The following is a 72,089-nucleotide window of genomic DNA, read 5'->3' on the forward strand; positions in this document are numbered from 1 at the left end:
GCTATCTGATCCTAATCTGACATTTATAGCCAGAAAGCTGTCGAAGAGCAGGTTTAACCTTTCTACTGTTAGAAAGCCAGATCAACTAAGAATACCTAAGAGTGAATTAAACTATTTTGAAAAGGCAATTAAGGGAATTAACTGGAATGATCTCTTGTCCTATACAGATGTGGAAGCTGATAGTCAGGTTTTTCTATCGACAATCCAGACTACAATGAATGGTTTCCTAAAGAAAATCAAATCCAAACCTGGCCAAAAGAGCACTCTTCCTTGGCTAAATGGAGAAATCTGGAAATTGGTGAAAGAATGAGATTATGCTCTAAAGATAGCCATAATATCCAAATTAGAGCATGACAGACGTAGTTTTACCATGTAGACATATAAGGTGATGAAAGAAATCAGACAGGCTAAGGCAAACTTTTTTTATTAACATAATAAATAAAATGATCTGGGAGAATCTAAAATAGTTAACAGGGAAAGACCATAGTAACACTGCAAAAAGATTAGAAATCATGTTGAATAACAATCTAACACAGGATGCAGTCGAAATAGCAATATCCTTCAATTCCTACTTTATTGACTCTGTCAGAGTACTGACACAGAACCCCTCCACTGGTTTCTTGGGCTCAATGCTAGAGAATTATGCTCAACCGGTCTTCATCATAAGGGGGGTTTCTGAGTCAAAGGTGAGCAAGGTGATTAGCTCACTAAAGAACTCTAAAGCCAAAGATGTGTTTGGGCTGGACTCTACCTTACTTAAAAACTACAGAGTCACTCGCTCCAGGCGACCAGTTTTGATAGCCTTTAGCCGCACCCTCATACTACTCCTTCTCTGTTCCGCAGGTGATGTGGAGGTAAACCCAGGCCCTGCATGTCCCCAGGCACCCTCATTTGTTGACTTCTGTGATCGAAAAAGCCTTGGTTTCATGCATGTCAACATCAGAAGCCTCCTCCCTAAGTGTGTTTTACTCACTGCTTTAGCACACTCTGCTAACCCTGATGTCCTTGCCGTGTCTGAATCCTGGCTCAGGAAGGGCACCAAAAATTCAGAGATTCCCATACCCAACTATAACATCTTCCGTCAAGATAGAACTGCCAAAGGGGGAGGAGTTAGCCTGCAAAGTAATGTCATACTTTCCAGGTCCATACCCAAACAGTTCGAACTACTAATTTTGAAAATTACTCTCTCCAGAAATAAGTCTCTCACTGTTGCCGCCTGCTACCGACCCCCCTCAGCTCCCAGCTGTGCCCTGGACACCATTTGTGAATTGATCGCCCCCCCCATCTAGCTTCAGAGTTTGTTCTGTTAGGTGACCTAAACTGGGATATGCTTAACACCCCAGCAGTCCTACAATCTAAGCTAGATGCCCTCAATCTCACACAAATCATCAAGGAACCCACCAGGTACAACCCTAACTCTGTAAGCAAGGGCACCCTCATAGACGTCATCCTGACCAATTGGCCCTCCAAATACACCTCCGCTGTCTTCAACCAGGATCTCAGCGATCACTGCCTCATTGCCTGTATCCGCTACGGAGCCGCAGTCAAACGACCACCCCTCATCACTGTCAAACGCTCCCTAAAACACTTCTGTGAGCAGGCCTTTCTAATCGACCTGGCCCGGGTATCCTGGAAGGACATTGAACTCATCCCGTCAGTTGAGGATGCCTGGTCATTCTTTAAAAGTAACTTCCTCACCATTTTAGATAAGCATGCTCCGTTCAAAAAATGCAGAACTAAGAACAGATACAGCCCTTGGTTCACTCCAGACCTGACTGCCCTCGACCAGCACAAAAACATCCTGTGGCGGACTGCAATAGCATCGAATAGTCCCCGCGATATGCAACTGTTCAGGGAAATCAGGAACCAATACACACAGTCAGTCAGGAAAGCCAAGGCCAGCTTCTTCAGGCAGAAGTTTGCATCCTGTCACTCCAACTCTAAAAAGTTCTGGGACACTGTGAAGTCCATGGAGAACAAGAGCACCTCCTCCCAGCTAAATCATTGATTATCGAAAACTTCAACAAGCGTTTCTCAACGGCTGGCCTTGCCTTCCACCTGGCTATTCCAACCTCGGCCAACAGCTCTGCCCCCCACGCAGCTCCTCGCCCAAGCCTCTCCAGGTTCTCCTTTACCCAAATCCAGATAGCAGATGTTCTGAAAGAGCTGCAAAACCTGGACCCGTATAAATCAGCTGGGCTTAACAATCTGGACCCTCTATTTCTGAAACTATCCGCCGCCATTGTCGCAACCCCTATTACCAGCCTATTCAACCTCTCTTTCATATCGTCTGAGATCCACAAGGATTGGAAAGCTGCCGCAGTCATCCCCCTCTTCAAAGGGGGAGACACCCTGGACCCAAACTGTTACAGAACTATATCCATCCTGCCCTGCCTATCTAAGGTCTTCGAAAGCCAAGTAAACAAACAGGTCACTGACCATCTCGAATCCCACCGTACCTTCTCCGCTGTGCAATCTGCTTTCCGAGCCGGTCACGGGTGCACCTCAGCCACACACAAGGTACTAAACGATATCATAACCGGCATCGATAAAAGACAGTACTGTCCAGCCGTCTTCATCGACCTTGCCAAGGCTTTCGACTCTCAATCACCATATTCTTATCGGTAGCCTCGGTTTTTCGGATGACTACCTTGCCTGGTTCACCAATTACTTAGCAGACAGTGTGTCAAATCGGAGGGCATGCTGTCTGGTCCTCTGGCAGTCTCTATGGGGGTGCCACAGGGTTCAATTCTCGGGCCGACTCTTTTCTCTGTATATATCAATGATGTTGCTCTTGCTGCGGGTGATTCCCTGATCCATCTCTACGCAGACGACACCATTCTATATACTTTCGGCCCGTCATTGGACACTGTGCTATCTAACCTCCAAACGAGCTTCAATGCCATACAACACTCCTTCCGTGGCTCTTAAACGCTAGTAAAACCAAATGCATGCTTTTCAACCGATCGCTGCCTGCACCCGCATGCCCGACTGGCATCACCACCCTGGATGGTTCCGACCTTGAATACGTGGACATCTATAAGTACCTAGGTGTCTGGCTAGACTGAAAACTCTCATTGCAGACTCATATCAAACATCTCCAATCGAAAATCAAATCAAGAGTCGGCTTTCTATTCCGCAACAAAGCCTCCTTCACTCACGCCGCCAAGCTTACCCTAGTAAAACTGACTATCCTACCGATCCTCGACTTCGGCGATGTCATCTACAAAATTGCTTCCAACACTCTACTCAGCAAACTGGATGCAGTTTATCACAGTGCCATCCGTTTTGTCACTAAAGCACCTTATACCACCCACCACTGCGACTTGTATGCTCTAGTCGGCTGGCCCTCGCTACATATTCGTCGCCAGACCCACTGGCTCCAGGTCATCTACAAGTCCATGCTAGGTAAAGCTCCGCCTTATCTCAGTTCACTGGTCACGATGGCAACACCCACCGTAGTACGCGATCCAGCAGGTGTATCTCACTGATCATCCCTAAAGCCAACACCTCATTTGGCCGCCTTTCGTTCCAGTTCTCTGCTGCCTGTGACTGGAACGACTTGCAAAAATCACTGAAGTTGGAGACTTTTCTCTCCCTCACCAACTTCAAACATCAGCTATCTGAGCAGCTAACTGATCGCTGCAGCTGTACATAGTCTATTGGTAAATAGCCACCCATTTTCACCTACCTCATTAACACACTGTTTTTATTTATTTACTTTTATGCTCTTTTGCACACCAATATCTCTACCTGTACATGCCCATCTGATCATTTATCACTCCAGTGTTAATCTGCAAAATTGTAATTATTCGCCTACCTCCTCATGCCTTTTGCACACATTGTATATAGACTCCCCTTTTTTCTACTGTGTTATTGACTTGTTAATTGTTTACTCCATGTGTAAATCTGTGTTGTCTGTTCATACTGCTATGCTTTATCTTGGCCAGGTCGCAGTTGCAAATGAGAACTTGTTCTCAACTAGCCTACCTGGTTAAATAAAGGTGAAATAAAAAATAAAAAGAAATGGCCCCATTACTAAGGTTACTAACACATCTATTGGTTTGGGGGTGTTTCCAAGGTTAAGGAAGTTGGCCATAATAACGGCCATTTTTAAATCAGGCGACCCTGCTGACGTGATTAACTACAGGCCCACTTGTGGTGTCAAAGGTTGTTGAAAAGTGTGTAGCAGAACAACTGATTGCCCACCTCAACAACAGCTCCTTCACATTACACTCCATGCAGTTTGGCTTCAGAGCAAAACACTCCACAGAAACTGCTTTCTTCTGGAAAATGTGAAGTCCAAGATGGAAAAAGGGGGCGTTGTTGGGGCTGTGTTTCTGGATCTAAGGAAGGCTTTTGATACTGTTAACTATGAGATTCTCATCACAAAATGGTCCAAGTTCAACTTTTCCCCCGAGGCCTTGAGATGGATGAAATCATACCTTGAAGGCAGAATTCAGAGTGAGCAATGAGCTGTCGCCCACTCTTAACTATGATGTGGGCGTGCCCCAAGGGTCAATACTGGGGCCCCTCCTGTTCAGCCTGTACATTAATGATCTGCCTTCTGTCTGTACTGGGTCTGAAGTTCAAATGTATGCAGATGATACAATGATATATGTGCATGCAAAGAGCAAACCACAAGCTGCACCAGAACTCACTACTGTAATGGTCCAGGTTACAAAGTGTCTCAGTGACTCGTGTTTGCATCTCAATGTGAAAAAAACTGTGCATGTTTTTCACAAATAGGGCAACATATGCTACTGAGCCAGATATCTATGTGTAAGGGAAGAAGCTCCAGGTGGTATCTAATTTTAAGTACCTTGGCATCATACTTGATTCCAACCTCTCTTTTCTAGCGGAACACCTCGCCAACAGCCAATGAAATTTGCAGGGCGCCAAATACAAAATCAACAGAAATCTCATAAATCAAGTATTTGGCACCATTTTAAAGATAAAATTCTCGTTAATCCAGCCACCGTCTGATTTAATAAATGCTTTACAGTGAAGGCTCCACAAACTATTATGTTAGGTCACCACCAACTCACAAAAAACCCCAGCCCTTTTTCCAGTCAAAGAGAGGAGTCACAAAAAAAGCACAAATAGAGATAAAATTAATCACCAACCTTTTCATGATCTTCATCAGATGACACTCATAGGACGTCATGTTACACAATACATGTATGTTTTGTTCGGGAAAGTTCGTATTTATATCCCAAAATCTTATTTTACATTGGCGTGTTACGTTAACTGTTTGGGGTTATTCTGGGTACACAGAGAGCACACAGCAGAGTTAATTGAAGAGATCACACAGCACAGTTAAAAAGCGAGAGCACATAGGATAGTTAAATGGAGAGAGAGAGCACACTGTGCAATTTAACAAAGAGTGCACTGCACAGTTAAACGGAGAGAGTGCACAGCACACAGGACAGTTAAAGGACAGGGAGGGAGAGTGAGAGAAGCAGGGGAGGAAGAAGGGAGAGAACGATAAAGAAAGGATCTGTCGGGCGTCAGCCGTGTGAGTCTGTACTGTTCTGCTCTGCTCTAAACTCCATGTCAAATGTGTTGGAGCTGCTCCCCCCACTCTCTCTCTGTCTCTGTCACTCTTTCTCGCTCTCTCTTACACACACACTCTCTCGCTCTCCCTTCCTCTCTCTCTCTCTCTCTCTGGGTCGATTTAGTTTGCCTTGCCTCCAGTTGCAGCCGAGTGAGAGAGTGAGTGCCTTTTTCTACAGCATGGTGTTAGAGGATGATTCAGTGTGTTCTGCTCTGCTGTTGGTGAGTTTACCCTGGGCAGGATTAGTGAAGGGAGCCAGCAGGCTTCTTAATAACTTGTGCTGCAGTTTGAAACCCTCTTATGGGAGACAGAGTACTGAGGCTTAAGACAAATTACCCCTGACGACTCTGGATAACACTGGGACGTGTGTGTGTGTGCGTGTGCTAGAGGCGGTGGCAGCAGTGATGGAGGGGTAAGAAGGAGCAGGGAAACTACAGTAAACGGCATTCGGAAGATGCTTGAGACAGAGGTTTAATGCAGTGATTTATGCTTTATATGCTCTTGATAATGGATTTATTGCAAGAATGATTAATGAGGTTAATCATAACACATCATTATAATTTAAGTCATATAGAAAAGAGAGGATTAAGGGGCAATTTGAAGTTAACTTATAGAGTAGTAATACCTGCATGTTTTTTTTAATCAGTCATAACCACTTCTCGTTTTAAAATGGTTGACAATTTGCTTAATGCTTACATTACCTGATGAATTATTTAGACGGGTTGGTTGTTTAGCAACACAACCAATGCGTGCACAACTATGGGGTAAAATAGACAGGGTTGGCTTAGAATGTTGACAACATGTAAACTATGTTTCTTTAATGTTTGTCTCTCAAACACATCGTTCAATTTGATGCAGCTAGCGAATTTGAACCATATATGCATTGGCATGGAATCAGTCAACACACCTCAGAACAAGTCACTGTATCACGAACAAGATGAAACTAGCTGAAACAAGTCACTTACAATTCCCCAGATGTAGGTTCTTGTCATTGTTGGTAGCTATCTGGCCATCCAGAATCACAACAACTCACGGACTTCTGCCCCATTGAAGAATGCACATCTTTTTTTGTGACATCAACTTACCCATCAATAGGGTGCACTGTATGTTACTCGTTGCTTCAAACTTCTTATCTTCCATGATCCATGAAACTTCCATGTTTTCCTCTCCCTCTCTTGTTAACATGTATCAGACGCTGAAAAAGATACATAGCAAATTCTCTGGTGTTATATCAAATCATATGATTGTGCGTTTTGCGTCATGTGATGATTTTTGTATTTTGAAAGTTACATATCTTGAAAACCTGATTGCTGACAGTCCCAAAATGTTTTGCTAATGTCAACAATGGACTAATGAAACAAATACCAAAAGGGAAACTTCACCCAGAAACGATATTTAAGGTACCACACTTTCAGTGGTAATATGGATGCTTATAATGCATGAATGTATGCACCTGTTATCATAAAATGGAGCTGAAAGTACAGACAAAACAAAACCATTGGTGTGTAATTGGAGTTTTCCACTGACATATATAGTATGTAGGGTACAGTATAGGTAGTGGCTTAAGTTTTAGGAATATTTGGACCATTGTCTGTGTAATTTCACTCTTGAATGCCACCCAGTAGGTGAGCAAAAGCCACAGGTTCATTTGTTAATTGCAGTTATTTCTTTTATTTTTCGCACTTAATTTTGCTTCTCAATTGCTATGAATAACAAGGAGTAGAAAATGTTGGGAATAATTTTGGGATTACAAGCTCCTCTCCTTTCCTTTGACAAGGATATCATAAATGCATTGAGATAATTTCAAGCGGGAGGAGCGTCACAGTACATAGTAGTGTATCATTGTCTGCCGGTGTCAGGGATTTCCTCCTCTTCTTCCGAAGAGGAGAGGCGAAAAGGATCAGCGGACCAATATGCGGCGTGGTAAGTGTCCATGGTTCTTTTAATACGTAAATGTACACATGAACACTACAAAACAATAAACATGGAAACCTAAACAGTCCTATCTGGTGCAAACACAGAGACAGGAACAATCACCCACAAACACACAGTGACACCCAGGCGACCTAAGTATGATTCTCAATCAGAGACAACTAATGACACCTGCCTCTGATTGAGAACCATACTAGGCCGAAACATAGAAATACCCCAAAACATAGAAAAACAAACAGACTGCCCACCCAACTCACACCCTGACCATACTAAATAATGACAAAACAAAGGAAATAAAGGTCAGAACGTGACAGCCGGAAGGCTGTCTGTTTGTTGCAGGTGTGACTGGTGGGCAGATACTGTGTACCAGAGGAGAGGTTCATTGTAATAGATGGAACAGATTACCTGAAATGGTATCACACATTAAAACCACCAGCCTCCTCTGGTCTGTTGAACCGTTAGACAGACACCATATGTCAACGGTTATTTTTTAACTATATTTTACTTCTAACAAGGGACATTAATTAGAATATATAATTAAAATGAACTCTTTGTTTCATATTTACACATTTATGGTTGAAATGGATTTTCAGAGTAAGAGTTTTACCTGGGAAGATTGTCTGTATAGGTGTTGTGAAAATATTGGAATGCTTGCCTTCCTCAGTGGTCTCTTAAGCTTTAGGCACAGGTATTTGTTTGCCTCCAAACAAAATAAGTCAAGCAAATTAAGTTCTTTAAGAGGGAACTGTAATGAAAATGAAGTAATCTGCAATAACACTTTGGAGAACAATTTAGCATATGATTGCACATTTAAATAGCTGCTTTATCTTTTGAAAGGCTTACACTTCTGTCATGCTTCAGGGAAATGCCTAATGTTCCTTACAAGGGGAGAGAAGTCATTTATTATTCAAAAGTATGCTCCCTCTCCCAATCTAGAAAAATACATTTTCTGGAGTAAATGTGTTGTGTGCTTGCTAGTGTTTATGGTTGTGACATGTATTAGTAATGGTAGTTAATTAGGGTTTTCATAGGCTATAGGTTAGTAATAGTGACCTATTTTGGGGTGGTTTCTCGGTGGAGAGTTATTATAGTGAATTATGGTTGGCTAGTATAGTAGGCTAGAGTGAGTACTATAGCATCATAAGCCATAGAATGTGTTTTTTCAAGTTTTAGTTTGAACAGGTAAAAGTATTGTGGCAGTGATTTTAGTTTAGAATGTTAAAGCCTGCATCCGCCATTGAAATGCATGTGAAGAACAAATGGTAGTCGATGAAGTATAAATTGTATCAACAGAGCTTTTTGCTACCATCTAAGTAGAGTCAGCCTGCACATGTCAACGTTGAGTTGGTTGTTGTAGCTGAAATGGATCAAGAGGAGTGGCTAACCCACATTTTGCCTTTGAAGTAAAATTTATAAAAAGTACACATTGTTGATACTCTCTTTTGACAAACAACCTATTCCAGACCAGTCTACACAGTAGTAAAAATGTAATAGTGTTTCTATCTGTAAGGGGTGCATAACTGGTGGCAGGGAAGTCAGACGCAGGAGAGCAGAACTAGGTAATAGCCGGAGCAGTTTAATTGCAAAATCAACGGCATAAAGAATAACAAAACTTGGGTACAAAACCCGTCACGCACCAGTCAACATGTGCACAAGCACTTACAGCAAACAATTCCACACAAAGACATGGGGGGAACAGAGGGTTAAATACACAACAATTAATGAGGGAAATGAAAAACAGGTGTGTAGGAAAACAAGACAAAACAAATGGAGAATGAAAAGTGGATCGACGATGGCTAGAAGACCGGTGACTCCGACCGAAAAAGGAGAGGAACCGACTTGGTTGGAAGTCGTGACACTATCTTAAATGGTGGAAGACTAGTAGTGACCAGAATTTTTCTATTGACATTAAAATGCATTGGGTTTGACACAAAAGTGGTTGTAGTTTGAAAAGTATCAAACTTTTTTTTATCAACCTGAAGTCAGTCAGCCTGCATGTTTTAAAGTTATTTTGATGTTGGTTGCATTTACAGTTTGGCTCTACAGGGGGCAGCAGAAGGAGACTAATAAGTATGTTGGACATCTAAAGTTGTTCTTGCTTGCAGCAAGCTCCCCCAATTAATGCCAAAATACCTAAAAGGCATAAAAGTAACGAAAAAACTTTATTTAGCACTCAAAACCCGGGAATCAATCAAGTACACAGTGCTTAACATTTAAAGGGTAATTTTCACTTCAGCCAGCATCGGCAGTGTTTACCATGAATACACAATCTCTGCGAATGTCGACCACAGAAGGTTTTATTTTTGTATTTTATTACCAAGTATACAAAACACATTTACATTCAAATACCACATACTGTAGCATAACTGACACCACACATATTTCAAGTAGATTCCACCCAATCAGAAATGATCAAAAAATAATTTCACTCGTTTTTTTTCTTTTTGGCGTTCTGAAGTATTTTTTAAAACTTCTTCTTTACATTTGGCACATAAAGAAGCAGATTATCAAAGTTATCAAAGTCCACTGGTCGGAATGTGAGGGTTGAGATTAAGCCACAAAATGTGGAGGAGTAGACAATTTGGTTTCTCCAAAAGGACAGATGAACCATCAACTCTGTTGTTTTGGTCTCAGACCCCTTCCCCCCCATTTCCACTGCTGTTCATGGCTGATACCCTGATGAAATGGTTATTTCATAAATCTCCTGTTTGTGTTCATCCAGGTATGTTTGTGATGTTGACTGAGAAGTTGATGGTAACTTAGCATCATCAAATCAGTTACTGTAATGTCCCCCAGTCCTGCTGTGGTATCATGGACAGTATATCTCAAAACAAGAGCTTAAGATTGTTCCTGCATCACAAATGGAACCCGATTTCCTATATAGTGGGCCTCCCGTGTGGTGCAGCGGTCTAGAGGCGTCACTACAGGCCCGGGTTCAATCCCGGGCTGTATCACAACCGTTCGTGATCAGGAGTCCCATAGGGCGGCACACAATTGGCCTAGTGTCATCCAGGTTAGGGGAGGGTTTGGCAAGGGCCGTCATTGTAAATGAGAATTTGTTCTTAACTGACTTGCCTAGTTAAATATGAGAAATAGTGCACCATTTTTGACCAGGGCCCATGTAGGAAATATCATACCATTTGGGACACACAGAATATCCCGGTGAATGCATGATCATGCTTCATGCTCCTAACCAGCAGCAAAACAACAAAGTGTTCATACTAACAAAATATGGATTGACACATTAAACAAATTAACTTTAAATCCAAACAGGATTACTGAGTTTACATCTCCCTTACTCTGTCTGAAACAAGACACAGAAACACACACAACAGAAATGCAATTAGACGCCATTGAAATATTTATGTTACGCTCGAACAAATTTGAACATATTTTATGCCGATCTCACAACCTTGAGATAACATCTAACACAAGTCCAGTGTTTGTTTGGATCCTAAAAAATAAGTTATACTAAATATAAGGACAGCATATTAAAATAATTAATTAGTAAGATACGGTCACATAATGGAGCTACTGGGAATAAATAGCAGTTCTCAAATCAAAATGGCTGCAACAATAACAAAAAACTTTTCATCAAATCATTTACCTTAAAAAAAATAGTCACATAGTGGCTTAGAATTTTTTTAAACTAAAGCTTGACCAAAAGAAGAGAAAAAAAAACGTTTATTTTTTATTTTTAAAATCGGCAAAACAAACTGCCAAAATAAGTCAGCGTTTCAGAGTTTGTTTGTCTCCTCATACATGTAGTATCGGCAGGTAATGTATTCTGAGTTTCACATTTGCCCTTCGCTCCCCTATCTTGTGTTCTTCTGAGGGGAATCGAACCCTTTGAACCAAAGAGCTGCTGGCGCCTGTGGCTAGGGCCTGGGTTGGCCACAGGAGTTAACTAACGTGTGCTTTGAAGCCCTTTGCTTTGAGGGTCTCGTTGTGCTAGCTGTCTGTCAGTCAGTCAGTCCAGGCTCCTCTAAAGACTCTTCATGTGGATGGGGAGGGATTGTGATGGTAGCTAGGAAGCTACACGGCTCAAACTGTGGAGAACAGGCGATGCTTAGCTGTGCATTCGCAAGTGCTACAGTTATATGACGAGCACACCTTTCAAACTCTCTTTCTCTCTCTCTAGTCCTGTGTCTATCTCTCTGTTTCAGCCTCTGTGTTTGTCACTGTTTCAGTCATTGTCTCTCTATGACTCTGTTTCCACTCTTTCTCTAAGGTGTGTGTATGTAGGGGGGAGTCTCTCGTTCCATCCTCCCCTCTACCACATGGGAGGGTTGTTCGTCTCTAGAACCCCATACATCTCTGCCAGTTTCTTAAATCTGGGCCCCCAGTCATTGAGATAGTCATACTCATGATCAGTATTGGAGCACCCAGACTGCAGCGAGCTCAGGGACTCGGCCACCGATCCCTCCCCCTCGTAGGCGTACGTCTGCAGGGAGTCGTAAGGCGGGGCGCAGGGGTTCAGATCCGTCTCCAGGAGCTTGGCTAGCACATACCCCTGGACGTTGCTGTCTCCACCACCACAACCCGGCCCACCTACTGATGCTAAGGGAACGTAACGCGACAGGCTCTCAATCTCAGGCAGCATGTCCTGACGTTGCTTCCCCACTAGGTGGGCCTCGCGTGGGTTCCACATGGCAGCGATGTCGAAGGCCTCGGTGTCCTCTTCTCCGCCCCCCTCGTCATCGTAGCGGACAATGTTCTCGTGGACATTGTCTTCCTCATCGTGCAGGTAGGGCTTCTTATGGTGGCTCTGGAGGGACAACATGAGCAGGACCATCACTAGAGGAGAGAAAAGAGACATGGTCAATTACAACAGACACCGAAACTATGGGAGATTATTAATGGTTGCTTTAGTGAATTGGTTAACCGGACTAAGACTTTCAAAGGAGAAGCATAGATACGGTAAAAGAGAGTTTGTCTAGATTGGAATCTGATGTTCTGTATATAAATACAATAGGAATATACAGTAGCTTATGAAGTAAGTATAAAGCAGATCAACAGTGTAGAAAATCATTCCATAGAAGAAGAACAAGAACCAGATCATGACTTACCGAGCAGGACAAAGATACATGCCAGTATGGCGATGAGCGCCCCTATGCTCAGACTAGCCGGGAGGTGGTAGGCCTCAGCATTACAGGACATAACGTTGCCCTCCACATCGCAGCTACACACACGGATGGTCAGGGTGCTGGTGCTGGTCTGGACTGGCTGCTCTCCATCTGAGATGAAGATAGGAAGGTAGTAGACTGACTGATCCTGCTGAGACCAGCCCCCGCGACGCGTCAGGATCCATGCTGTGTTGTCTAAATCAGGGACAGGGAGAGAGAGAAGCCTGGTTTGATACAGTATATCATATGATACATTATTATTAATATCCAGGTGTTGTCTGCAAAGGACAGAGAAAGTGGGCCTGGTTAAGTGTCTTATAGGGTGCCTTCAAAAATTATTCATACCCCTTGACTTTTTCCACATTTTGCTGTGTTACAATCTGAATTCAAAATGCATTAAATATATGTTTTTTTCTCACTCATCTACACACAATACAACATAATGACGAAGTGAAAACATGTTTTAAAAAAATGTTGCAAATTTATTGAAATAGAGAACTCTCATTGAAATATGTAAATACTTTTTAGAAGCAACTTTGACAGTGATTACAGCTGTGAGTCTTTCTGGGTAAGTCTCTAAGAGTTTTCTACACCTGGTTTGTGCAATATTTGCCCATTTATTATTTTCAAAATTCTTCAAACTCTGTCAAATGTGTTGTTAATCATTGCCAGACAATCAGTTTCAGGTTTTACCATAGGTTTTCAAGTAGATTTAAGTCAAAACTATAACTCGGTCACTCAGGAACATTCACTGTCTTCTTGGTAAAGCAACTCCAGTGTAGATTTGGCCTTTTGTTTTAGGTTATTGTTCTGCTGAAAGGTGAATTCATCTCTAAGTGTCTGGTGGAAATCAGACTGAACCAGGTTTTCCTCTAGGATTCTGCCTGTGCTTAGCTCCATTCCGTACATTTTTTTTATCCTGAAAAATCTCCAGTCCTTAAAGATTACAAGCATGCCCATAACTTGATGCAGCCACCGCTGTGCTTGAAAATATGGAGAGTGGTATTCAATAATGGGTTGTATTGGATTTTCCCCAAAATAACTTTCTATTCAGGACACAAAGTGAATTGCTTTGGCAATTTTTTTGCAGCATTATTTTAGTGCCTTGTTGCAAACAGGATGCATGTTTTGGAATGATTTTATTCTGTGCAGGCTTCCTCCTTTTCACTCAGTCAATTAGGCGAGTGTTGTGGAGTAACTAAAATGTTGTTGAGCTATCCTCAGTTGGTTTCTCCTATCACAGCCGTTAAACTCTAGCTGTTTTAATTGGCCTAATGGTGAAATCCCTGAGCGGTTTTCTTCCTCTCCGGCAACTGAGATAGGAAGAAAGTATATCTTTGTAGTGACTGAGTGTATTGATACACCATCAAAGTGTATTTAATAACTTCACCATGCTCAAAAGGATATTCAATGTTAAAATGTTTTTTTTTTTTATCCATATGTGCCCTACTTTGCGAGGCATTGGAAAACCTCCCGTGGTCTTTGTGGTTGAATCTGTGTTTGAAAATCACTGCTCGACTGGGGGACAATAGAGATAATTGTATGTGTTGGATTCAGAGAGAAGATAGTCATTCAGAAAAAATCTGTTAAACACTATCAAATTTTATTTTTCACATGTGCCGAATACAAAATGTGTAGACCTTACAGTGAAATGCCTACCTTCAAACCCTTAACCAACAATGCAGTTTTCAGAAAAATAAATGTTAATTAAGGCTAGGCATCCCACTAGCGGGACAACTTCCGATGAAACTGGAGGGCAAGCAATTCAAATAAATAATCATAAAAAATTATGGATATTAAACATTTAGGTACATACAAGTGGCTTAAATCTGTGTCCATGTGGTAAAACTCATATTTCTTACTCAATTTGGAAGAAACAAGCCTGAAACCTTGATCAAAGACTACTGACACGCAGTTAGGAATTGCATGGGAATTGCATACTGGAAGATAGGTGACAATTTTCCCCTATATGTTCCATTGGAAGGACATGGGCTCTCAACAACAAAAAATCTGGTTGGTTTTTCTCCTACCATATCTATTGTGTTATAGTCTCCTACATTATTTTAACATTTCTACAAACTTCAGAGTGTTTTTCTTTCCAAAGGTGCCAATTATGCATATCCTGGATTCAGGGCCTGAGCAACAGCCAGTATACTTTGGGCACATCAGTCAGGTGGAAATTGAGAAAAGTAGACCCTAGCCTGAAGATTTATTTAGTGAAAATAGATAAATAAAACATATGAATTAAAAGTAACAAATAATTAAAGAGCAGCAGTAAAATAACAATAGCGAGGCTATATACAGGGGGCACCGATACAGAGTCAATGTGTGGGGGGCACCGGTTCGTCGAGGTAACTAAGGTAATATGCACATGTAGGTAGAGTTAAAGTGACTATGCATAGATACTAAACAGAGGTTAGCAGCATCTTAAAAGGGGAGAGGACAATGCAAATAGTATGGGTAGAAATTTGATTAACTGTTCAGAAGTCTTATGGCTTGGGGGTAGAAGCTGTTGAGAAGCCTTTTGGGACCTAGACTTGGCAATCCGGTACCGCTTGCCGTGTGGAAGCAGAGAGAATAGTCTGACTATGGTGGCTGGAGTCTTTGGCCATTTTTAGGGCTTCCTCTGACACAGCCTGGTATATAGGTCCTGAATGGAAGGAAGCTTGGCCCCAGTAATGTACTGGGCCGTACGCACTATCCTCTGTAGTGCCTTGCGGTCGTGGGCCGAGCAGTTGCTATACCTTTACTGCACACAGAGTGAGTCCATGCAACTTTTTGTGTGACTTGTTAAGCATATTTTAGGCTTGCAATAACAAAGAGGTTGAATAATTATTAAGACATTTCAGCTTTTCATTTTTTATTCATTTGAAATAAACCAAAACATGAATGCAGTTATGTGGTATTGTGTGTAGGCCTGTGGCAAAGATCTCAGTTTAATCAATTTTAAATACAACAAAATGTGGGAAAAGTCAAGAGCTGTGAATAGGCACTGCAGAACAGGGGTTCTCAAACCAGGGATCCCTTTTGTCAAAGCATATTCATCAGGGAACCCCTTATAACTTGAGTGAGATAAACATAGCATACACAGAGTTTTACTATGTTTTTGCAGTGCAAGTCTCGGGCCCTGGAAAGGAACATTTTAAAGGCCAACGTCTTGGCATCGGAGAGAACATTTTGAGGTTTTGAAGCAAATTTCCTGGAAGTCTACACATTGTGTCATGAGGCAGAGAGAAAAATCTGTTTAAAGCTATAGTCCTTAATTGAAACAATAACAAAGTATATATACAGTACCAGTCAAAAGTTTGGACACACCTACTCATTTCAGGGTTTTTCTTTATTTTTACTATTTTCTATATTGTAGAATAATAGTGAAGATATCAAAACTATGAAAAAGCACACATCGAATCATGTAGTAAATAAAAAAGTTGAGTTTGAGATTCTTCAAAGTTGCATTGATGACAGCTTTGCACACTCGTGGCATTCTCTCAACCAGCTTCATGAGGTAGTTACCTGGAATGCATTTAAATTAATAGATGTGGCTTTTTAAAAGTTAATTTGTGGAATTTCTTTACTTCTTAATGCATTTGTGCCAATCAGTTGTTGTGACAAGATAGGGGTGGTGTACAGACGATAGCCCTATTTGGTAAAAGACCAACTCCATATTATGGCAAGAACAGCTCAAATAAGGCTGGAGAAATGACAGTCCATCATTACTTTAAGACATGAAAGCCAGTCAATCTGGAAAATGTCAAGAACTTTGAAAGTTTCTTCAAGTGCAGTCACAAAAACCATCAAGCGCTATGATGAAACTGGCTCTCATGAGGACCGCCACAGGAAATGAAGACTCATTAAGAGTTAACTGCATCTCATATTGCTGCCCAAATAAATGCTGTCACAAGGAACAGACACATTCTCCAATCTCCGCATTTGTGGTTCCACCGTGAAGCATGGAGGAGGTGGTGTAATGGTGCTTTGCTCTTGACACGGTCTGTGATTTATTTATAATTCAAGGCATGCTTGACCAGCATGGCTACGACAGCATTTTGCAGTGATACCCCATCCCATCTAGTTTGAGCCATCCCACCTCCAGGCTGTGTAAGGGTTATTTGACCAAGAAGGAGAGTGATGGAATGCTGCATGAGATGACCTGGCCTCCACAATCCCCTGACCTCAACCGAATTGAGATGGTTTGAGATGAGTTGGACCCCAGAGTGATGGAAAAACAGCCGACAAGTGATCAGCATATGTGGGAACTCCTTCAAGACTGTTGGGAAAGCATTCCAGGTGAAGCTGGTTGAGAGAATGCCAAGAGTGTGCAAAGCTGTCATCAAGGCAAATGGTGGGTATTTCGAAGAATCCAAAATATATATATAATATATTTTGATATGTTTAACACTTTTTGGTTACTACATAATTCCACATGTTATTTCATGGTTTTGATGTCTACACTAGTATTCTGCAAAGTATAAAATAGTAAAATAATAAATAAATATCCTTGAATGAGTAGGTGTGTCCAAACTTTTGACTGGTACTGTATATGTTTTTTATCTGGTCTGCAGATCCCACTTTGAGAACCCCCTGTTATATAAAGCAGAGAGATCTGCCACACATACAACAAGGTAGCTGTAATTATAGCCGCAAATGACTGAGTTAGACAAATATTGCTGAATTGGCTTAGCAGTTGACGACAAATAATACCCACAAAAAAAGTGATACATTGTGCAAAAATCCGTGTCCAGGAAGTCATGTGGGTTTACTGCTGTATAAATAAATAAAATATGTACCTTGGTTGTCTCTAAGGGTGAAGTTGGGGTTATTAGCTGCCTCTAAGGCCAGGCTGTAGTAGAAGTGATGACCTCCCAGAGGATCATCTGCGTCTACTGCCGTCACTGTCTGAATCAGCTGAGGTCACCGGACAATAAGACAACAGCCAGGGGAGGGGCGAGAGAGGCAGTCAGATCAGTAACCCTGAGACAGGATGTGAGTAAAACTGACATAGCACAGAAATTCAAATTATGCATGTATTAGTTAATATTTATGCTTATGCACATTTTGCTGCAGTATGTCATCATTTTGAGTAATTCTTCATATATTACAGGTCTGCAAATAATGGTTACTGGTCTGCCTCTGTCCAGGTTCTACCTGTATATTTACGTGTGTGTGTGTGTGTGTGCGTATGCATGTATGAAAGTGTGTGTGTGCCTCTGTACCTGTCCGGCATTGGCACTCTCACAGACAAAGGCTTCAAAGTACTGTGTCAGCAACGGAGGGTTATCATTCACGTCCAGAATCTTCACGGCGACAGACACACTCCCGATCATCCTGGGGTTATCTGGAATATAACATGCACACACAATACTGTATAAGACAAGCATGCACTCACACTCGCACGCATGCACACACAAAATTTACTGTATAAGACCCACTGCGTTTTTTGCTCAAATACTTCCTGTAAGTTGAACTCAGTCAAGGAAGAGTCATTATTACTTAAAATGTGTATGTGGTTCTGACTCAAAACTAAATGACAAGTCACATCAACTAAAAGATTTAAAGTTAAGATGACAAAAAATATATATTTCCCCAGCATGTGCTGGCTTTTTGGAATTGTTTTTAAGTAACTGTACACAGATATATTAAGTGCAACAGGGATTCATTACTCACTCCCCCCTGAATCAGTGTTAATTTCATCAACAAAAAATAGTGACTCAAATATTTGTCAAACACCTGTTTTCAGTGGCAATTGATGAGCCTATAACTGACTAAATTGACCCAGAAAAAATAAATAAACAAAAATACATAATTTCAGTTGACTAAAATGAGATCAGATGAAATTATCTCTGTGACTGAAAATGGACTACTCAAGTGGACTGGACAACCGTTTCAGAGATTGAGAGGTTTTCAGTGATAAGCACAATTAATATTAGCAAGTTCTGTTCAGCAGTGGGAAGGAAGCGCCACACCCAGTACACACAGCCTAGATCAGCTGGTGAGCTGCTAGGGAGCGATGAGTGTGGGCAGAAAGGTGACTCTCTTGCTTCCCCGTAGCTAACCAATCACCACCAGCATTTTAGTTAGCTACCCCTTGGCTGGTTGAGAAACACAAGCTGCTTTACGAAATTAAAAGCAACAGCAGCATTGAGTTTAATAGTAAAAAACAGTCTAGCTTTGTTTCTCTCCCTTCAGTATAGAAAAGTTGCCTGAATTTGTAGTCTCGCTCAACCTTGCCACTTTCCCCACTGCATTTCATAGCCAGGTTCTGGAGCCAATTTAGCCAAGCCTACATATTTTTCTCAGCGAAAACGTCTTGATTGTTTCCCTTACCGTTCTAAAGATATGACCCATAATGCTGGTGCTACGTTTTTTTCTTCTTTCTATCATGTGTTGGCGGGAAAAATTTACATTCATTAAGCATATCACCAACTGTTCTAAAACTAGGCTACTTGTGGACCGGACCATAACTCATTTGGTTAGGTTAAATAAAAAAAGAACCTTGTTCAATCATGTTCTCATTCGCTGGCTATAGCTAACAACCTGGGATGTGTTCAGCAAGAGACATAGTTTTGGAACGTGTTCAGCAGGACACAATGCCTTGGAACATTCAGATAGAAATATGTGGAACAAACGTCTCTCTGACATGTTGAGTAAGGAATAACGTTGGATCTAGTCGTGGAATTTCTATCTGCAATGTGACTCGACTACATCACTGGGCAAAAAAGTCTTCAGCTCCCGTTCAGTCATCATCCCCCGTTCAACTTTTGGACACCAACATGGCTGAAGTATCTGCGTCTGGAGTGTTGATAAAAGGAAATGGCTCGACCGAGTGACGGAGGTGCAACCCATACTACTTTGCGGCACCATCTGGTGATTGTGTCTCTATCTCGCGCTCATGTAATGTGTAATATCTACTTTATGAAGCTGAATTAGGAATTGTTAAATACACTATGTGACCTAAAGTATGTGGATGGACACCTGCTGGTTGAACTTCTCATAATAAAATCATGGCTATTAATATAGAGTTGATACTCCCTTTGCTGCTGTAACCACCTCCACTTCTTGGAAGGCTTTCCACTAGATGTTGTAACATTGCTGTGGGGACTTCCATTCAGCCACAAGCATTAGTGAGGTCGGGCACTGATGTCGGACGATCAGGCCTGGCTTGCAGTCAACTTTCCAATTAATTCCAAAGGTGTTCGATGGGGTTGAGGACAGGGCTCTGTGCAGGTCAGACAGGTCAAGTTCTCCCACACCAATCTCGACAAACCATTTCTGTAGGGACCTTGCTTTGTGAACCTGGGGAATTGTCATGCTGAAACAGGAAACACCTTCCCCAAGCTGTTGCCACAAAGCTGGAAGCACAGAATCATCTAGAATGTATGCTGTATGCTGTATGCTGTACCATTAAGATATCCCTTCAATGGAATTACTTAAGGTTAGGGTTCTTTTTTCAAAATTTCTGCCTGACTGACGTGCAAAAAGTAAACTGCCTGTTACTCAGGCCCAGAAGCCAGGATATGCATATAATTGAATACATTTTAAAATAATATGAGACTAACACAAATGATATGGTAGGGGAAAATCCAAAGAAAAACTAACCAGAATATTTTTTTGGAGATCCCATGCTCTTACAATGGAAAGCTATTGTTCCTATGAAATTCCAGCTCCCAGATTGCAATTCCTATGGCTTCCACTAGATGTCAACTGTTTTTGTTCAAGGTTTCAGGCTTGTTTCTTCCAAAACAAGGAAGAATTTTGAGTTTTGGTACTGGGAGTCACAGATGGAAATCAGTCTGTGGGCTCGCGACGAAGAGGACTTGCTAATTTTACTTTTCTATTGAACGTACTTCTTTCCGTATTAAATATTATAGTTTAATTACATTTTAGGGTACCTGAGGATTAGATAGAAATGTAGTTTGACTTGTTTCAACGAAGTTTAGCGGTAGCTTTTTGGATTCCTTTGTCTGCATGTTGAACTCAAGTCGAATGCGCCAACTAAACAGACATTTTGGATATAAAGAATGATTTTATCTAACAAAACGACCATGCATGTTGTAGCTGGGACCCTTTGGATTGCAAATCAGAGGACAATTTTCAAAAAGAAGTAAGTAATTCATCACTATTTCTGATTTTTATGAAGCCTTTGCTGGTTGAAAAATGTTGTGGGGTGCCATCCTCAAACAATCGTATGGCATGCTTTCGCTGTAAAGCCTATTGTAAATGAGACAATGCAGTTAGATTAACAAGAATGTAAGCTTTTAACCGATATAAGACACTTGTATGTACCTAGATGTTTAATATCCATAATTTTTCAGATTATTTATTTGAATTGCGCTCCCTCCAATTTCACCGGAAATTGTTGACCGGTGTCCCTCTGACGGGACGCCTTGCCCTAAGGGTGCCTAGCCCGAACCATGAAAAACAGCCCCAGACCATTATTCCTCCTCCAGTCAAACTTTACAGTTGGCACTATGCACTCTAGAGAACGTGTTTCCACTCCTCCAGAGTCCAATGGCGGTGAGCTTTGCACCACTACAGCCGTCACTTGGCATTGCGCATGGTGATCTTAGCCTTGTGTGCTGTCAGTCAGGGAATCCCATTTCATGAAGGTCCCGACGAACAGTTATTGTCCTGTAGTTGCTTCCAGAAGCAGTTTGGAACTTGGTAGTGAGTGCAGCAACCGAGGACAGACAATATTTTACATATTACGCACTAGGCAGTCCCATTCTGTGAGCTTGTGGCCTACCACTTTGACACTCAGCCATACTGGCGCCTAGACGTTTCCACTTCACAATAACAGCACAGACTGTTCATTGAGGCAGCTCTAGCAGAGCAGAAATCTGACGAACTGACTTGTTGGAAAGGTGGCATTCTATGACGGTGCCGTGTTGAAAGTCACTGAACTCCTCATTAACGTAATTCTACTGCCAATGTTTGTCTATGGAACTTATAGGGCTATGTGCTCAATTTTACACACCTGTCATCAACGGGTGTGGATGAAATAGCCGAATCCACTAATTTGAAGGGGTGTCCACATACTTTTATTTATTTATATATATATATATATATATATATATATATAGTATATTCTACCCTCCTGAGTGGCACAGCAGTCTAAGGCACTGCGGTTCAGTGCAAGATGCATCACTAGTGTCCCTGGTTCAAATCCAGGCTGTATCACATTCGGCCGTGATTGGGAGTCCTATAGGGCAGCGCACAATTGGCCCAGCGTCGTCCGGGTTTATCTGGGGTAGGCTGTCATTGTAATTAAGAATTTGTTCTTAACTGACTTGCCTAGTTAAATAAAGGTTAAATAAAATATATACACATATATATATATATATACTGCTCAAAAAAATAAAGGGAACACTTTGTAACAACACAATGTAACTCTAAGTCAATCACACTTCTGTGAAGTCAAACTGTGTCCACTTAGGAAGCAACACTGACAAATTTCACATGCTGTTGTGAAAATGGAATAGACAACAGGTGGAAGTTATAGGCAATTAGCAAGACACCCCCAATAAAGGAGTGGTTCTGCAGGTGGTAACCACAGACCACTTCTCAGTTCCTATGCTTCCTGGCTGATGTTTTGTTCATTTTTGAATGCTGGCGGTGCTTTCACTTTAGTGGTAGCATGAGACGGAGTCTACAACCCACACAAGTGGCTCAGGTAGTGCAGCTCATACAGGATGGCACATCATTGCGAGCTTTGGCAAGAAGGTTTACTATGTCTGTCAGCGTAGTGTCCAGAGCATGGAGGCGATACCAGGAGACAGGCCAGTACATCAGGAGACGTGGAGGAGGCCGTAGGAGGGCAACAACCCAGCAGCAGGACCGCTACCTTTGTGCAAGGAGGAGCAGGAGGAGCACTGCCAGAGCCCTGCAAAATGACCTCCAGCAGGCCACAAATGTGCATGTGTCTGCTCAAACGGTCAGAAACAGACTCCATGAGGGTGGTATGAGGGCCCAACGTCCACAGGTGGGGGTTGTGCTTAATGCCCAACACCGTGCAGGACGTTTGGCATTTGCCAGAGAACACCAAGATTGGCAAATTCGCCACTGGCGCCCTGTGCTCTTCACAGAGGAAAGCAGGTTCACACTGGAGTGTGTAGATGCCGTGGAGAACATTATGCTGCCTGCAACATCCTCCAGCATGACCGGTTTGGCGGTGGGTCAGTCTTGGGGTGGCATTTCTTTCGGGGGCCGCACAGCCCTCCATGTGCTCGCCAGAGGTAGCCTGACTGCCATTAGGTACCGAGATGAGATCCTCAGACCCCTTGTGAGACCATATGCTGGTGCGGTTGGCCCTGAGTTCCTCCTAATGCAAGACAATGCTAGACCTCGTGTGGCTGGAGTGTGTCAGCAGTTCCTGCAAGAGAAAGGCATTGATGCTATGGACTGGCCCGCCCGTTCCCCAGACCTGAATCCAATTGAGCACATCTGGGACATCTTGTCTCGCTCCAACGCCACGTTGCACCACAGACTGTCCAGGAGTTGGCGGATGCTTTAGTCCAGGTCTGGGAGGAGATCCCTCAGGAGACCATCCGCCACCTCATCAGGAGCATGCCCAGGCGTTGTAGGGAGGTCATACAGGCACGTGGAGGCCACACACACTACTGAGCCTCATTTTGACTTGTTTTAAGGACATTACATCAATGTTGGGTCAGCCTGTAGTGTGGTTTTCCACTTTAATTTTGAGTGTCACTCCAAATCCAGACCTCCATGGGTTGATAAATTTGATTTCCATTGATAATTTGTGTGATTTTGTTGTCAGCACATTCAACTATGTAAAGAAAAAAGTATTTAATAAGAATATTTCATTCATTCAGATCTAGGATGTGTTATTTTAGTGTTCCCTTTATTTTTTTGAGCAGTGTGTATATATATAAATATTTATGTTTGTCATATTTCTGCTGTTGGGAAGAAAATCCTATTCTATGATATGTTGGTAGGACAAGTCTATATATATTAGTGCAAATGGCAGGGGTTTATGTTTACTATAGGTTAATGAGGCAATACAAATGTCAACTAGCATTTAGGTGACTAAAATGGCACTTTTTTTCTTCATTTTGACAATAGACTAAAACATTATCCTAATGACATATGATTTCATTATATTTTAGTCAAAAAGACTAAGACGAGACTAAATAAAAAATAAAAAGACTTGCAAAATGAACACTGGAGCGAATCTTGCTGAGCAGTCAACTCTGCCTTCTTTCCTCTTTCTTTATCGTGCCTCCACTTACAGTACACTGGGCCTGGGGCACATTAGGTTGCTCAGAATAAGATTACAATTCAGTTATTCTCCATTATACCAATGGCCATTTGCATGCCTTAATCAGCTTTGTAATTGGCAATGGAAATGCAATTAGCAGGCAGTAACTACTTTCTCCGGTTTCATCAAACGATCAATCACTCAATAGCTTGACTTTGGCACTGGCTGGCTAAGGGTAAATGGTTCTGTGCTGCCTCTCAGTGTGTTTGTGTGTAGACCCCAGTAAAAATGATCTCTCTCTCCATCTCACACTGTGGCCTTACTAGTTACAACGCAGCCCTCCCAGCACGCTTGCTGTAGACTCAGAAGGCACTCGTTCCCATTCCTCTTCTCTCTAATTCTGTCTCATTTTCTTTCTCCCTCACCCATTGTTCTCTATCATAGAGATGTATAGAGAACTATGGTGCCCAAAAGCCAGTTTTAGCATGGGCACCGCTATTGAGGACTTCCACCACTTTTAAGTAGTCAACTGGGTGGGACTAAGGTTAAGGAAAAATAACATGATTCCATCCAGGTCATGAGGAAGGATCAGCCAATGAATTATCCTTGTGAGCAAACATTCCAGAACTGCAGATGGCAGTAACCTTGACTTTATACTTGTTCAAATAACACACTCCAGGTGGCAGCATGCACAACTTCAGTTTGTTTACCAATTGATAGAAGTAGTAGAAAAAGACAATTGACTAGTTAGAAATGGAGATGTCCTCAATGGCGCTGCCTGTGCACTCACAGACGCCATACTGGGAAAGATCCAACATTGAGGTGTAGTTTATTCAATTAAATAATTAATTAAAAATAATTCCCCTCGTTAGTGTGCGTTCCAAATAAACACAAACAAAACAAGAGGACTGAAGATGACTCTCCTGGGTTCTGAACACCAGCTGTGTAGAGGTCTTATTTTAAATGGTCAAACAACGTAATATGGTAATGTCATTCAAAACAAACCAGAGGTGTGTATGTACTGTATGTGTATGTGGCTTCCTCCCAAATGGCACCATGTTCACTATGCAGTGCACTTTTTTTGGACTTACTCATCTCCATGGCCAGGACGGTGATGTTATGCCAGGAAAACTCCTCTCTGTCCAAAGGAAGCACTGTCATCAATGCCCCGGAAGTGATGTCAATGTAGAAGTATTTCCCCAGGTCAGTGTTCCTCTCTATGGAATACCTGGTGACCGAGGGAAACAAGGGTAACCAATGTTGAGTAACACTCATCTGGTATTTATGTACATATCTTTATCTATTTCTGAGCTTAGTGTGTGTGTGTGTGTGTGTGTGTGTGTGTGTGTGTGTGTGTGTGTGTGTGTGTGTGTGTGTGTGTGTGTGTGTGTGTGTGTGTGTGTGTGTGTGTGTGTGTGTGTGTGTGTGTGTGTGTGTGTGTGTGTGTGTGTGCGAGGATACACGAGTGCGGATTAATACACGAATGTGTTAGAGTGATGAGGTGTTGTGGCAAAGGTTGGAGGTATGACAAACTCACTCAAACCGTCCCAGTTGTGATAAGGTCTAATCAGAGATATCTCTGCCAAATTAAGCTAGAGACACACAGGCCTGCAGCACAGAGCTGGGGAGGGTGTGTGCCTGCGCTGGGATTGGCTGTGCTGCACAGTCTGACTCATCTCCTGCCACAACATCTCTTTCCAAAAGCGCTCCTCAGAGAATGCAACAATGAGTAGGCTGACAGAAAGAGAAGAAGAAAAAGCCAGCTGAAAAAGCCAGCTGAATGGAGAGGGGAGCACTACTTCAGGACACAGTTTAAGCCCATATTCATAGTTTCTCAAAGAAGAAGTGCTCATCTAGGATCAGTTTAGCCTTTTATATAAAAATGAATAACGTTACAAGGACAGGGGGGTCTGATCCTACTCTGACACCAGAGGAGGCTGGTGGAAGGAGCTATAGGTGGACGGGCTCATTGTAATGGCTGTTATGCCATTCTATTAATTCCATTAAAGGCCATAAAAATGTATGTCCTCCTATAGCTCCTCTCACCAGCCACCTCTGTCTGAGTCACTTTATGGGTCTAAAGTCTATCCAGGTTTCCTACAATGGAAAGACCACGTATGTTTTCTGTGCATAGAGACCTCTTCTCTCTCTCCCTCTCTAAAGATCTGTTGTTCTGCCCCTGAGTAAGGCAGTTAACCCACCGAAGACGTGGATGTCAATTAAGGCAGCCCCCCGCACCTCTCTGATTCAGAGGTTGGTTAGATGAGAACTAGTAGAGGCACATTGTGGGTGTCAATTACACACTTTTGAAGTGTTTATGAGGATCACCGGAAAGTGTTGAATTTACCCTTTTCAAAGTGTTACCCTTTTAACACCGATCATTTCCAGCACCAGTGGCATGTTACAATGTTACACTAACTCACTGTTACGGCATTCACTAATACCTTTGAAGCACATTTTCCAGTGTTAAATTTAAAACGGGTCCAGTTTCTGTACAGGTCCACAATTTTCAGTATTAAATTAACACACTGTTTAGTGTAAAGCCTTATTTGCATATTTCCAAGAGTGCCTTGCTTGTCATGTGAATTGTTTACAACCCATGACTGTACTTGTCAGTGACAAAGACATGGTTGTTGCATTCATCTATGTTCAGTCACATGCCTTTCACCAAGTGAGCTCCTAAGTGAATATGTTATCATTACCATTTTAATCTTCAACAATACAACACAATAGAACACATAAGGCCTTCTTTTGAGGGCCTAGGTTTACCATGATAAAGTGGCCTGAATCTCATGGTATACAGGCAAAATACAGACTGCAAGTCACACAATTATGTGTAATTCCTATTGGAATCCAGCCAGAGTGGGGCTATCCAAAATGTTGAATTTTTATTCACCCACAACCTGCATTCAAAATGACTGCCAGGTTGGGAAGACTAAGGTATGAGTCTACCTTAAGCATATAAATTGGCACAACTATTTCAGCAAGGGATGCAATAAGTCCATATAACAGATTGAATTAGCTTACAAAAATGTATGCTATTTACATAAGCATAATATTAATTAATCATTCGACATGCAACAACATAGATATTAAAACGACCAATTCTGAAAATCAAAATGCAATAGATTATGCTGGGAAATATGATAACGATGGGTGTCGTTTTGGTTTACTGGTTATAATGGTTGCCATTTTGGTTTACTGGTTATAATAGTTATTTTATACCAATGGCTGTCAATTTAACACTCACAGAGTTCATTTAACAACTTCATCAACACTAGAAATGTCACTGTTGATTTCATTGCAACACTGCTCACTGCATCCAACTTTCATGACAAAGGCATTTCAAAGAGCTGTCAGTCAAGGCGAGCACTTGAATATAGGCTCCCCGACCATTCAGCCTGTCTTTTCAAACTTCCTGGTATTCAGCCATGAGAGGAAAAACTACTTTGAAGTGATAGTTTGACTTTCAAATCCGTTGTATTGGTGTATGGCTGGTGCCTTTTATAGAGACCGCCAAGAATGACGATAGCTGATATGATACAAAATAAATGATAGCTGTGTTTGACAAACTCAACGGTACAAAACTCAAGATATCGCTCTATTTTAAGCAATTGTTCTTATGTCAACGTGTTGACTTTGAACTTTTACACTAAACATCAACAATGTGAAAAAAAAAAATTAAATATCTTAATTTAGGATGACAATAAATAAAGCAAACACAGATAATTTTTTTAATATAATAATATATTTAACCATTTAGAGATTTAAAATACTGCTCCGAAGCACAATTTAACCAGATGCTCTAGAATAGAGCGTCCATAGGGTCTGTGCAGCAGGCTGAATGTTTAATCAATTGAAGATATGGTCTGGAGAGTGAGGATGATGTGTCTCAAATGGCACCCTATTTGGGCCCATATGGCTCTGGTCAAAATGAATGCAGTAAACAGGGAATAGGGTAACATTAGGGGTGCACAGCTCCCCTCCAACCCAACCTCTGCTCTGAGAGTGAGGTAAACACATTGGAAATATTGGGAAAGTTCCCTAAAACCACACAATGACAGTAATCTTTGACGGATTAGGGTCCTCAACAGGTCATCATCATTACCACCATCCTCATCCAATTAACTGAAATCACACCTACTGTCTCTATCACTCAGAGCTGTCACACCAGCTCAATGGCTTTTGAACACAGCCTTGTAGACTCCAATATCATACTGCCCCCATCTGGCCACACGATTGCCTTACATGGACAGTGTTGGTTAGTCAGAACATATTGGGTGTTATTTTGTTGTGGTTTTAACCCCATCCTCACCTGATGGAGGTGTTGGCAGCATCGGGGTCTCTAGCGGAGACCATCATAAACATTGTGCTGATCTCTGTGTCCTCAGGGACCGCTATGTAGTAGGCAGCCGAGCTAAACTCTGGGGGCTCGTCCACATCCTCTACGCTGACGTGAACGATGGTGACATGGTTGAACGGGCCCTTGTCCGGAAAACGGTGGTCAACGTGTGTGTTGGCTCCTTCGATCTTCAGCGTGTAGCTCGCCTTGGTCTCAAAGTTCAGAGGCTAGATGAGAGAGAGAGAGAGAGAGAGAGAGAGACATGCTGACAGCGTTAGTAGATATGGTGTATCATAGGTAGGTATCAATCATATAAATACTCAAGTAAAGATTGAAGATGTAGACGTAAGTCTCTCTCGAGTCTGAATCAGGCCCCAAGACACCTTCACTAAACAAGCAGAGGTTTACAGGCATGTTGAGAAAGAACCCATTAAGAGAAAATCAGCTGTTTTTATCAATCAAATAATGATTCTAAATTTGTTCTCTGGACTAAATTGAGGTCAATGTGACTCATAACTGCTGTGTCGACTCCTGCCAGTGGCCCTGGAAGCTTGTCATGACCTTTCATTGATGTCTACCCGCTGTACCTTTTTGATGGTGATGATGCCAAACAGGTTGGTTGGGTCTGTGTTGATGTCGAAGGTGTCCCTCCCGTCTCCGTCGATTATGCTGTACCTCATCTCTGCATTGATGCCAATGTCACGGTCCTTCGCCCGGATACGACCCACAACAGATGACACCGGAGCCGACTCTGGAACACTCATCTGGTACAGCTCTGAGAAGGTGAAGAAGGGAGGAAAGGTGAAATAGAGAGAGAGAACGAACGACAGGTTAATCCAGGTTCAAATCATTTCAACGGATATTTGGTCAGCTCTTATATTTGGTCTTCTATCCTCCCCATATTTAGAAATTAATTCACATTCCAAATAAATGTAGTAATTAGAAAAACAGATGTTTTATTTTGAGGTGGTGTCCAATTCAACCACAGAGCTGTGTGGCCTTAAATTTCCATAACAAAACATGGGTTGTTGCATTTATACTCATGTTTGCTGGGTGATGTTCTAATGTTTTTAGCCCTGAAACCTGGGTGAATATCAATAACAATTGTGCGTTTGATGGAATTGTTTGGTGAATATCTATTGTTGTGTGTCAGTTTGGGTACTATGTCAGCAAAAGGTAGACAGTGACAAATCAAGTTTTAGTCAATAAAGCAGTTTTAGAACGTGTTTGGCCATTCTTCCTCTAGAGGGCACCAAAACCTCTTAAATTACACCAAGTCATTAAGAGGACCTGAACCTAGAGCATGTAGACCATGGAGCACAAATTGGTTCGGACAGAGCCGGTTCGTAAATTGGGGTGTCTTGTCATATGGGTCAACAAGAATTTTAACAATTTAATCTCTTTTCAAAAACGGGGGAAAGTGGTTCCCAATTTGAGGTGCTCCTTACTGTCCGAACTGAAGTGGTCACACATTATGGTTGTCAGACAAGTGCCCCCATAGCATCTCACAATGTTTTATAGTCTCACTTAAGTGATGGCACTAATTAGAGAGAAGAGAGGGAAGGGGAAGAGAGGAGGAGGAGATGAGACCACCAGTCAGGCAGACAGCTAGGGGATGTCTTGCTGCCGAGGATAGCCAGATAAGAGATTGAGAGAGGGATAGACAGATGACCTGATGAGGATGTTAATGAGGAGAGCAGGAATGGGACCAATCAAAGAGACAGCATGGGTCCGGAATCGGACTGGTTGCCGGGTAACGAGAGAGAAACTTACTTGACACATTGGAAAGAATTAACAGAGCAAACTAGAATTCTATTTAGCCATAAACCGAGAGTATACAGTGGCAGAATACCTGACCACTGTGACTGACCCAAACTTAAGAAAAGCTTTGATGATGCACAGAGTCAGTGAGCATAGCAGACCTGGCTCTCAAGACAGGCTATGTGCACACTGCCCACAAAATGAAGTGGACTTCTTAACCTCCTGCCAAATGTCTGACCATATTAGAGACACATATTTCCCTCAGAATTCACAGACTCACATAGAATAAAAAAAAGAATAAACTATTTCGATAATCTCACATATCTATTGGGTGAAATACCACGGTGTGCCATCACAGCAGCAAGATTTGTGACCTTTTGCCACAAGAAAAGGGCAACCAGTGAAGAACATTGTAAATACAACCCATGTCTATGTTTCTTTATCTTCCCTTTTGTACTTTAACTATTTGCACACAATGACATTTGAAATGTCTTTATTCTTTTGAAACTTTCGTGAGTGTAATGTTTACTGATCATTTTTATTGCTAATTTCACTTTTGTTTATTATCTACTTCACTTTCTTTATCAATGTTAACATGTTTCCCATGCCAATAAAGCCCTTAATAAATTGAGGGAGAGGGAGAAAGAGAGGAGAGGGTTGGGTGGAGAGAAGGAGATCAGCGAGAGGCTGGGGGACTGGATGGATGGATGATGATGACATAAAAAGTAATGACAGAGAGGGGAAGGGTTAATGTGCTGGTGACTGACTGGTGGCCAAAGAAAATTAGGATGCGGGAGGAGAGAGAGAGCAGAATCTGAAGGAGATGGACAAGCGAGGAGATACACTGTGGATGAAGTGGAGGAGAGGGCTGGAGAGAAAGAGCAAGAGAAGAGGAAAGGAGAGGAAGATAAGAGGAAGATGAGAGTTCAGGAGAGAAAGAGCAAGAGGAGGGGGAAGGAAAGAAAGAGCAAGAGGAGAGTACGAAAAATCAATTAAAATGTATGCACTCACTACTGTAAGTCGCTCTGGATAAGAGCATCTGCTAAATGACTAAAATGTAAGAGGGAAGGAGGAGAGGGTTAACAAGAATGAAGACAAGGAAGTCAACAGTCTTGAGCATAAATTGAAGGGAATTAAAATAAACAAATACGGCACATGAGGAGAGGAGTCTCTGGATCTTACTCTGATCAAACATGGGTGGGTTATCATTGACGTCACTGAGGGTGATGTTAACCACTGTGGTTCCGGCCAGACCCCCTAGCTGGCCTCCCATGTCCTTGGCCTGGATGATGACAGAGTAGTTCTCCCTGACCTCGCGGTCCATGCCCGCCAGAGACACACGCACCACACCTGGGGGACAGAGAGAAACATGGGAGAGGGGGGACAAGAGGAACGAGAGGTCACAATTAGAAACAGTGTGCGAGGGTCAGCAGTGCAGTCGTCAGGCAGATTAGGGATGTGTCTTGGACAGTAGCTCAAATGGTCTCCTTTTGCCAATGTACTTTTTTTTTGGACCAGAGCCCTAAGTGCACTATGGAGGAAATAGGGTGCTATTTGGGATGCACAGGTGTCTTCATTGATTTGCCAGTTGTTACCATTGGCAGCCACAGGAGGGCATTCTTAACCAAGTTGATACATTTAAAATCTGCTGTTTTACGCTCAGCCTGTATGTTTGTATGTGTGTACTTCTGGGAAGACCAAACGTCAGTGCCTCAGCTCTTTGCCAAAACATGACAATCTACTAATATAACTAAAACACAAATGTTGTAATTGCTATTGTTAATGTAGGTCCAATTGTGATTTTTTTCTAAATTCCCCTGTGCTCACATACCAGTCTTAGGCTCTACAGAGAAGTATGGCTGTCCCTGTAGGATGCTGTAGACCACCCTGGCACTGTTACCATACGTAGGGTCATCTGCATCTGTGGCTGTCATCTGAATCACCTCAGTGCCTAGGAAAGGAAGGAGGGAGGGAGGAGAAGAAGAGAGTGACATGGTGAGTAATGTTATTTCCACACAATTGGAATGACTCAATCCATTTGTATGGTTATTTCAACAAGGCCTGTTTAAAAAAATGGCCTGTCCATCTACATAAAACTTCAATGTTGGCAATGGTATAGGCTATAAAGGCAACTGTGTCTGTACCTGCACTCACTGGTGGATTTATAAATATTGTATCCCATTAGTGCAGTGTGTAAGCAGAGACATCATTTTGATGGCATAATGATGATATTGCAGAGCCATCAATACCTTTCCTATTATGCTCACTAACTGAAACATCCTCATCTCCTTACCATCATACACTACATGAACATACTGCTGTGATTAACCACAACAACTTTTATGGAGATAATTTTAAACAGAGTTTGCTAACTGAATGAATGGATGAATGGAAAGTTCAGAAGCAGCAGCACAATGTCCAGCTACGCTACACACTCTCCAGTTTGGTCTGAAATGGCCCTGGTCAAAAGTTGTGCACTATGTAGGGAATAGGGTACCATTTTGGATGCACCCTATGGTTACGTCCCAATTGTCCACAGTTCTTCCAAAGTGTGCACTTGCACACTTCCTGTCATGGATTTTTTTTAAATGGGTGTAATCATTGGCTTGAGGGAGTTTTCTACTATTTTAAAATCGATGCGAGACAGAGTGCAAAGTGCACACTTCCGGAGAAGAAGAATAGGGAATCGGGGCTTTGTCTCTGACCACCACAATCTCCCTTGACTCACCGATGGTTGACATCTCAGGTATGGTGGCCTGGTAGGGCCCTTCCAGGAACTTTGGTTCATTATCATTGATGTCCTGGATTTTGACGATAAACTCAGACTCAGGCTCCAGGGGTCGGTCTGTTTGTCTGTTCCAGGCCTGGGCTCGCAGAAGGTACTGGGCCTGCACCTCACGGTCCAGCCTCTTGATAGCATGGATGTCACCTGTACTGTCGTCAATGGTGAAGGTGGTGCCCGCACCATCGCCTGACAGGATGTACTTGATGGAGCCGTCCCCTAGGTCCATGTCTGAGTGGAGCTGTGGGGGTCACAGGTCAGAGGTTAGGAGTCAAGACAGCTTAGGAGCCAGAAATCCTATAATATAATACTAATACTAAAATAGTAATACTGTATATGCCATTATGCAGACGCTTTTATCCAAAGCAACGTACAGTCATGTGTGCATACATTTTACACATGGTTGGCCCTAGCAAGAATCAAATCCACAATTCTGGCATTGAATGCACCATGCTCATTTTCTATATGTAATTGTATGTTATTGGTGGCACACTTTTTCTCCATCCCTAGCAAACACAGCTAATTAATCAAATTGCATTCTGAACTGAAGAACATGATTAGGTGATTATTGGAGTCAGGTGTGTTAGCTGGGGCTGGGGTAAAACTGTGACACCAATCAGGCCCCCAAGGACTGGAATTGCCCACCCCTGTGTTAGAATATACTTTATAGTAATTTAGGTGTTTGGGCTTGATTTAGCATGGTGTTTACATTTATTGTGACTATTTGATTAGTGGCGTTATAGTAACATGCTAACTCAATCAAGCACAGTTCAAGTACAGTACTTGAAAGTATTCCGGATACTGAATTCTACCCAGGTCTGGTCTGGTCCATTAGAGGTCAAGGACCACTGTATACATGGTCATTATCATGCTGTTTTTCTGGGCTCTCCCCTGAGACGAATGGTATAGTGCATGTCCCAAATGCACCAAGCATCAACAGGCTCACCTGGCTGCTATTTGACCCACAATAGTCTTCTGAATACACAATTTGCATTCCAAATGCATAGGGTGCCTATGGGCCCTGTTCAAAAGTAATGCACTATATAGGGAATAGGGTGCTATCTGAGATAGAACAATATTATTAGGTACAGTTTTAATCACGGTTGGTTGGTCATCAGAAGAAGAACAGTAATCATGTCCAGCTCTCCTGATCAGTGGTGCTAGTGGTTCTTATGGGAGCTACAGACATATCCCAAATGGACCCATAGGGCTTTGGTCAAAAGTAGTGCACTACATAGGGAATAGATTGCCAAAGAACATTGTTGGTCTCTTAGTGCAAATACCAGCCTGTTGAGCCTATTGATGCAATCACAACCCCAATCTGTACACACACAGCCACATACACAGCTCAGCATGCACACCACACAAACGGCTACCGCCCGCTAACATTATAATAGCACTTTATTTTCAAGATAATAAGTTAATCCTTTTACCTCCAGCTGCTGAAATATCACAAACTTAATATTATGTTTTACACTACCCTTATGGGAAAAAACACATTTGACATGTGATGAAAACACATTTGGCAGAACTAAAAAAATGTTTTAAACGGACACGTAGCCTACATATCAATGCATACACACAAACTATCTAGGTCAAATAGGGGGGGGAATTGTGATGTGAGGTGTTGCTTCATCAGTTTTTTTAAACAAAGTTTGCTGTTTATTTGAGCAATAAGGACTCTATATAAGGGCTCTATATAAAACTGTATGCTTTCCTGGATTTGTTCTGGATTTGGGGACTGTGAAAAGACCCCTGGTGGCATGTCTGGTGGGATAAGTGTGTGTGTCAGAGCTGTGTGTAAGTTGACTATGCAAACAATTTGGTATTTTCAACACATTAATCTTTCTTATAAAAGAAGAAGCGATGCAGTCAGTCTCTCCTCAACTCTTAGCAAAGAGAGAATGGCTTGCATAGTATTTATATCAGCACTCTGATTACAATGAAGAGCAGAATGTGCCTCTCTGTTCTGGGTCAGCTGCAGCTTAACTAGGTCTTTTCTTGCAGCACTGGACCACACGACTGGACAATAATCAAGATTAGACTAAACTAAAGCCTACAGAACTTGCTTTTTGGAGTGTGGTGTCAAAAAAGCAGAGCATCTCTTTATTATGGCCAGACCTCTCCCCATCTTTACAACCATTTAATCTATATGCTTTGACCATGATAGTTTACAACATAAGCTAACGCCAAGTAATTTAGTCTTCTCCATTTGTTTGTTCAACAGCCACACCATTCATTACCAGATTCAGCTGAGGTCTAGATTTTAAAGAATGATTTGTACCAAATACAATGTTCTTAGTTTTAGAGATGTTCAGGACCAGTTTATTACTGGCCACCAATTCCAAACAGAATGCAACTCTTTGTTAAAGATTTCAGTGACTTCATTAGCTGTGGTGGCTGTTGCGTATATATGGTTGAATCATCATCATACATGGACACACATGCTTTGTTCAATGCCAGTGGCAGGTCATTGGTAAAAATAGAAAAGAGTAGAGGGCCTAGAGAGCTGCCCTGTGGTACACCACACTTGACATGTTTGACTATAGAGAAGCTTCCATTAAAGAAAACCCTTTGAGTTCTATTAGATAGATAACTCTGAATCCATGATATGGCAGAGGTTGAAAAACCACAACACGTGTGTTTTTTCAACAACAGGTTATGGTCACTAATATCAAAGGCTGCACTGAAATCTAACAGTACAGCCCCCACAATCTTCTATTTGAACCTAGGTCAAGAGACGACACACACACACACACACACACACACACACACACACACACACACACACACACACACACACACACACACACACACACACACACACACACACACACACACACACACACACACACACACACACACACACACACACACACACACACACACACACACACACACACACACACACACACACACACACACACATACACACACATGGGTAGTGTAGATTCTCAATAAGCACCCTGCTTTACCCTTATTGGCCCTGGTCAAAAGTAGTACACTATGTGGAATAGGGTGCAATTTGGGACAGACTGAATATCATTCTGACTTCACTGAATCAGTGACATTTCACTACTTCACTTTACAAGGTGGTGGTTCAAAAAAGTCTGTAAAAAAAATAAGAAAAAAAATGGACAGTTCCACCATCTACACTTAACCCCTAGCTATACACCTTTAACACGGAGATGGTCTTCTCTGCCCCAGATACTCATCCACACTCTAACTCTCCATACAATACACAGTGGGGAAGAGGTTGTATCCAAAATGGCACCCTATTCCATACATAGTGCTCTACTTTTGACCACAGCCCTATGGGCCTTAGCCAAAAGTAGTGCACTTTATAGGTAATAGGATGACATTTGGGATGCAGACACAAAGATCATTGGCAAAAAAGGATACTTTGACCACTCAGGTGTTAAAGTGGCTTGAACACTTGATCAATGATGATAGACCCTGTGGTCGTCAGAGGTAGCGTTCAGCCGACAGCGACGATATTGATTGAAAAGTTGAGAGCTGTCATCGAACAGTTCAATAATAATGACGGTGGACATTTAGCAAATGCTTTAATCGAAAGTGACATGCAGTTCACACATATTCTCTTTGTGTGTGTGTGTGTGTGTGTGTGTGTGTGTGTGTGTGTGTGTGTGTGTGTGTGTGTGTGTGTGTGTGTGTGTGTGTGTGTGTGTGTGTGTGTGTGTGTGTGTGTGTGTGTGTTTGTGTGTGGACTTGCCTTTCCTATGTACAGTGGCTCCAGTCCAGTGTACTCCTCCAGCACAAAGAACTGGTTCCATACCCAGCCTCTCTTCACCCTCCTCAGCAGCCCTGCTCCACTCTCCTCTTCTGTCTTGGCTCTATCCATACGGCCCTGGGCCTCAGACAACAGGGCCAGCAAGGCCAGACCTATGCTGAGTAGGAGGGTGTAGACAGGCCTACCACCCCCAGGATGGTGGTGATGTCGATCTCCCATGATGGATACTCAAAAGCGAATCAAATCAATTTGTTTTCAAAATGAGGTTTTGTGTTTTCTTTGGTGATACGATGACAGGCCTTTGTTTCTTGTGTCTTTCTTGTATCTTCAAATGGCTACGTTCTCATTTTCCTGCTTTGTGGAAAGTGAAAAAAAGAAAAGAAAAGAGAGAAAGATGAGTTTCAAATCCTCCAAATGTAGATGTCATTATTGGACACTGACACTATCGTCCTTGGCCCTATAAGCTCCTTCTCTGTTTCCTTATTTATTTCTTTCCTTCACTGAAACTATTGAGGAAGGTATGGCTGGATTAAAGGATGGAAGGATGTAGAGATGACACTGATCCCAGTCTACTGTGTCGAAACACAGATTCATCTGCTTCTCTCTTCTGTCCTTTGTTGAATGATAATGAACCCTCTTTGTGTGTCTGTTTGTGTGTGTGTGTTTGTGTGCACATGCATGCGTGAGTGTCCGTCCATGTGTGTTTGTGTGTGTTAGAAATAGATAGCTGCATTAAAACTCAATGAGTGGGGCCTTACACTGCGTTCTAAATACATGTAGAGGAGGAGAGGGGAGAGACGGGGAAATGATGGGAGAGAGACGGGGGAGAGGTTACTCCTCTTGGGGCTGAGGGTTAGTCTGAGAGGAGCCACGCATGATACCTTCTTGAGTCCCTGTGCTCTTTCTCCCTTTCACACTCTCCCATTTACTGTTGTGCTTAGGCAACAGAAACCATCTTCAAAACTCCTTTCCTCAACCCCCCCCCCATCTTTCTCTTTCCTTTCTTTCTGTGTTGGTGCCTCACCTTCTCTTTTCAGCTTTTATAGGAACAGTGGTAACTTCTCTCATTTCTCTCTTGCTAACAGTCTCTCAGTGTGTATTTGCTTTCCTCACTCTCGCTCTCTTTCTCTACCCTCTCCCTTCTTTCCCTCTCTCTTAGAAAAAAAAGGTGCCATCTAGAACCTAAAATGGTTATTCAGCTGTCCCCATCAGATAACCCTTTCCACAGAGGGTTCTACATGGAACCCAAAAAGTTTCTATCTGAAACCAAAAACAGTTACCCAATGGGGACAGCCGAATAACTCATTTGGAACCCTTTTTTCTGAGAGTGCTGGTTCTCCCGGCATCTTCTCTCTCCCCCAATCTCCCCTGCTTCCTCTCCCCTCTCCTCCTTCCTTTCCTCTCTTCCCCTGGCTGTTGTAGAAGAGTTGAGATTTGCACTGTTGCTCATCTGTTAAGGTGCCACCAACCTCCTGTAACTACAAGCTACACGCTGCTGCCTAACAGGACAACAAACAACTAGTGGTGCTTCGGTGCTTTCCACTGAGGGTGTGTAGAGTTATGCAAGATGTTTTGTATCCACCATTTGGAATAGACATGATAACTTATTTTTATAATTTACTTTTTTTTGTTGCACTCGGACAGCCCATATTAACCCGAAAAAACAAAGTCAATTGTTACTTTATGGTGCTGTAGATTAAAAAAAAAAGTCTATTGATTTCAAGTATTGTTTTACATTTAATCAATGTATTTTTTCTACTCAAACTGTGCCTTTATGACACTCGCTTGATTTTCTTTCCTTTTATCAGTGAGCTGGTCACATCTGTTTGCCTCCACCACAATCTATTCCCGCTCTTTAATTAACAAGCTGCACGGGGGAAAAACTGATAGATCTATAGTGAAAAGGGGGGAAGGAGAAAAGAGAAAAGGGAAGAAAAGAATGCTAGCAGGGGGCGTGGAGAGAGAAATGGAAAGTAGGGGGCGAGAAAGAGAGAATAGAGAAAGAGAGACTGTGTTGAGCTCTATTATATTGTGTAAGAGAGAGAGCTCATTGTGCCATAGTGGACACTCTCGGAATCTCCAAACACAGTTAATCATTATTGAAGAGTCACAAAAAGACTGGTGGCTAGGGAAGGGTGCTGGGCGGGGTGCTTTTGCTATAAAGGCCCTGACAGGAGGGGGTATCTGGCTCCTAGCCCCCCTGGCCCTTCAACTCAGGGGATCTGTCCCAAATGTCCCCCAATTCACTATGGGCCCTGGTCAAAAGTAATGTAATTTATTTGGAATGGGGTGCCATTTGGGACACACCCAACCTGGGACTCAAAGCCCCACGAGGGCCCCTGACAGGCTGGGTGAGCCATGACCTCCATGGGCCCCTCTTGGTCTCTGCTCTATTCTGTCTGTATTCTGTCTCCATTATTTCCATTCAAGTGGCCCTGTTGTTCATTATGAAGTCAAATTAGCACCTCGCAAAAATCTCCACACACCCCTTCACCTCCCCAGCCCCCTTCTCCGTCAAAGGTCAGGACTTGCACCCGTTACATTCGGCCTCTATTTTGTTGTGTCTAATGAGGTGACATGCTACATAATTGTGCTGGCTCAACACTCCACACATCTCCCTCAGACTAATCTGATGGCTTTTCACTTATTAAAGAAAAAAGAAAAAGCAGCTGTTCTTGCTGCTCCTGCCTTTACGACCTGTCATACAAGTTGCCCCCTATCCTGAGCAGAGGAATGAAGGGAGGGAGGGATGGATGGAGGGGGGAGGGAGGGAGGGATGGATGGATGGAGGGGGAGGGTCGAGGAGGCATCAGATGTGAAAGCTTTACCAAACATAAGAAGAGAGAGGGTATTTTCCCACCACAATTACATATTCTACGGAAATGGTAAAAGCCACTTTAACTTTCAAGGAGAACTGAGAGATGTAGAATCATGTTGTACGGTCTGTGTGCGTGTAAGTTTATAAGTGTGTAAATCAAGCAGGGGTTGTAACAATCAACAGCAGTAGTTGCTGCTGTTGGCAATTGAAGGACCGTATTGTTGAGTCATCAAAATCTCAGTCAGTCTGTCAGCATTACACCTTATTCCCTATATAGTGCACTACCCTGGTCAAAAGTATTTCACTTTGTAAGGAATAGTGTGCCATTTGGGATGCAGATTTAGCTTGTCAGCATGACCATGAACTACTATTTGGTGACAAAATACCTTTAAAAGATGTTTGTAGCTGACCACCAATTTTCTTTTTCCCTTCCCTTAGGCCAACTACAGAAAAGTACCCTAGTTTCCCCAGTTGGAATTCCAACTAACAATCAAAAACCCTCTGACTTTAGTCACTCAGACTCTGTGAATGCAGCCTGACTTAAGTGCTCTGCTGCAGATCGTATGAAAAGGATTTATACAATTTTACAAGTCAATCTCGTATGATTGTGGCCTACTTCCCATCGATAGAGCACTTCCCTCTCAAGAGCAGGGGTGTACTTGTCCAAAACAGACTTATACACTCTGCTTTTGAACCATCAACAACTTTTCAACACATCAACAATGCACATTTTGAAGAGATAAATTCAGACTTTCTCCCATCTTCGTGTGTGGTAACAACAGTGTGGTCAACAACAGAACTGTCACACAGATACAGTGTAACTTCACGTGTGGCGCGACAGTGTTGTTGTCACGTCTAATTCTGCTCCTCCCCTACGGCAGCGTGCGTCGTCGCCGGAATACTAACCACCAGTCCTGGCACTTATCATTACGAGGAGCCGCGCGTCAGAGGGGTGGGGGGGTGTACTGTCATGTCTGCTCCTACCCTCTGGCACAAGACATCGCCGGAATACTAATCACTGCGCACCTGGGACTCATTGTTAGGATTTACACCTGGACCTCATTACCTCCCCTTTCTAAGTCCCTTCCTTTTGTTCATTCCTCAGTTGGTACTGCATCAAATCACATCTCATTTTATTGGTCACATACACATGGTTAGCAGATGTTAATGTGAGTGTAGTGAAATGCTTGTGCTTCTAGTTCCGACCATGCAGTAATATCTGACAAGTAATCTAACAAATTCCCCAACAACTACCTGATACACACATATCTAAAGGGGTGAATGACGATATGTACATATAAGTACATGGATGAGCGATGGCTGAGTTGCATAGGCAAGGTGCAATAGATAGTATAAAATAATGAATATACATGTGATATGAGTAATGTAAGATTTTGTAAACATTATTAAAGTGGCATTATTTAAACTGGCATTGTTTAAAGTAACTAGTGATCCATTTATTGAAGAGTCCAGTGATTGGGTCTCAATGTAGGCAGCAGCCTCTCTGAGTTAGTGATTCATGTTTAGAAATCTGATGGCCTTGAGATAGAAGCTGTTTTTTTCAGTCTCTCAGTCCCAGCTTTGATGCACGTGTACTGACCTCACCTTCTGGAATTCTAGCGGTGTGAACAGGCAGTGGTTCAGGTGGTTGTTGTCCTTGATGATCTTGTTGGTCTTCCTGTGACATTGGGTGCTGTAGGTGTCATGGAGGGCAGGTAGTTTGTCCCCGGTGATGCGTTGTGCAGACCGCAACACCCTCTGGAAAGCCTTGCGGTTGAGGGCGGTGCAGTTGCTCTCGACTGTGCATCTGTAAAAGTTTTCATCAGCCTCCTGAGGTTGAAGAGGCGCTGTTGCGCCTTCTTCGCTACACTGTCTGTGTGGATGGACCATTTCAGTTTGTCCGTGATGTGTACGCCGAGGAACTTAAAACTTTCTACGTTCTCCACTGCTGTCCCTCCTATGTGGATAGGGGGGTGCTCCCTCTGCTGTTTCCTAAAGTCCAATATCATCTCATTTGTTTTGTTGATGTTGAGTCAGAGGTAGTTTTCCTGACACCACACTCCGAGTGCCCTCATCTCCTCCCTGTAGGCTGTCTCGTCGTTGTTGGTGATCAAGCCCACTACTGTTGGGTCATCTGCAAACTTGATGATTTATTTGGAGGCACGCATGGCCACAAAGTCGTGGGTGAACAGGGAGTGCAGGAGAGGGATGAGCACACACCCTTGTGGGGTTCCAGAGTTGAGGGTCAGCGAAGTGAAGATGTTGTTTCCTACCTTCACCACCTGGTGAAGGCCAGTCAGAAAGTCCAGGACCCAATTACACAGGATGGGCTTGAGACCCAGGGCATCCAGCTTGATGATGAGCTTGGAGGGTACTATGGTGTTCAATGCTGAGCTGTAGTCAATGAACAGCATTCTTACAGAGGTATTATTTTTGTAGAGATGGGATAGGGCAGTGTGCAGTGTTATGGCGATTGCATCATCTGTGGACCTGTTGGGGCGGTATGCAAACTGAATTGGGTCTAGGGTGGCAAGTAAGGTGGAGGTGATATGATCCTTGACTAGTCTCTCAAAGCACTTCATGATGACAGGAGTGAGTGCTATGGGGCGGTAGCAATTTATTTACATTTTTTCTTCTTTGCACAGGAACAATGGTAGCCATCTTGAAGCATGTGGGGACAACAGACTGGGATAGGGAGCGTCCACATCCACAGTTTCTGGTTTGGGTAGGTTTTAATAGTCACTGTGGGTGCAACATCTCCAATGCACTTCTTTATAAACTCACTTACTGAGTCAGCATATTGGCCGATGTTGCTCTCTGAGGCTGACCGGAACATATTCCAGTCCGTGTGATCAAAACAGTCTTGAAGCATGGCTTACGATTGGTCAGACCAGCGTTGAATAGTACTCGTCACTGGTACATCCTGTTTGAGTTTTTGCAATTATGACGGTACGAGCAAGATGGTCGGATTTGCTGAAGGGAGGGTGGGGGAGGGCTTTGTATGCATCGCTGAAGTTAGAGTAGCAGTGGTCGAGTGCATCGTGCAATCAATATGTTGATATAATTTAGGGAGCCTTGTTCTCAAATCTGCTTTGTTAAAATCCCCAGCTACAATAAATGCAGCCTCCGGATGTATATTTTCCAGTTTACATAGAGTCCAATGAAGTTTCTTGAGGGCCGTCTTGGTGTTTGCTTGAGAGGGAATGTACACAGTTGTGACTATAACTGCCGAGAATTCTCTTGGTAGGTAAAATGGCCGGCATTTGATTGTAAGGAATTCTAGGTTTGGTGAGCAGAAGTACTTGAGACCCTGTATGTTGTTATGATTACACCATGAGTCGTTAATCATAAAGCATACTACACCCCCGCCCTTCCTCTTCCGAGAGAGGTGTTTATTTCTTTCGGCGCGATGCTTGGAGAAGCCCGGTGGCTGAACCAATTCTGACAACATATGCCGAGAGAGCCATGTTTCCGTGAAACAGAGAATGTTGCAATCTCTGATGTCTCTCTGGAAGGAAACTCTTGCTCGAATTTTGTCTACCTTGTTGTCAAGGTACTGGACATTGGCGAGTAGTATACGATGTGCACGTCTATGGAGCCTGACCAGGAGGCCGCTCCGTCTGCCCCCTCTGCGGCGTTGTCGTTTTGGGTCGGCTACTGGGATTAGATCCATCGTCCTGGGTTGTGGTCCAAACAGAGGATCCGCTTCGGGAAAGTTGTATTCCTGGTCGTAATGTTGGTAAGTTGATGTTGCTCTTATATCCAATAGTTATTCCCGGCTGTATGTAATAAGACTTAGGTTTTCCTGGGGTAACAATGTAAGAAATAATACATAAAAAAAAAACACTGCAAAGTTTCCTCAGAACTCGAAGCGAGGCGACCATCTCTGTTGACTCCATTTTGTATGAATGTGTTCATGTTACCTCGCTTCTGTTACGCTGTCTTGTTTCATGTTTGTTGTTTTCATTAAACATTTTACCTGCACCTGCTTCTCGACTCACAGCGTCATCGTTACAGTGGAATTGAAGAGATGGGGTCATTCTACCAATTGCTTGCATTTTGAGTAGTGTAACTTGGTTAATTTAAAAAAAAATGTCATCTAATTTTTACGTTGTCATAAAGAGCACATGTTCAACTTGTTCAACATGTTTTTGAATCTTAAGAGTTAAAATAAAAAAGGGTGCACAGAGGGACACGCCAAAATGCAGAATTTTGGCACAGCAGGTCTTTATTCATATTAGAAATCAGATTCTTATAATTTTCCACGTGGTCTATAGCAGTGGTTCTTAAATGGATTTGCCTAGGGATCCAAATTGAACCAGGTTGTCTCAGTCGGGACCAAATATTTGCATTGAGAAAAAGAAATAGCAAAATACAATCTGGTAAACTATTTTGAATGCTTTTTCATAGTAAATGTAGCAATTATATGACAAGGGGCAAACATTCCCACCTCTTTCATTAATCAATAATAACATTTTGCCCATATTCTTGATGAATAATGTTAATAACCTTACTGGTTTGAGACCACAAAATCAACCAAAATTCTGCTGCTAATAGCTCTATATTGAAAATACTGTGAATAAATGAAATCTGACATGACATAATTTACAAATAATTTCATTATAATTTTTACACGCTTTATACCTGGTTTAAGTTTTTGTAAATGTTTTTATTTGTATTTTATTTAAAGGACAATTCCACCCAAAAATTATCTTCTGGTATTTGTTTCTTTAGTCCATTGTTGATATATTCCCAAAATGTTTCACATATCAGCAATCACATTTTGAAGATATATAACATTAAAAAAACAGAAATGCAAAACGCAGCATCAAAATGCAAAATATTTCTGTATTTTGACAGTTATATATCTTGAAAATGTGATTGCTGACATGCAAAACCCCAGTTTGTGCCAAGAAGGGGGGTGTATACTCAGTGTATATTAAAGTGCACTTCATTTAATATAACAGGCTTTTATATCAAAGGTAGGCAAAGGGCATTAATTACATGTAACAACCTGTACGTAGCAAAATACCTATTGAAGAGATAACGTTTATACTTTCTCCCAACTTTGCGTGTGGCGCGACAGTCTGGTCCTATATACCATGTAGATCCATGTCCTCCAATTCATTAATAAGGCTTGATTTCACAGTGGGCATGTCCGTATCCTCCGTTCACCCCTCTATGGAGGACCCTTGGTCCATAAATGGACCAGTTAAAGAGGGAGTCACCGTGAAAGAAGGCCAATTTTGGGCTCCCAACATCGTAAAACCCCTTGTGGGGAACCACAGGAAGATACGTCATGGCTAATTTGTTAACCACAATTGATTTAGCATGGTGGAGAAAGTTGAGGAAGTAGACACTATCGGGGCACTTCATATCTTTGTCCCCAGAGAAGGATGAATGTATGTGGGTTCTTTAGGGCAGCAGGATTAAAAGGTAAAATCCTGGTATGGGAGACCAGATTCCCACCCATGTTAGACTGAAAAAAACACAAGGCATAAACATGGTTGGTTCATGAAAACACATCGTCAACCAAATGAATAAACATAATCCCTCTCCTTCCTGTCTCTATGTGTTCTGGGGGCCACATGTGAGCCTCTTCAATTATAGGATTTCTGTACTCTGAACCCAGTTGTGTGGCTTTGTCTGTCTGCTGCATCAGTGGACTAGCACCCTCAGTGTCATAAGAGGGGCAAAAAAAAAAGTTGAATGTTTCACTCCTTTATGCCTTGTCCTATGCTTTTCTACAACAATATAAAAATAATTTAAATTGCAATTGCTCTCTCTCTCTCTCTCTCTCTCTCTCTCTCTCTCTCTCTCTCTCTCTCTCTCTCTCTCTGCACGTCCATTCATTCAGAGTGAGGTGGAAACCTTGTCATTTATGGAGAAATTAAATCATACAAACTGGCATTCATTCTGATCACTGGTGCATAGAAATGATGTCATGGAGCACGAGTGTCATCGGGAAAGTTTGCAATCAGTCATTTCACCACAAATTAACTGGGTTGAGTCCTAGCTGGGTTGTGTCTCAAAGGCATCCAGTTCCCTGCATAGTGCACTACTTCTGACCATAGGGAAAAGGGTGTCATTCCCTGGGAAGCAGTTGTTAGTTATTATAGAGAAAACACAGCAACACATCAGCATGATGTGCGTCACTCAGTTCCATGAATGAGCATTAATCGTCCCCACTTTTGACACAGATAATAATCACAATATCCTTTGTTCCTCTAGCTGTGTCTGAGCACAGCTGTCAATCCACTGGCGTGTTACCCAGCTTCAATTTACAAGACAGGAGACAGCTTAATGGTTTTGGAGAAGAGTAAAAAAAAAAAGACCTCCTTTTCATGTTCGAAAAATGTAAGACTTCACTGTGAGTGAGGAGTGAGGTTTGAATGCTAAACTAAAGTCCCAAAAAGCAGACCTAATAATACAGTGTGTTTGAACTGCCGACAAGGCTAGACGTGTACAGAATGAGCCTATACAGTTTGAACTCCGATTCATATTGAAGTTATACAAGTTTGTACTTTGCCCGAAGCATTCTCACAGACCAAAACTCACTCGTAATACTCTGGTCATCTCTTGACAGCCAAATATCCTGCGGTACAAGACAAGCATTCTTACAGACCGATTCTCTATACTGAAAAACAGGTTACAGCTTCATTTAGCTAGTTTTCCCACACTGGCATCATCTCTGCCAGTCACATTTTTCACAGGTTTCTCTGTCCGTTTCTGAATATTCAAAATATTCAGTCAAACGAAAAACTCTAACACCCAGTCAAGCGCTTAATTGAAATCTCTCATTGATGATCATGTAGAAAAGCATTCTAGCGTGGAGTCAGAATCAATCAAAATTCCACACCTTACCTTCTATTTTTCCTTATTTATTTTTTCTCTGTCCTTTTTTGCTCTTCTTCTCTTATCTGTCTCTTCTTCTTTTCTCTCAAAGCTCACTAAATTCCCCTTGTAAAAGTTGTGTAAGTAACTGCCTGCAGTGCATCAGTTCCCTATAGAGTCACCTTGGGTCCATGCTCCCTCTCAACTATACTGGCTGTCATTCTTTGAAAAGTTTCTACTTCTCTCTCTCGCCCTCTCTCTCTCTCTCGCTCTCTACGCACTCTTCTTCCTCTCTCCCTTTTACTTTCCACTCTCTCTCTCATTCCATCTCCACACTCTCATCCACATTGTCATCCCCCCAGGAGCCAATCAGACTAAAGGACCATTTTCTGCTGTGCACAATCAGGGGTCAGCCCTCTTGATCCATCGTAATCCAGCAATCTGCAACCTGAAGCAGGGGACAGGAATTCTGCAAAGAGCATAGAAAGGGAGGAGAGAGAGAGAGAGAGAGAGAGAGAGAGAGAGAGAGAGAGAGAGAGAGAGAGAGGAGCAGGGTGAGGGGCGGGGTCTTGTGCCACAAATGCCACTAATTTCATCTTTCTGTATTTGCAAGTGAATGAAGTGCGTTGTGTGTGTGGCGGGGGGAGTGCGCGAGAGAAGGGTGTGCACTCATTCCCTTATTTCCTTGAGCGGTGAAGTGGAAAACAGAGAACGAGGGAGAGAGAGGAAAGGAAGGGGAAGGAGACATTTTTTTTCTTCTCTTCCACCCTTATGCATTTTAATGAGAGCATGTCGTACACGGACGGATGGATCTGTACAGGGATTTATAACATTAAAGTTCAAACTTAAAACTACATTATATATCACTGCAATGCCCAACGAGAGACAAAGCAATTTATTTACCAAATTTGCCTATAGACTGTAGAAAATTAGATGCATGCCAATACACACAAACACATAGCCGGCATTAAACATGGTCACGGAAAATCTGATCCCTGTTTAGAATAGAAAAATTATCATCCGTAAAGAGGGAGGAGCAGGAGGAAAAACCAATGTTTCATTTAAGGCAATCATGAAATTAATATGGTAAAGTTGAGTGTTTTTGACAAGGTCCCAAATTGCATCCTATTCCCTACACAGTATATAAAAAGTAAAGCACTATATAGGGAATAGGATGCCATTTGGGATAAAATCTTTGTGCATGATTTTTCTTCCTTACTTCTTTCCACTAAATAAACTAGGAGAGAGAACATTGCAGGAATTATTCAACCATGCTTAGATAGTAAATTAAAATATATTAGAGGAAGGCAGTGTGACATGGTGTCGGTTTTGTTTCATTACATTTTGCAAGCACTCTGGGTTTGTGAAATGTGCTATACCAAATAAAATGCTTTATCATTAATATTTCATTAGTAGACTATCATTATGTGACCAGTGGCTCTTTTTTATCAACTGTTCCAAGCCATTTTGATATTGTAAAAGTGATATAACTACAGTACTCCAAACATAACCCATATTCCCCTTGTGCACTGCAAGTCATATTTCTTTCCTTCTCTCGTGACATCTTTTCTCTGAGAACAGAAAGCTCTTTTTTCCTCTCCAAGCCTTTCCAGCCTCTCATCTTCCTGACAGAGTAATTCAGTCTGTTGTATGGTACAGAAAACACAGATGACGGCTGTTGTCGTCCCCCACAGCACATATGGACAAAAGGTTACTCTCTCCATCAAGTTCAATATGTTTTTTTTCTCCTTCCCTCCTTCTTCTCCTCTCTTGTCCCTTTCAATATGTCTCTTTCTCATTTGCCAGCCCATTCTTCTTTTCCCTGTGTCCCCGACCTCTTCTTCTCTGAAGACCTGACTGGTTAGTGCTTCAGCCAATCTGTCAGACAAAGCTTGACTGAGCCCCCAGAAAAGACAGGGGGTCTCGGCCCTTCTCGGTCCCTCTCGTTCCCGCTTTGTCAGGGCGGGGTGCAAATCGGGGGAGAGGGGCGGGGTTTGACAGGGTGACATTCCACCTCATTGAGCAGCGCTTTCCATCACACTGGCAGCCCGGGAGATTGTAATTGACAGAACAAATTGAACGTATGGTCTTATCGAAGAGAAGGACTCTTTTTTTGTCTTTTCAGTCTTCTAGGGGTGGAGGAAGAAAGCCCCCAGAGGGGGTCCACCACAATAGTCATAGATACAGCATAGAAATTGGATTCAGTTGTGTTCTGGTTGTTCTGCTAATCTGGACATAGGTCTGGTGAAAGTCCGAACCACTGCTTTTAATCAGGGCAAGGTGACCGGAAACATGACCGAATACAAACAGTGTAACTATTCCCTCCGCAAGGCAATCAAACAAGCTAAGCGTCAGTATAGAGACAAAGTAGAATCTCAATTCAACGGCTCAGACACAAGAGGTATGTGGCAGGGTCTACAGTCAATCACGGATTACAAAAAGAAAACCAGCCCAGTCACAGACCAGGATGTCTTGCTCCCAGGGTGACTAAATAACTTTTTTGCCCGCTTTGAGGACAATACAGTGCCACTGACACGGCCCGCAACTAAAACATGCAGAGTCTCCTTCACTGCAGCCGATGTGAGGAAAACATTTAAACGTGTCAAGGCTTGCAAGGTTGCATGCGCAGACCAGCTGGCTGGTGTGTTTACGGACATATTCAATCAATCCCTATCCCAGTCTGTTGTTCCCACATTCTTCAAGAGGGCCACCATTGTTCCTGTTCCCAAGAAAGCTAAGGTAACTGAGCTAAATGACTACCGCCCCGTAGCACTCACTTCCGTCATCATGAAGTGCTTTGAGAGACTAGTCAAGGACCATATCACCTCCACCCTACCTGACACCCTAGACCCACTCCAATTTGCTTACCGCCCAAATAGGTCCACAGACGATGCAATCTCAACCACACTGCACACTGCCCTAACCCATTTGGACAAGAGGAATACCTATGTGAGAATGCTGTTCATCGAATACAGCTCGGCATTTAACACCATAGTGCCCTCCAAGCTCGTCATCAAGCTCGAGACCCTGTGTCTCGACCCCGCCCTGTGCAACTGGGTACTGGACTTCCTGACGGGCCGCCCCCAGGTGGTGAGGGTAGGCAACAACATTTCCACCCCGCTGATCCTCAACACTGGGGCCCCACAAGGGTGCGTTCTGAGCCCTCTCCTGTACTCCCTGTTCACCCACAACTGCGTGGCCACGCACGCCTCCAACTCAATCATCAAGTTTGTGGATGACACAACAGTGGTAGGCTTGATTACCAACAACGACGAGACGGCCTACAGGGAGGAGGTGAGGGCCCTCGGGAGTGTGGTGTCAGGAAAATAACCTCACACTCAACGTCAACAAAACTAAGGAGATGATTGTGGATGATGGAACAGTAGTGGTGAGGGTAGTACGTTTTAAGTTCCTCGGCGTACACATCACAGACAAACTGAATTGGTCCACCCACACAGACAGCATCGTGAAGAAGGTGCGGCAGCGCCTCTTCAACCTCAGGCGGCTGAAGAAATTTGGCTTGTCACCAAAAGCACTCACAAACTTCTACAGATGCACAATCAAGAGCATCCTGTCGGGCTGTACACCGCCTGGTACGGCAACTGCTCCGCCCACAACCGTAAGGCTCTCCAGAGGGAAGTGAGGTCTGCACAACGCATCACCGGGGGCAACCTACCTGCCCTCCAGGACATCTACACCACCCGATGTCACAGGAAGGCCATAAAGATCATCAAGGACAACAACCACCCGAGCCACTGCCTGTTCACCCCCCTATCATCCAGAAGGCGAGGTCAGTACAGGTGCATCAAAGCTGGGACCGAGAGACTGAAAAACAGCTTCTATCTCAAGGCCATCAGACTGTTAAACAGCCACCACTAACATTGAGTGACTGCTGCCAACACACTGACTCAACTCCAGCCACTTTAATAATGGGAATTGATGGGAAATTATGTAAAATATATCACTAGCCACTTTAAACAATGCTACCTAATATAATATTTACCTACCCTACATTATTCATCTCATATGTATACGTATATATTGTACTCTATATCATCTACTGCATCCTTAAGTAATACATGTATCACTTGCCACTTTAACTATGCCACTTTGTTTACATACTCATCTCATATGTATATACTGCACTCAATACCATCTACTGTATCTTGCCTATGCCGCTCTGTACCATCACTCACTCATAGATCTTTATGTACATATTCTTATCCCCTTACACTTGTGTCTATAAGGTAGTAGTTTTGGAATTGTTAGCTGGATTACTTGTTGGTTATTACTGCATTGTCGGAACTAGAAGCACAAGCATTTCGCTACACTCGCATTAACATCTGCTAACCATGTGTATTTGACAAATAACATTTGATTTGATTTGGTGTGATATGCATAATGTAATAGAGACATGGTGTGTTGTAAAGCTTCCAGGATAAAATCCACCCCTTCTAACGAGTTGTCGATTGGCCAAAAGGGAGGAAGCAACAACAACTTGTCCCCGTCACCTGGTAGTTACATTAACAAATTGGTCATGAAACGGAAGAACTGAAAGAGAGAAAGACATCAGAAAAAAATAAAAGAGGTAGAAAGAGAGAAAATCCTCCATGTCGCCTGACTGAGATGAGAGACGAAAGAAAGGAGGAGATACTTGTTTTTCTGCCCAAAATTAAAAGTGGCACAGACTACAAAAAGTAGACTACAAAGTGATCCCTCATGTCTTTGAGGTGCTCAGATAAAACTAAGCATGTCTTCCTCCACGTATACTGTAGATAAAAACAAAGGGAAATTATGAGAGGATGTGGTGACTCCGAGCACGGCAGATCAGATTTATGTGTCGATTTATGAAAGTGGAGTAGAGTTGTGTACAGCATGGTCATTTCCAATGTACCAGATATAAATACTACCTGGTTGTGTCCCAAATGATACCTTGGCATTTTTCCTATTTTGTTGCCTTACAACCTGGAATTAAAATGGATTTTGGGGGGGTTTGTTTCATTTGATTTACACAACATGCCTACCACTGGTGTAGAACCACCATCTGGGATGTTTTCCCATTCTTCAAGGCAAAACTGCTCCAGCTTCTTCAAGTTTGATGGGTTCAGCAATCTTTAAGTCATACCACAGGTTCTCAATTGGATGGAGGTCAGGGCTTTGACTAGGCCATTCCAAGACGTGTAGTATCTGGGATCTACATCTGTTTATATTAGTTACTGTGCTGTTACTAAACAGTAATGCATTACGGCAGTGTTACGTTACTACACCTAATAGGAAATGCACATGCGCACTGGAATGCAGCGAACTGTAGAGCACGAGGGGTTTTTGACTAAACGACAACTACCTGTACTCCCGTCTCCTGCCTGGTCATTTCTCCACAACACAAATATTACAGTGGCGACGAGGTGATTAAACTACATAAACGGACATTGCTTGAAGGGAAGAATGATGCGGGAGTAATGAAACTCAAAATAATTATGTAATTCGTCAGTTATTTTTTATTTTCTTTCGCCAGTAGAGAAGGCTAAGCACTGTTAGCACTGCTAGTACAGTATTCAGGAGCTGCCAAGTAGCAAGACTATTGGAGTCCAGAATAGCGACACTGCCCTCTGGTGGTTAAATAAAATAAACTGTCATTGAACCCATTGAAATTAGGTGATCTCAGTGGAGAAATATTGTCAAGGAAAAAAAAAAGGAAGAAGGGACGTAACATGGTGTGTACATTAATACAAATGAGTGCAGTGAATGAAGTAATTGCAGAAACATCTGAAGTGAAGAAGTAGATGAATATTCAGAAAATTAAGGAATATAAGGAAACTGAACAATTAACTGTGAAAATGGCAACTATTGGTCGAATACCAGAGTTTGAGGCTACAAAAGAGGATGATTTTGATTCCTATTTGGAGCGTTTTGAGCGTTGGCTGGCTGCAAATGAAATCAAAGATGGAAAGAAAGCAGACGTATTTCTCAGTGTTTTGGGTCCAACTGAGTATGGATTGCTGAAAGGTCTCATTGAACGCAGTGGAGTTGAACTATGCAGAACTGACTGAAACTCTTTCAAGGTATTTCAAGCCTAAGCCAATTCTCATTGCAGAACGTTTGAGATTTTACCAACGTCACCAGAGTCAAGGGGAAACCGTGGCTGACAACATCCTTGCTTTGAAAAGGCTGGCAAGTACATGTGAGTTTGCACGATTTCTTGATGATGCTCTCCGAGACAAGTTTGTATGTGGTCTCACAGGTGAAGCATTTCACAGAAGGCTCCTGTCAGAGAAGGACCTGACCTTCAAGAAAGCCTGTGATATAGCACTTGGACTCGAGCTTGCCCACAGGGATACTATTGAGCTATCGGGACATGCAGAACGTCAGAAAGGTGTTCACAAGGTCAGTGATGCACGTGGTGAAAAAAGCTCACAAAAGTCACACTTTTTTCAGTCCAGTCCTCAAGGTTACACAAGAACAAAGCAGCCCACATCTCAAAGGTCTAAGCCAAGTTGCTACAGATGTGGGGGAGTTAATCATCATTACAGTGAATGTCGATTCCAAAGGTAAAAGTGCCACAATTGTGGAAAGGTTGGACATTTACAGAGAGTGTGTAAAGCCTCGAAACGCACGACAAGAGCGCACAAAGTGTCAGACGCAGCACAAGACGAGGAAGGTACAACTGAAACAGTATTGGAACTGTTCACAGTGTAAACGGCTCAACAACTAAAAGATGGAATCTATCTCAACATGGAGTTAGCGGGAAAACCAGTAAAAATGCAGCTGGACACCGGAGCGTTTGTATCCCTGGTTCCAGAGAGACTCTACAAAGAAAAACTGAAAGAGTGCCCTCTTCAGCCCGTGTCCATCCACCTTTCTTCATACACTGGTGACACTATTCCTGTGTTAGGGCAGATCCAGGTACCAGTCCAGTATGAGGGGAAGGAGTGGACGCTACCGCTTGTCATTGTTAAAGGAGAAAAATCAGCCTTGCTAGGCACAAACTGGCTACAAAAGATCAGGTTGAACTGGGGAGAAATCTTCAGTCTGAGAAATGACAAACCAGTGAGTCAGGCTACACTCACTAACATGCTGGAGAAGCACAAAGAACTTTTCAAAGATGGCTACGGTGAAATGCAAGACTTCACAGCAAAAGTCAGAGTGCAAGAAGGAACCAAGCCTATCTTTCACAAACCACGTCCAGTTCCCTATGCTCTTAAGGAAGCAGTAGAGAAGGAACTGGACCGCCTACAGAAGAATAACATAATAACGAAAGTAGCGAGGAGCGACTGGGCCGCTCCGATTGTTGTAGTCCCAAAGAAAGACAAGACCGTCAGAATGTGCGATGACTACAAGGTCACAGTAAATCGCTGCATACTACCAGAGGAATATCCACTACCAAACGCTGAAGATCTGTTTGCCACTCTAGCTGGTGGGAAGGTTTTCAGTAAGCTGGACCTGGCATTCGCTTATCAGCAACTGAAGCTGGATCCGGAGTCAGAACAGTATCTGACCATCAATACACACAAGGGGCTATTCAGATTCAATCGCTTGGCCTATGGAATCTCGACAGCTCCAGCGATATTCCAAACAAACAACAAACAATGGATCAGATCTTGGACGGTATAGACCATGTTGTGTGCTTCATGGACGACATCCTCGTGTCAGCACCAACCATTGGAGAGCACCTTGTAGTGCTGGACAAAGTGATGTCAAGACTGGAGAAATACGGAGTGAGAATGAAACGCAGCAAGTGTGAGTTGCTCCTGGACTCAGTGGAGTATCTCGGATACAAGATTGATGCACAAGGCCTGCACCCAACCAACAGCAAGGTGGAAGCAATCGTAAACGCTCCAGCACCCACAAATATCTTAGAGCTGAGGTCATTTTTGGGGCTCCTGAACTATTACGGAAAGTTTATGGCAAACTTGTCCACATTGTTGCATCTGCTTCACCAACTGCTGCAGGCCGATACAAAGTGGAATTGGTCCCCACAATGCGAAGAGGCATTCAAGACTTGCAAACAGCGTCTGCTAAAGAGCTAGTGGCTTGCCCACTATAACACAGAGATGAAGCTGAGACTCACGTGTGATGCATCTCCATACGGAGTAGGAGCCGTCATCTCACATGTTCTAACGTCAGGTGAAGAACACCCTATTGCATTTGTTAAATGAATAAATGTTAAATGTTAAATTTGCATCACGGACTCCGTCACCAAGTGAGAAAAATTATGCTCAAATTGAGAAGGAAGCCCTGAGCATAATATTCGGAGTGAAGAAGTTTCACAAATACCTCTACGGAAGAAAGTTCCAACTGCTGACAGATCACAAGCCTCTGTTGGCCATCCTTGGACCAAAATCAGCTATACCAACCCTTGCTGCACTTCGAATGCAATGTTGGGCTCTGATATTGTTAGCCTACGACTACGAGATTGAGTACAGACGATCCAGTGATCACGCCAATGCTGATGCACTATCAAGACTACCATGCAATAGTGACTCGACAGTGAAGATGAAAGAGCAGTCTTCCAGATCTCTCTCATTGATGAACTGCCATATCTGCTTCTGACATAGCAGAGGAAACAAGGAAAGACCCAGTGCTTTCCAAAGTCTTGGACTTAACATTAGGCGGTTGGCCAACCTTCGTAAATGACGATAACCTTTGTCCATTCATCGACAAGAAAGACCAGTTGTCCACTGATCAAGGGTGTGTTCTGTGGGGATCAAGGGTGGTGGTACCAGAGGAGACTGCTATCTGACCTGCATGAGGGACATCCAGGGATCACTCGAATGAAAGCACTCGCTCGCAGTTATCTGTGGTGGCCTGGACTGGATCAGGACATTCAACAGCATGTAGGCCACTGCTCACCTTGTGAAGCTGTTCGCAACAAGCCAGCTGCTGCACCTCTTCATCCATGGTCCTGGGCTGCTACACCTTGGAAACGCATCCATGTGGATTACGCCGAAATTGACAAGCAACATTTCCTTGTTGTCGTCGATGTCCATTCCAAGTGGATGGAAGTGTTCCCTACTCAACTGACCACAGCTGAGAAGAACATCAATCTTCTCAGACACCTGTTTGCATCCTTTGGACTAGTCAAGGAGCTCGTATCGGACAATGCCCCGTTCACGTCAAATGATTTTGAAATGTTTCTCAAGAACAACAGAGTAAGGCACATCCTGTCACCACCTTACCATCCGGCATCAAACGGAGCAGCGGAGAGAGCCGTGCAAACCTTTATGAAAGGCCTGGACTAGACTCGAGGTTCAGTCTGTGCCCATCCACCAAAGGCTTCCCCGGTTCCTGTTTATTTACCGTAACACCCCACACACAGTAACGGAATGTACACCAGCTGAACTGTTTCTGAAACGCCAACCACGTACCCGCCTGACATTGTTGAAACCAGACTTGTCAAGCACTGTGGCAAAGCACCAGCTACAGCAGAAGAAAGCTCATGACAGACACTCAAAGACTGTCAGAGAATTCAAAGAGGAAGAGAGGGTGATGGTACGAGATTTCAGACACCCCAAGCGCCTGTGGAACTCAGGTGTGATCTTGCAACGCAGAGGACCTTTGACTTACCAAGTCCAAATTGGTCATCGCCAGGTCAACGTTCATGTGGATCATCTGCTACGGTCCAACGCCCCAGCAGAGACATGCCGAGAGAACAAGAACAATAACGTCCCCCAGGACTATTCTCCTGACGGTGGACGTACGGGAGAGACAGAGCCTGACCTTCCACCCGAACCTGGCCCACCACAGGAAGCCCAGGAGGAGCGGAGATATCCTATTCGACAGTGAAGGACACCTCAAAAGCTTGACCTGTGAGTTGAGCTGGTTAAGGAGGTAACGGACACTAAAACAAACACTTTAATATGTCCTAGATAAAAGGAAAGAAAAGGGACATTACCTGGGTTAGTTATTAGGACACAAACTCCATCTTTGGGGTAGAATAATCCCCTGGATTTGTGCTGGGCTCTGAAAAGTCTACTTCAACCCAGTAGTTGAAAAATTGTAAGAATGCATTGTTCAGATATTGCATTAGTAGTTACCTAACATATTTACCTTGTTCTCTGGGAGTTAAACACTATGGGGGAGGAGTGTAGTATCTGGGATCTACATCTGTTTATATTAGTTACTGTGCTGTTACTAAGCAGTAATGCATTACGGCAGTGTTACATTACTACACCTAATAGGAAATGCACATGCGCACTGGAATGCCGCGAACTGTAGAGCACGAGGGGTTTTTGACTAAACGACAACTAACTGTACTCCCGTCTCCTGCCTGGTCATTTCTCCACAACACAAATATTACAACATGTAAATGTTTCCATTAAACCACTAAAGTGTTGCTTTAGCAGTATGCTTAGAGTCATTGTCCTGCTGGAAGGTGAACCTCCGTCCCAGTCTCAAATCTCTGGAAGACTGAAACAGGGTTCCCTCAAAAATGTCCCTGTATTTAGCACCATCCCTCATATCTTCAATTCTGACCAGTTTCCCAGTCCCTGCCGATGAAAAACTTCCCACAGCATGATGCTGCCACCATCATGCCTCACTGTGGGGATGATATTCTTGGGGTGATGAAAGGTGTTGGGTTTGCACCAGACATAGCGTTTTCCGTTTTTCCGTTATGACCAAAAAGCTACATTTTAGTGTAATCTAACCAGAGTACCTTCTTCCATATGTTTGGGGAGCCTCCCACATGCCTTTTGGCAAATACCATTATTTCTTTCTTTAAGCAATGGCTTTTTCTGGCCACTCTTCCGTCAAGCCCAGCTCTGTGGAGTGTACGGCTTAAAGTGGTCCTATGGACAGATACTCCAATATTCGCTGTGGAGCTTTGCAGCTCCTTTAGGGTTGTCTTTGGTCTCTTTGTTGCCTCTCTGATTAATGCCCTCCTTGCCTGGTCCATGAGTTTTGGTGGGCAGCCCTCTCTTGTCAGGTTTGTTGTGGTGCCATATTCTTTCCATTTTCTAATAATCAATTTAATGGTGCTCCGTGGGATGAATACTTTTGCAAGGCATTGTACAATCAGAAAGGCACAGCACACAAATGAATTATTTTCCATTGTCGAAAGTAACCCAAGCACACACAAAAATAGGAGCTACATGCAAAACACAGACCCCTTGTGGAAAGTAGGAGATTTGTAACATCACTTACCCTGAATTCAAACAACTCTCCACCTCGCCCACCTTCACAAAATGTGGACACCCCTCTGAATGACTTATGCTGAATTGGAATGTTTAGTTCTTAATTTACTGGCACCTGTAAATTACTGTAAAACAAAGGTTGGAAAAGGTTGGAAAATATTACAGGATTTTTTTTGAGTATCTGTTTTCGCATGTACATTGATCGTTTATTATTATGTTACACAAAGATAAATAACATACATATTTCTATAAAACAGATCCAATCAGCTAGTTAGATCTATTGCACACTTGACTAAAATGATTGTTCCAGATTTAATGGTTTAGGTAGTCTACTTAAACAATATGCCTAATCCTGACAGTCATTCTGAATATAAGGTTGCGGGTGAAAATGTGTTGGATATTCTAACTGGCTGGATTCAAATAGGAATTACACATCACATTGAAAACCAGCATAATCTGATTTGCAGATGGGATACAAAATCCTGTTTGGGAAATTCCTGGAAACGGGAGGGAATAGGAAGTTTGAATCATTCAACCATGGTATCTCGGAAAGTAAAAATATAATGCAACCCTAATTGCAGGCCTGATGTTGCCTGTAAACCATGACTTTCAGGCCATTGTATTTGGGTAAAACTTGGCCTCAAAATATGTTTTGTCATTAAAAGTATAATTTGAATAATAACATTCGTCTATGAAGTTACTTGGTGAAGGCCAAGGCCACAGGATTGAAAATGAATGAAATCAACAATTTCAACAATATGTCACTAACAAATACAGGCATGGGTATTAACTGTACAATTCACTTTAAAAAAGCATGTAAAGTACATTGGAGGTCGTGGCTAGTGGGGGCATGGTTAGCAGGTAGTTATTTTTGGCCACGCCTGAGTCAATCACTGGAACCAGGTTCAAATAAATGAATTAGGGTTAAACTCCCATAAAAACAACAATAATTTCTTATTTTTTTATAGTGTATTGTATACACTACTTTTGACCAGAGCCACAAAGACAAAATACAGGATATTTTGTATAATTGTAAGACAGCAGGTTATTAGGCACTAGGTAATTTAGAGTGAACTATGCCTGCGTCCCAATTAGCACCCTATTCCCTATATTATGTATTACTTTGGATGAGGGCCTGTAGGGCTCTGGTCAAAAGTGGTCCACTATGTATGGAAAAGGTGGACCTTGGTCAGAAGTAGTACACTATATAGGGAATAGAGTGCCATTTGGGATGTAATCAATGTTTTATATAATTATGACAGCAAGATTTATGACATTCCAACCCAGAAACAATAGGGGGGATATCACCCAGGGAGGATGGGTGGGTTTATAACGCAATGTTTAAGTTTGTTCCACCTGAACGAGTCTGATCACAAGTCAGAGATCACTATGATGACACACCAAATGTGTTTGATGGATCGCGGGAAAAGCACAGGAATAGGCTTTTGTTGGTTGCAGTTCAAGCTATTTCTTCCAATGGCGTGACTGCTGTCGGCATCCAAAGATTATCCTATTTGAATAAACGCTTGGAGGTAAGGATGACAACAGCGGTGTAGTTTACGGCGATATGGATATCACTTATTATTGATATCTGCATAGCATATTGATGTGAATCACACTGCTGCTCTCTCATTTAGCTATTTGCGCCTTACGGATTGCTGTTGGCTGTTCACAAATCTAAATGTGTATTTGAACCAAATAATTGGTTGAATTTAAGACGTTTAAGCTGCCTATCAATCATTGTTTTTGAAACCAGTGGACAACATCATAAACAACAGAGCTAATAAATCCTTAGTTTGGGGGTCATGCTCAGGTAAAACAATTTGGCTAGTCTATATTTCCAAGTCCTATTCGTGCAGATCAAGGGGTAAAACATGAATTGGAATGACTGGAATTCTGATAGACTTAGGTTTTTAATGTAAAGGTATAGTTTAATCGTAGTTGAAAGTGATGGTTTAGAAGAATCCTACATAACCAACCCATAAAGTAAAATGTAATATCCATATATGGCCAGCTATGTAAACTTTAACATTGATTTGTCCTGCAATAGATGTTGTTCAATTGGTAACATACATTTTTGTCTTTTTCTAATGCCTCTTAAGGGGAATGTAATCTAAAAGTAACGGAATGTAATCAGATTACGCTACTGAGTTTGGGTAATCCAAAAGTTATGTTACTGATTACAATTTTGGACAGGTAACTTTTAACTGTAACGAATTACATTTAGAAAGTAACCTATCCAACCCTGTCTATTTCACGATAAGCTGTTATAGTGTTTTGCAACTACAGTAGTTCAATGTGCTCTGTCTTGGAGCTAGCTAGCTGTGTCTTCCTACTTTAGATGAGACATTTTTACAAGCATGACCTTTCCACATTTCCCCACCACCACCTCTCCAGACTCCTATGTAGCTCATTACTTTTGACCAGGGCCAATAGAGTCGACTTTCACACCAACACCTTCAAACTTCCCGTCCGCTTTCTAACCTCATGGCAGAAGCTTCACTTGCTTCCCTGTGACACATAGCTATGGAGTGGCGTTCTTTTCAGGATAAAAGGCTTCTCCTCGGGCCGGGCGATGCTGTATTCCGTTGGGGATCAGATGCTAGTTGGCCCTGATGCGCTGACGGGAACCGAAGAGACAGCGCAGCTCAGCGAAGTTTAGAAAAGCGGGGTCCGCTGAAAACATCAGGAATTTGTGTGTGTGTTTGTGTCAGGGAGACCAGGGAAAACATGTCTCTCGGCACTGATATTTACCCTCCAACCCCCCCGTCACTCCCAGTAACCCCTAATCTCCATGACCCTGTCCTTGTCCCTGCTGCTGCAATATCCTGCCACGCTATGCAGCGGATTCGGAGATAGAAAAGTAAAACCATAGAAGCTTACATAAATGGTCTAGACATAAAGTACTGATAATGACGATTGTCAAGAAAAGCATTTATGTTGAAAGAAATACAGAAACACATTGACGCACATAATTGAAGAAGCAGTTGCAAAAAGCAATCAATGCTCATGCAACATGACATTTATCTAAATTATGGATGCATGAAAGTCAGCATTGTTGCTCCGACTTCATTGTTTACATTAAACACCAAAAAAAAATGTGGTTTAAAGACAGAAAAAGCCCTCTGAACGAAAAAAAAACAAAACCCAAAGAAATAAAGAAAGAAGTTCCTGCCCAGTTTGAGGAGTTGCCTGAAGCGTGAGAGGAATGGGTGACAGAGGAATGGGTGACAGAGGAATAGAGCTTGTAGCGAGGACGACTAGCAACGATTCTGAACTTTGTGTGGTGAGCTTTCTGGCAACCAGTGCTGCAGGACGACTTGTTGTTACTTTTTAACACAATCACCGTGTTGGCACAACATGATTTGTGTACATTGTTGTGTTAATTCCTACAATTAATGTGTTAAAAGCTGAAAAACACACAACACACCCTAGACGTGTTAGATTATTGACCAATCATATTGCGGATCTAAAGTCTTCATTTATCTATGCTGCGGCCCCACACCCTGGCCTTCACATCCTGAAATGTGCACTGACAGCTGACAACCTGGAGTGAGCCTCAGCCAGCAGGAGAAATATGAAACAAGAAACTGAGGTGTTCATTTGAAGTTAATGCCGAGCGGACATGGCAACATTTTAGCCCTGATTTATAAAAATATCATGTATCTCAGGAACATTTGAAGAAGGTATGCTAGTCAGGCAAATTTGTATTATAAGCGTTGTCATATTTCCCAGCATGCTCTAATGCAGGTAAATTAAAAACAGATGTCGTTTTTTAACACTATCTGTTGGTGTTTTTGCATGTACATGATTGATTAATCTCATGTTATACAAAGATAAATAACATACATTCATCTAAACTAAATCCAATCCGTTAGTTCGTTAATTTGCAACCGTTACTGAAATTGGTTTTCCAGTTTAAACCATCTATGTAACCCTGCTAGTGAACTTGAATGCTGGTTGCAGGGGAATAAAAATCTCAACTAACACGGGATGCATTCCAATAGGAATAACACTTTGCAAGCCAGTATAAATTCAATTGCAGGTAGGGTTACACAAGGTTTGTAACTGAGATTTCCAGAAATACTCTGGAAATGTTGAATAGTTAATGACATTTTGTAAATGGGAGTGAATAAGTAGTATGTTAGCCTAAGCAGTTTACTTTGGTGCAGTGTGCCGATGCTTGTGTCGCTTTATAAGAAGATGCTTGTCGCTTTATCAGAAGCATGTGATCATTGATGTCCAAAGCTTTATTTCGTTGAAAAACCAACCACACTGCACACTGCCCTAATCCATCTGGACAAGAGGAATACCTATGTGAGAATGCTGTTCATTGACTACAGCTCGGAATTTAACACCATAGTGCCCTCCAAGCTCGTCATCAAGCTCGAGACCCTGGGTCTTGACCCCGCCCTGTGCAACTGGGTACTGGACTTCCTGACGGGCCGCCCCCCAGGTGGTGAGGGTAGGCAACAACATCTCCACCCCGCTGATCCTCAACACTGGGGCCCCACAAGGGTGCATTCTGTGCCCTCCCCTGTACTCCCTGTTCACCCACGACTGCGTGGCCACGCACGCCTCCAGCTCGATCATCAAGTTTGCGGACGACACAACAGTGGTAGGCTTGATTACCAACAACGACGAGACGGCCTACAGGGAGGAGGTGAGGGCCCTTGGAGTGTGGTGTCAGGAAAATAACCTCACACTCAACGTTAACAAAACTAAGGAGATGATTGTGGACTTCAGGAAACAGCAGAGGGAACACCCCCTATCAATATCGATGGAACAGTAGTGGAGAGGGTAGTAAGTTTTAAGTTCCTCGGTGTATACATCACAGACAAACTGAATTGGTCCACCCACACAGACAGCATCGTGAAGAAGGCGCAGCAGCGCCTCTTCAACCTCAGGAGGCTGAAGAAATTTGGCTTGTCACCAAAAGCACTCACAAACTTCTACAGATGCACAATCGAGAGCATCCTGTCGGGCTGTATCACCGCCTGGTACGGCAACTGCTCCGCCCACAACCGTAAGGCTCTCCAGAGGGTAGTGAGGTCTGAACAACGCATCACCGGGGGCAAACTACCTGCCCTCCAGGACACCTACACCACCCGATGTCACAGGAAGACCATAAAGATCATCAAGGACAGCAACCACCCGAGCCCCTGCCTGTTCACCCCGCTATCATCCAGAAGGCGAGGTCAGTACAGGTGCATCAAAGCTGGGACCGAGAGACTGAAAAACAGCTTCTATCTCAAGGCCATCAGACTGTTAAACAACCACCACTAACATTGAGTGGCTGCTGCCAACACACTGACTCAACTCCAGCCACTTTAATAATGGGAATGGGAAGTGTAAAACATATCACTAGCCACTTAAACAATGCTACCTAATATAATATTTACATACCCTACATTATTCATCTCATATGTATACGTATATATTGTACTCTATATCATCTACTGCATCCTTAAGTAATACATGTATCACTTGCCACTTTAACTATGCCACTTTGTTTACATACTCATCTCATATGTATATACTGCACTCAATACCATCTACTGTATCTTGCCTATGCCGCTCTGTACCATCACTCATTCATATATCTTTATGTACATATTCTTTATCCTCTTACACTTGTGTCTATAAGGTAGTAGTTTTGGAATTGTTAGCTGGACTACTTGTTGGTTATTACTGCATTGTCGGAACTAGAAGCACAAGCATTTCACTACACTCGCACTAACATCTGCTAACCATGTGTATGTGACAAATAAAATTTATTTTATTTGATTGGTTTGGTATTGGTTACGGTAAAACGCTACACTGCACACATGATATGGCGTGTTCCAGGTCATCTATAATGCTTTTCGAAATTATTTTGACCACCAAGTGGAACTAGTTTACGCGGTGTTGATCAAAGCCTTGAGTAATGAACCTATTTTTGACAAAATTGTCTGGAAATACTCAACGCTTCAGGACACTCCACTTCCCCATCAATAGGAATAGGCAGGAAATCTAAAATATTTCAAGCAGAATTTCTGGGAATTTTGCAACCTATTTGCAGGCCTGGTGTAGCCCAGAAACTGTACGTTCCAGGCCACTGTTTAATACTAAAATTAAACCTTTTGAGAAACATATCAATTAAAACTTGAAAAATAACATACACCTAAGAACTCACTGGTTGAAAGCAACCTAACTAAGTTTGAAAAGATTCAACAACTATATCTCTGTCACTAACAATTAAAGTCATGAGTAGTAACTCTACAATACACGAGAAAAGGAAAGGCACAGTGGGAAATTATATTGGAGGGGTGGCTTAGTGGGGGTGTGGCTTTAGGGCTGTTATTTTTTGGTCACTCGTGAGTGGAAGTGTTGTACCAGTTTAACTCTATATGCTAGAGGTACACATTAATGTTTTATGTTTCCCCATCAAAGTGATTGTGTTAAAAACAACAAAATGTTTTGTGACTTTTAAGTAGACATATGGCTGTGTTATAAATTAAGGCATAGTTTCTAAGCGAGTGGGTATACTTTACGCTATGAACTGACACTCTCCATTGTTGGAGGATTCAGCTTTTAAATACTTAGCCCCCACTAGTAAAGCACAATGGAAAAGTAATAAATTATTATTTATTACTGTTGCTATTTAGGTGCCTGTAGAGTACTGTACTCATATTTGAGCCAATATTCTATCAGTAGAAAGCCCACTTCAAGCACTGGCCTTAGTTATGTCTTAGTAAAGAGCAGTGATGTTATGTTTGATACCGGAGCTCCGTGGCGTAAGTCGAAATCGCATAGCAGTTTACATTCAAAGCAGCGTGTCGATGCCTGTATCACTTTATCAGAAGCACATGATTAATGACATTTGAAACTTTGCTGATCACCTGATTAGTTTGGTATTGGTTTGTAGAAGGCAAAAAACTATAATTGATGTTGCCAATTATTCGAATGATTACTTTATTGGCAATGTGGACAAACTTAGGCAGGAAATGTCGCCATCAAATGTATGCATACAAATACATAATGAAATTAAAGCATTGCAAGGTTTGAATTTTGTAAAGTTAGTGTGGGTGAGATGGAACAAGTATTGTTGTCGATCAAAAATCACAAACCTCCTGGCATTGACAACTTAGATGGAAAGCTACTGAGGATGGTAGCTGACTCTGTAGCCACTGCTATCTGCCATATCTTTAATCAAGTGCTGCAAGCAAAGACATATTCAAGCTACTGTTGTCCCAGAACAGAGTGGCATGTCTTGCTCTTCACTGTAATCAGAGTGCTGATATAAATACTATGCATGCCTGTCTCTCTTGGCTAAGAGTTGAGGATAGACTGACTGCATCACTTTTTCTTTTTATAATAAACATTAATGTGTTGAAAGTCCCAAATTGTTTGCATAGTCAACTTACACACAGCTCTGACACACACACTTACCCAACCAGACATGACACCAGGGGTCTTTTCGCAGTCCCCAAATCCAGAACAAATTCAACAATGGTACAGTATTATACAGAACCATTATTGCGTGGAACTTTGTTCCATATCATATTGCTCAAATAAACAGCAAACCTGGTTTAAAAAAAACAGATAAAGCAACACCTCACGGCACAACGCCGCTCCCCTATTTGACCTAGATAGTTTGTGTGTATGTTTTGGTATTGATGTGTGTTCCTGTGTGTATTGGTAAGCTGTGTGTGCCTTTTAAAATTATTTTTGGAATTGATGTAGTTCTGTCCTTGGTCTGTTCTTGTCTATTACCAATGTAATTAGAGCATTCAGGGATCGATCTGATATACCACGACTGTCAGCCAATCAGCATTCAGGGATCGAACCACCCAGTCTATAATGTCAATTAATTAATGTGCATGTACTGTAGAAAGAGAACAAACTATTCTAAAAATCAACCTGCAACAACTCATGATGGGTAAAAATAGTAATGAAGCCCCTTCCATGTATTTTTCACTCTGACAGAGTTAACAGATATTAACGTTACACAGTCGAGTAACAACAACACCATGTAATTACAGTGATTTAAATAACACTTAATTTTATTCACTGCAGGTGGTGTCAATTTCAATCCCAATGCATTCGCCAAGTAACTAAGCCTATCAATAAATGGTTTAGCTCGACCGCTTTAAAATAAATCTTAATCACCAAAGCTAGCTTTGTTAAAATATAAAGTTTGGGAGCAGCAAGGCTACAATAACGAAGCCTGGTTCAACAGCGTTGTCTTTTTTTTTATCCTGGCGATGTTATGATAATGCTTCTGATCCCCAACCTATTTAGAAATATCATTGTTGTTAAAAAGATCAGATATGGTTTTTCGTTTAATTTGATTAAAAACCAAACTTTATTAGAATGTTTCACTACTCTGGCTTTATGCTGACAATGTGCAATGCAATTTAGGAGCCGTCTGCTATTTCTGGAAAAGTGAGAATGTGATCTGTAAGATGGTTCCATCATGTGTTTAACACATATTTAGGAGCAGTATAAGGTTGATTGGTCATCCCCACTTTCTCTGTGCATTAGAACTTTGATCTGCTTCTGTGAAAAGTTTGGACTCATTATGTGCGATGTCCATTGAATGAATGATGTCAGTGTCTGGAAAGCCTGTTTAGAAACATCAAGATGTGGGGCCTCCAGGAGTGGAGCAGTGGTCTAAAGGCAGGTATTCCCAAACTGGGGTACTCAGTGCCGTCACGGGTACGCCAAATAAAAATGTGATTCAAATTATTGTTTTTTTTTTACGAACATTTTCAAACAGTCCATTTATATTTTCCAACGGGGCTATACATTTGGGTGAGGTTTTTTTCTCACCAGAGTAGCCTCATTTCACTGCCAAAAATACAATTAAACCATCTAGGGTTCAGTGAAATAACAACAAAATGTTGTCAAATAATTCAAATAATTAAATAATCAAATAATTAACATCCAATCACATTAACCGTCAATCTCTCTTGGGAAACCTTCACTCTTGCACAGACATTTAGAAATGAAATATGACAATGTGAAAAATAAGCCACAGGGTTTTTTTGAGCGAGAATAAAGATGACTTTCGAGTAGTAATACTACATGTATAAAAGCAACAGATGGCATGAATAAAAAGGGGCTAGCAGCGTCTTATATGGTGATCTACCGAGTGGCTAGGACATGCAAGCCCCATACTATTGTGGAGGACTTAATTCTTCCTGCTGCCACGGGACAATGCTGGTGGAAATGACAAAAACCTAATACAGACAATGCCTTCATCAAAAAACACTGCATCAGTGACATGGCAGGACATGTTTTGAAACAATTATTGCACCGCATACAAGCCAGTGAATTATATGCGTGACATCTAGCTAGATGAGTTAAGAGACGTGGCGAGCCTGGCACAGCTCTTGGTATACTATGTCTGTTAGGTTAATGGGGGGTCAATTAAGGAATACATTCTCTTCTGCAAACCACTGGAAACCAGGACAACATGAGAGGATATTTTTAGTACTGGACAGCTTTGTGACATCAAATGGACGTTGGTGGTCAAGATGTGTTGGTATCTGAACTGATAGAGTGGTAACGCGTGTGCAAGCAGTTGCTCCCGATGCCACTTGGGTAAACTGCAGCATCCACTGAGAGGCTCTTGCTGCCAAGGGAATGCCTGACATCGCTAAATATGTTTTGGACACTACAGTGAAAATGATTAACTTTGATAAAGCAAGGCCCTTGAACTCTCGTGTATTTTCTGCACTATGCAATGATATGGGCAGCGGCCATGTAACGCTTTTACAACATACATAAGTGCGCTGGTTATCAAGGGGCAAAGTATTGACACATTTTTTTAAATTGAGAGACAAATTTAAAGTTTTCTTTACTGACCATCATTTTCACTTGTCTGACTGCTTGCATGATGATGAGTTTCTTACAAGACTGGACTATCTGGGTCATGTTTTTAACAGGGACTCTCCGCAACTATATTCAATGTGCGGGACAAAATTGAGGCTATGATTAAGAAGTTGGACTTCTTCTCTGTTTGCATTAACCAGGACAACACACAGGTCTTTCCATCATTGTATGATTATTTTGTGTGCAAATGAACTCAAGCTTACAGACAATGTCAAATGTGATATAGCGAAGCACCTGAGTGAGCTGGGTGCGCAATTACGCAGGTACTTTCCTGAAACGGACGAGACCAGCAACTGTATTCATTATCCCTTTCGTGCCCTGCCTCCAGGCCACTTACCTATATCTGAACAAGAGAGCCTCATCAAAATTACAACAAGCGGTTCTGTGAAAATGTAATTTAATCACAAGCCACTGCCAGATTTCTGGATCGGGCTGCACTCAGAGTTTCTTGTCTTGGCAAATCGTGCTGAGACACTGATGCCCTTTGCAAACACGTACCTATGTAGGTTGGATTCTCGGCCCTCACTAGCATGAAAACTAAATAAAGGCACAGACTGTGTGGAAAATTATTTAAGACTAAGACTCTCTCCAATACAACCCAACATTGCAGAGTTAAGTACATCCTTTCAACCATACTCTTCTCATTAATCTGTGGTGAGTTATTCACAATTTTTGAAGAACAAATAAGTTTTATATGTAAGATGGCTAAATAAAGAGCAAAATGATTGATTACTATTATATTGTTATTTGTGCCCTGTCCTATAAGAGCTCTTTGTCACTTCCCACAAGCCAGGTTGTGAGAAAAACTCACACTCCTTATGTTTAATAAATGTATTGTATAGTGTGTGTGTGACAAGCTTACAATGAAGGCAAAAAACAACATTTGAGAGCACGCTGACCCTGGTGCTAGACAGGGTACGCAGCTGGAGATCGAATGTTTGAAGGGGAAGGGGAATATAAAATGTTTGGCAACCACTGGTCTAAGCCACTGCATCGCAGTGCTATCTGTGTCATTAGAGATCCTGGTTCGAAGCCATGCTCTGTCACAGCCGGCCGCGACCGGGAGACCCATGGGATGGAGCACAATTGGCCCAGGTTTGTCCGTGTTAGGGGAGCACATTGTTGCGGCTGGCTTTCGGGTTAAGTGGGCATTGTGTCAAGAAGCAGTGCGGCTTGGCTTTCCTGGGTTGTGTTTGGGAGGAAGCACGGCTCTTGACCTTCACCCCTCCTGAGTCCGTATGGGAGTTGCAGCGATGAGACGAGACTGTAACTACCAATTCGATAGCATGAAAAAGTGTTTTTGTTTTTAATGTATCATTTTGCGTCTTCCATATTCCTTTTTTGGACGTAAAGATCCCTGTCTGTAGTGCTGAGGCTATTGATAAACTCTCTTCATGTGGCAAATTTGCTCCAGGCCCTATCAACGGTGAAGGTAGGCTAATCTTATTTAATGTTTTGCTCTGGCATGGCCATTTTGAAATGTGAATGCATTATATGATAATATTTCCATGTTGAAGCCAAATATTAGGCATCTTTTTACTGTAAAAAACTGGATAGGCCTACATGTGTATCATAACTAGTCATATTATAACCTACTTTTGAATAATTAACAATAACAATCTGCAAATGATAGGATGAACATCCATGCCCTCCTGTGTGATTGGGCTTGATGACAATACAATATAAAATACCTTAAATACACATCTTGAAGCAATCGCATATTTAGCGATGGAGCAAATTCTGATTGGCCAGTATTGGGTCAAGCCTCTAAAATCCTACAACTTATATATTCATCAACACCCAGCCCTTTCACCAAACCATCACCTAAAGCACCCATAATTAATTATACATTTTCCCTGACAACCAAAAGTACTAATAACATAATGAATACTTAGCAGGACAATAAAATTGTCTTTTCACTTATCAAAAGAACCGCCTTGGTCATTCCTACAGCCTCTGATCTGGGGAACTCACTAAACACATGCTTAGTTTGTAAATGATGCCTGTGTGTTGGAGCATGCCCCTGGCTATCTGTAAATAAAAATAAAACAAGAAAATGATGCTGTCTGGTTTTCTTAAGATAACGAAATTGAAATGATTTATAATTTTACTTTTGATACTTAAGAATATTTAAAACCAAATACTTTTAGACTTTTACTCAAGTAGTATTTTAGTCATTTTCTATCATGGTATGTTTAATTTTTCTCAGGTAGGACAATTGGGAACTTTTTCCACCACTGTGTCTGCGTGCGTGTGCCGAGACTGAATGAAAAGCCTACCACCACAAGTGGTCGAGCTGTGTTTCTTCAAAGAATGGAACATGTGATTTAAAGATAAAGAACATCCAGACAAAAAAGACACAAAACAATACTCTCCCTGTCAGGTTGATAAAAATATACTTTGGCACCTGTTTTTCCAACATATTTAATGATGAACCATGAACACTAAACTCTGGATCACACTGTGTGTGTGTGTGTGTGTGTGTGTGTGTGTGTGTGTGTGTGTGTGTGTGTGTGTGTGTGTGTGTGTGTGTGTGTGTGTGTGTGTGTGTGTGTGTGTGTGTGTGTGTGTGTGTGTGTGTGTGTGTGTGTGTGTGTGCTATTTCTAGGGTGTTTAGGGTAAGGTTATAATTAGTGTTAGGGTTATGATTAGGATTAGGATTAGGAGCTATGGTTAGTTTTAGATTTAAGAGCTAGGTTTAGGGTTAAGGTTAGGTTTTGGGGTTAAGGTTAGGGTTATGGTTAAGGTTAGGGTAAGGATTCGGATTTGGATTAGGGTTAGGGGTTATCCTCTCCTACCAAACAACTGACTGATGATTGCTCCGAGTCTGGAAGGTTTTAAGAACAGTCACTTTCAATTATTTCTGAAATATAGATGTTTCTCAACCAGATAGGCATTCAGAGGAGTTTTGTGAATTACCCAGTCTGAGATGCTGACATACCCTGTCTTGTCTGCTCATCTTTAGGATATTTGGCTCAAAGACAAACACTCTAGTGTTTGTAATCCCCATAGGCCTCTGGTCAAAGTGGGAAAAAGGTGGAAAAATAGGAAAAAAGGTGTCATTTGGGATACAGTCTAGGTCTATAGCAGGTTTCAGGTTTCTATAGCTTTTGCACTTTCAACCAGGGGCTCAGTACTGTGTACCTATGAGTTTAAGGTAATGTGACATTTCTAGGACTTCTGTACCTTCCTATTATGACATTCTTCTCCAGAAGAAAGGAATATATTCCTTAGAGTCAAATCACGCCCTAGTCAAAAGTAGTGCACTGCATGGGAATAAAGTGCCATTTGAGACGTTAGATAATGCTCTCATGATTTCTTACTAACTGTAAATATAGAATCTTTACTATATATAGAGGGAGGGGGTGGGAGCAAGAAGGTTTCTACGCTGTGACATGTTTATAACTTAAACATCAGTGTTTAAAACTTAAACATTAGGCCTCTAGATCTGTCAATATGTTGTCTCATCTTAAACACAGGCTTTTAGAATGCAAGATTAAATATGAGAATCAGCCTTTTCCAGTCAGTTTCCAACCAGGAGACCACCTGTATCTCCAAAGTGTTATGATTTTCAACACTAGTGCTTACTTTCCTATTGTCATGTTTGGAGTGCATTTAGCCATTAGAAATTGATGTGACTTTCCATGACTTTTATTCAGATCAGTGTTAGGAATGTCTGTCACCTTACCTACATTTTAGCACAACTGAACAGGACATTTGGTTGAAAAAAATATTTTCAATCGTGTGGCGTTTTTATGTGACTGTGTTGAGTTTTCCATTAAAAAGGGCATCGGGAGGGGCCTCATTATTATATTGCCCAGCATGCTTTGTTGCAGGTAGAGTTTTAGAATAGTTTGTTTTAATATATATGTATCCTCATGCACATTAACTACTTGATCTTATACTGTACAAAGATACATTCATTTTTTCTAAACTAATCCAATCTGTAAGGGTTGTTCCAATAAATATGCTTTCGGCAGTCTTGTTTGTTTAATCTTACACAGTAGCAGTCATTCTGCTTGCAGGTTGTGAGTGATCCAATGTCCCAATTGTTGGCTAGACTCCCTCTGGATTCTAACAATAATTACTAATGGCTTGGCAAACCAGTGTATTGTGTCTTCCAGGTCTAACATGATCTAAGACTTTCTGAGTATAACAAGTCCATAACTAAATTCCTTATGGAATGTATAATATACGTGTGGTCATAAACAGTTTACATGTATTAGAAACATATAAACTTTTTTTGTGATTTTTGTTTTGTAGGATTTTACCCCTTTTTTCTCCCCAATTTCGTGGTATCCAATTGTTGTAGTAGCTACTATCTTGTCTCATCGCTACAACTCCCGTACGGGCTCGGGAGAGACGAAGGTTGAAAGTCATGCGTCCTCCGATACACAACCCAACCAGCCGTACTGCTTCTTAACACAACGCGCATCCAACCCGGAAGCCAGCCGCACCAATGTTCCGGAGCGTACACCGTGCACCTGGCAACCTTGGCTAGCGCGCACTGCGCTCGGCCCGCCACAGGAGTCACTGGTGCGCGATGAGACAAGGACATCCCTACCGACCAAGCCCTCCCTAACCCGGACGACGCTAGGCCAATTGTGCGTCGCCCCACGGACCTCCCGGTCGCGGCCGGTTACGACAGAGCCTGGGCGCGAATCCAGGGACTCTGATGGCACAGCTGGCGCTGCAGTACAGCGCCCTCAACCACTGCGCCTCCCGGGCGGCCAGAAACATATCAACTTAGGCAGTCTTTTTGTGAAGACTTCAGAAATAAACTTATTGAATGCAACAATCATGTCTCAAACACAGTCAAGGGTTGGTACTGTATTGCTCACATTCACTCGAAAGGCATGTGGGGAAATATTTAAATATGGCATTATACCCCACAGTCAAGGGTAGGTACTCTATCACTCACATTCACTGTCCAGTCTCTAGACAACAAGGTGGACGAAAT

General features: G+C 42.3%; 1 protein-coding gene across 3 annotated transcripts; it reads right to left on the bottom strand.

The window, feature by feature from the left end:
- Positions 1 to 9,061: 9,061 nt before the first annotated feature.
- Positions 9,062 to 46,471, bottom strand: LOC118361552 (cadherin-20-like). Of its 3 annotated transcripts, XM_035741574.2 has the most exons (12): positions 46,149 to 46,471; positions 36,449 to 36,817; positions 32,662 to 32,956; positions 31,765 to 31,884; positions 31,116 to 31,283; positions 28,760 to 28,947; positions 28,146 to 28,399; positions 24,922 to 25,058; positions 17,829 to 17,950; positions 17,403 to 17,520; positions 12,559 to 12,810; positions 9,062 to 12,286 (listed from the first exon to the last, which is right to left on the bottom strand). In XM_035741574.2, the coding sequence occupies exons 2-12, from the start codon at positions 36,683 to 36,685 to the stop codon at positions 11,763 to 11,765; spliced, it is 2,415 nt and encodes an 804-aa protein (XP_035597467.1). In that variant the 5' UTR covers positions 36,686 to 36,817; positions 46,149 to 46,471; the 3' UTR covers positions 9,062 to 11,762. The 3 variants fall into 3 exon arrangements, with proteins under 3 accessions (XP_035597467.1, XP_052339206.1, XP_035597465.1); XM_052483246.1 differs by lacking the exon at positions 36,449 to 36,817; XM_035741572.2 differs by lacking the exons at positions 36,449 to 36,817; positions 46,149 to 46,471 and adding an exon at positions 33,106 to 33,199.
- Positions 46,472 to 72,089: the final 25,618 nt, after the last annotated feature.

This window comes from Oncorhynchus keta, chromosome 28 (genome assembly GCF_023373465.1).
Source record: "Oncorhynchus keta strain PuntledgeMale-10-30-2019 chromosome 28, Oket_V2, whole genome shotgun sequence".
In the NCBI taxonomy this organism is placed as follows: domain Eukaryota; kingdom Metazoa; phylum Chordata; class Actinopteri; order Salmoniformes; family Salmonidae; genus Oncorhynchus; species Oncorhynchus keta.

Excerpts from the sequence above, each read along its gene's own strand:
- LOC118361552 (XM_035741574.2), bottom strand. The coding sequence starts at position 36,685 with ATGGGAGATCGACATCACCACCATCCTGGGGGTGGTAGGCCTGTCTAC. Across the intron at positions 12,811-17,402 it reads CACCCTTAGAGACAACCAAG|ACAACACAGCATGGATCCTG; the intron begins GTACATATTTTA and ends TCCCTGATTTAG. Across the intron at positions 12,287-12,558 it reads ATGTATCTTTGTCCTGCTCG|TGATGGTCCTGCTCATGTTG; the intron begins GTAAGTCATGAT and ends TCTCTCCTCTAG.